The 59,243-nt window shown below is 57.6% G+C and overlaps 4 protein-coding genes, 1 long non-coding RNA gene, 1 other non-coding gene and 1 pseudogene across 6 annotated transcripts; 5 read left to right on the top strand and 2 right to left on the bottom strand.

Annotated features, from left to right (window-relative positions):
• The first annotated feature begins 2,200 nt into the window (after positions 1-2,200).
• Positions 2,201-7,696, top strand: EEF2 (eukaryotic translation elongation factor 2). Its single transcript, XM_056119739.1, has 15 exons — positions 2,201-2,307; positions 3,138-3,352; positions 3,691-3,872; positions 3,951-4,162; positions 4,354-4,532; positions 4,642-4,747; positions 4,906-5,019; positions 5,097-5,235; positions 5,315-5,510; positions 5,677-5,935; positions 6,038-6,145; positions 6,225-6,578; positions 6,674-6,856; positions 6,936-7,068; positions 7,156-7,696. The coding sequence occupies exons 1-15, from the start codon at positions 2,305-2,307 to the stop codon at positions 7,347-7,349; spliced, it is 2,577 nt and encodes an 858-aa protein (XP_055975714.1). The 5' UTR covers positions 2,201-2,304; the 3' UTR covers positions 7,350-7,696.
• Positions 4,217-4,282, top strand: LOC130029044 (small nucleolar RNA SNORD37). Its single transcript, XR_008793259.1, has one exon. It is a non-coding gene; the product is annotated as a small nucleolar RNA SNORD37 (small nucleolar RNA).
• Positions 7,697-11,414: 3,718 nt separating the features above from the next.
• On the top strand, positions 11,415-20,319 carry DAPK3 (death associated protein kinase 3). The gene is made up of 9 exons (XM_056119749.1): positions 11,415-11,540; positions 12,418-12,568; positions 14,570-14,930; positions 15,658-15,787; positions 15,975-16,023; positions 16,361-16,387; positions 16,737-16,889; positions 18,419-18,464; positions 18,805-20,319. The coding sequence occupies exons 2-9, from the start codon at positions 12,507-12,509 to the stop codon at positions 19,339-19,341; spliced, it is 1,365 nt and encodes a 454-aa protein (XP_055975724.1). The 5' UTR covers positions 11,415-11,540; positions 12,418-12,506; the 3' UTR covers positions 19,342-20,319.
• A 2,964-nt stretch (positions 20,320-23,283) lies between these two features.
• Positions 23,284-25,557, top strand: LOC130028921 (uncharacterized). Its single transcript, XR_008793235.1, has 3 exons — positions 23,284-23,321; positions 24,942-25,264; positions 25,363-25,557. It is a non-coding gene; the product is annotated as an uncharacterized LOC130028921 (long non-coding RNA).
• A 4,750-nt stretch (positions 25,558-30,307) lies between these two features.
• On the bottom strand, positions 30,308-35,450 carry NMRK2 (nicotinamide riboside kinase 2). The gene is made up of 7 exons (XM_056119756.1): positions 35,319-35,450; positions 33,452-33,542; positions 32,975-33,023; positions 31,865-32,024; positions 31,166-31,237; positions 30,829-30,935; positions 30,308-30,721 (listed from the first exon to the last, which is right to left on the bottom strand). The coding sequence occupies exons 1-7, from the start codon at positions 35,345-35,347 to the stop codon at positions 30,636-30,638; spliced, it is 594 nt and encodes a 197-aa protein (XP_055975731.1). The 5' UTR covers positions 35,348-35,450; the 3' UTR covers positions 30,308-30,635.
• A 7,202-nt stretch (positions 35,451-42,652) lies between these two features.
• Positions 42,653-45,027, bottom strand: LOC130028893 (olfactory receptor 7A17-like; annotated as a pseudogene).
• Positions 45,028-55,876: 10,849 nt separating this feature from the next.
• Positions 55,877-56,836, top strand: LOC130028892 (olfactory receptor 7D4-like). Its single transcript, XM_056119728.1, has one exon. It carries the CDS (start codon positions 55,877-55,879, stop codon positions 56,834-56,836), a length of 960 nt encoding a protein of 319 aa, XP_055975703.1.
• Positions 56,837-59,243: the final 2,407 nt, after the last annotated feature.

Here is a 59,243-nt window from a genome sequence, read left to right as displayed (position 1 = left end):
CGCAGCGGGCGCATGCGCAGCGGAGCCTCCCTGCAGAGGTGATTTTATTTTCCCCCTTCTCTTCCCCCCTCCCCCCCGCCCCCCGCCCCGTGTTTTATTCCAGCCGTTTACCCCCGTGTGCTTTTATGCCTGCAGATCCTGGCTGCGGTCGCCGTTGAGTCCTGTCAGAGTCCCGCTCCACTGCCGGGCTTCTGTTCACCGTGGATCTGGGGATTGGAGGTGGGGGGCCAGAGGTACCAACCTCTGGCTTTGCCCATACAGGCTGGGAAGACTGAATATCTTTCTACAAGAAGGGCAACGGGGAGGAGAGTGGTGGACGCAGTAGGGCAAAAACCTCACCATTCCTCTTTCTTAAACCCACAATAAATTAAAATTTGCCCGTATGTCCGCAATGGAAACCTTTCCCTTTCCCTCTTTGAAAAGCCTCTAATTTACCACAACGTGATGCAGTAAGTGCTTGGTGCGGTGAAAGATTTAAAGTAAAAAGGAAGAGCAAGAAACTGGGTAACTATGTTGGGGAAGAAAAGGGTGCGACCTTTGGCGCATGCGCTTGCCTTATGAAATTCACAAAACGTGTCACCAACACAGGTGTGTTTCCAGACCCAGATCAGAGCCCAGGGGATTGATGTCGCCGCCTGCCATTCAGAGCTTCAATCAGTTCAAGAGATATTTATAGAGCAGGTCTGGCTTGCCTTAGTTTCCCCTTGGGTTAAACGCGAACTGGTGATCGCTGCCTTCGGCTTCCATTGCCTGAAATCAGGGGCATGACAAAGCTTTGCAAAAAGCAAGATGCGCCACATATTTGCAGTAGAGGAGGAGCTTTAGAGTCCAGACGGAATCTGTATTGCTCTTTTTTTTTCCTTCTTCTTTTAGTGTGGTAGGCACACTCAGCGATGCTCAGGGGTTACTCCTGGCCTCCGCACTTAGAAATCGCTCCTGGCGGTGCTCATAGAGGATGCAGGGGGATGGAACCCGGGTCCGCCGCGTGCAAGGCAAGAGTCCTCCCTGCTGGACGATCGCCCAGGCACCCAAAAAACACCTGAAATGCCCCTGTTTTGGGTCAGGACTAATTTTAGGGGAAAGATTGTCCGCAGGGGTTTTATTTGCGCTGATTTGATCCTTCATTGATGCCAGAAATATTTCCCGAGTGCGTACTCTATGCCAGGCATTGAGCCGGCCTTTTCCCAAAGAATCAAGATACAGAAATAGGATGCCGATTGCTTTCCCTTTGAGCCAAAGATCGGAAATACAACTATATTTTTTAGGGTCAGATTAGGACACAAATGTGAAGTCTTCCTGCGCCGCCCTCTGGAGAAAAGAGAGAATAGACAAAGCGATTGCGCATGTAAAGAAACTTTGACCCTCATCAGGCAGGACAAACTGACCCCTGAAATAAACGTTCTGTGAGCGGACGGGAGAGCTAATTAAGAGCTAACATACTGAGCTTCGTATGTCAGGCTGACTGAAATATGTTTTCAACATATATTTAACTTTGCTCTTCCCCCAGTGAGGCAATATCAAACATCCAGCGTTACAGACGGGGAAACTGAGGCGCAGAGAAAACTGGGGCACCAGCGTATGAACTTGTGGCGTGGTGGACTTCAATAAGAAAGGGAGATTTTGTTTTCTGCTCTGTCCAACAACACCTAAAGCAAGTCACGCCTGGTGGCAGCCTGTGCTTATGGAATAAATGCACCATGGGTATCCTATTAAATAAAAAGAGCTTTCACATTTGAAATAATCAGAGTTAAGTTGTCGCAAAATCAGAGCGCTGTCCTTTCCGAGTTCCCCACCCACCCTGTGTCATCGTCTCAGCAATACTGAAAAGCTGCAAAATGAGTGCAATGCACAGACACGCTATTCACTTCCTGTACTCTCACTAGGAAAAAAAAATTCTTGATGTGTTGCAGACTACTCTGGCTGCTCTAGTTAATATATGCAAGCGAGAACGCCTCCGTAGGTCGGGTGCAGGGAAAGACAGCGTCCCCCCCAGATGTAGTACGCGGCTGGGGGGCCGACCACCGCCCGCGGGAAAGTTCAGGCAGCCAGTGAGCACCCCCCGAATCGCGAGCGCAGCCGCGTCGGCGCCGGCAGGGTTATGTCCAGGGACCGGCCCCTGCGCCTGCGCGCGGCGTCGCTCGGCCCCGCCCCCCGGCGCGCGCGCAGATGACCCGCCCAACCGGCGTCGGGCTATAAAAGGCCGGGTGTTGACGTCAGCGTTCTCTTCCGCCGTCGTCGCCGCCATCGTCGGCGCGACTCGCCTCGCTCGGATCTGCCTGGGAGAATCCATCGCCATCCGCCACCATGGTGAGCGATGCCGTCCGGCTGGTCTCCGACAGCGGCGACCGGCCCTCGGCGGGGCCGGCGCTGCCCAAGTGGAGGCGGCGGCACCGCGCCCGCGCCCCGGGGGAGGAAGACGCGGCGGAGCCGGCGGGCCTGGGGGCTGGGGGTTCGGCCGCCATGTCTGGCGCGGCGTCCCTTTCTTGCCGCGCTTCCGGGGACGCCGTCGGAGCCCCGGGGAGAGCCCCCGGGCGGGATTGGGGGCCGCGGGGGGAGGGCGGGCGATGATGTGGCAGCGCCGGGACGGCGGGGGCAGAGGGGAGCGGCGGGCGCGGGCCGCATTACGTAACGCGCGCGGGTCGGGCGGGTCGCGGGGGGCGACCCGCGGGCCCCGCTCCTTGCGCTGCTGCGGCCGGGGCCTGGCCCTTCGCCCGGCCTGCGCCTCGGGGTGCGGCCGGCCTGGCAGCCGCGGGGCGTGGAGCTCCACGTCAGCCCCGGAGCCCTCGCTGTCAGGGGGTGCCCCACGAGCATCCTGCCGGGGAGGGGGTGACCTTGGCCTGAAAGCGGGCCAGGGGGTCGGGGAGTGGACTTGGGGGCGCGTTCTTGTCCCGCCGCACAGCCCTTAGGGCCAGGGCCCCCAAGACATGAGCTGTCATCGTTGGGGGACCTGCCATCTCCGCTCTCCTGGGAGTTTGGCGGCCGGGGGGTGTGCAGGAGTGCGGGGGTGTTGCGTGAGAGGTGAGGAAACCTCCCTCCCCCCACCAGCTGTGCACGATCGATCCATGAGGGTTTTTCGGGAATTGTGGCCCGTCCTGACCCCTTGCTGCTCCTCCCTCCCTCCCCCACGCACCTTGTAGGTGAACTTCACAGTAGATCAGATCCGGGCCATCATGGACAAGAAGGCCAACATCCGCAACATGTCCGTCATCGCCCACGTGGACCACGGCAAGTCCACCTTGACGGACTCGCTGGTGTGCAAGGCGGGCATCATTGCCTCTGCGCGGGCTGGCGAGACCCGCTTCACCGACACCCGGAAGGACGAGCAGGAGCGTTGCATCACCATCAAATCCACGTGAGTGAGCGTGTGGGGGGGCGTTGGTCAGGGCAGTGCCCCAGACTTTAGCCTCCCAGTGCAGGGGTGAAGTTCTGCTCATGGGGCCTCAAGGGAAGTGGCTGGGGGTCCCCTCTCAGGTCAGCTGGGGCAGGAGGGGAGCTGCACAGGAGGGAGGAAAGGCAGGTGACCCGGGTCCTGGATGTTGGAGGGTCGGGTCCAGGTGTGTTGGACCAGGGCAGAGTTGGGTGGCACCTCCCTGGGCTGAGTCACAGCTGGGACAGAGGTTGTCTTCTTCTCACTGTCCTTACCTCCCTTGAGGTGAGCTGCCGGGCTGAGGCTCTGCATTCCCCCAACAGGGCCATCTCCCTCTTCTACGAGCTCTCGGAGAATGATCTGAACTTCATCAAGCAGAGTAAGGAAGGCTCCGGCTTCCTCATCAACCTCATCGACTCCCCTGGCCACGTGGACTTCTCCTCCGAGGTGACGGCAGCGCTGCGCGTCACAGATGGCGCCCTGGTGGTGGTGGACTGCGTGTCAGGTAGGTGCGGGCCATAGGCAGGGGTGGGGACTGGGGACTCCACTAGCCAGCCCTGCTCACCCCGTGTGTGGCGGGCAGGCGTGTGCGTGCAGACGGAGACAGTGCTGCGGCAGGCCATCGCCGAGCGCATCAAGCCCGTGCTCATGATGAATAAGATGGACCGTGCGCTGCTGGAGCTGCAGCTGGAGCCCGAGGAGCTGTACCAGACCTTCCAGCGCATCGTGGAGAACGTCAACGTCATCATCTCCACTTACGGCGAGGGCGAGAGCGGCCCCATGGGCAACATCATGGTGGGTCCCGCTGGGCACTGCTGGGCTTTTGAGGTGGGAGGCGAGGCTGGTCCTGACCGTGATGACCTGAGATTTCTTCACTTTGACCTGAACTGTTTTGAAGAAACGCAGATTCTGAGACTTGGTGGGGGCGGTGGCAGCGGCAGGCAGGGTGGTGGCCCCTGCCCCGGCTAACATCATCTCTCCTGCAGATTGACCCTGTCCTTGGCACTGTGGGCTTCGGCTCGGGCCTGCATGGCTGGGCCTTCACCCTGAAGCAGTTTGCAGAGATGTATGTGGCCAAGTTCGCCGCTAAGGGTGAGGGCCAGCTGGGGCCTGCAGAGCGGGCCAAGAAAGTGGAGGACATGATGAAGAAGTTGTGGGGCGACCGGTGAGTGTGGGGAGCCCCTGCTCGGGCTGGGGAGCAGGGGGGTCTCCGGGGCACGTGTTCTTCCCCGGCTCTCAGACCACTGACCTGTTGTGCCCGCGCATTTCTCTAGGTACTTCGATCCAGCCAACGGCAAGTTCAGCAAGTCGGCCACCAGCCCTGATGGCAAGAAGCTGCCCCGGACTTTCTGTCAGCTCATCCTGGACCCCATTTTCAAGGTGAGTGCTGCGGGGGTGGTGCGGCTCTGCCAGAAGGGGAGGTGGGGATAGTGTTGGCTGTGACGGTGCCCAAGAGGTGCCATGGCCGCCCGCTCCTCGGTGGCTGCCGTGTCCCAGCCTCCATCTGACTCTTGCCTGACCTGCTGTGGCTGCCCCAGGTGTTTGATGCCATCATGAACTTCAAGAAGGAGGAGACGGCCAAGCTGATTGAGAAACTGGACATCAAGTTGGACAGCGAGGACAAGGATAAGGAGGGCAAGCCTCTGCTGAAGGTGAAGGCCGTCCCGGGGCCAGGTGGGGCGGGGTGGGAGTGGCAGGGACCGGCCGACTGAGCCCTCTATGCCTGCAGGCTGTGATGCGCCGCTGGCTGCCGGCCGGGGATGCGCTGCTGCAGATGATCACCATCCACCTGCCGTCGCCCGTCACTGCACAGAAGTACCGCTGCGAGCTGCTGTATGAGGGACCCCCTGACGACGAGGCTGCCATGGGTAGGCGCCTTGGGGCGCCCGATGGGGGCTGCGGGAGCCCGGGGCAAGGGACCCTCTTCATGGCCCTCTGTCCCCGCAGCCATCAAGAGCTGTGACCCCAAAGGCCCCCTCATGATGTACATTTCCAAAATGGTGCCCACCTCCGACAAGGGCCGCTTCTACGCCTTTGGCCGTGTCTTCTCGGGCATGGTGGCCACTGGCCTCAAGGTCCGGATCATGGGACCCAACTATACCCCCGGAAAGAAGGAGGATCTGTACTTGAAGCCGATCCAAAGGTGAGCCCGCCGCCCTGGGAGACTGGCCCCTCTCATCTCTGGGGGGACGCCCCTGTCCCGCTCTGCCGAGCTTAGTGCCCAAGAAATCCCGGGGTGGAGCAGCCCCCATGTCCCTGCAGGGTCTGTGGCACCTGGGGGTGCTGGAGCTCAGTGTGGTGTCCCCCAGGACAATCCTGATGATGGGCCGCTACGTGGAGCCCATCGAGGACGTGCCATGCGGGAACATCGTGGGATTGGTGGGCGTGGACCAGTTCCTGGTGAAGACGGGCACCATCACCACCTTCGAGCATGCCCACAATATGCGCGTCATGAAGTTCAGTGTCAGCCCTGTGGTGCGCGTTGCCGTGGAGGCCAAGAACCCAGCCGATCTGCCCAAGCTGGTCGAGGGCTTGAAGCGGCTGGCCAAGTCAGACCCCATGGTGCAGGTGGGCGCACTGGGGACCTGGGGAGGGTGCTCGGGTGGCTGGGCCCACCAGGGTGGGCTGTGGGGGAGCGGGGAGCCCCGGCTCACAGTCCTGGGCCCACAGTGCATCATCGAGGAGTCTGGTGAGCACATCATCGCGGGAGCCGGGGAGCTGCATCTGGAGATCTGCCTCAAGGACCTGGAGGAGGACCATGCCTGCATCCCCATCAAGGTGGGCGCCCGCCGGGCAGAGCGGGCTGGGCACTGCCGCTCCCCACGCCGGCCCTCACCCGCCCCTCGCTCCTCTGCAGAAATCGGACCCCGTGGTCTCGTACAGGGAGACGGTGAGCGAGGAGTCCAACGTGATGTGTCTGTCCAAGTCCCCCAACAAGCACAACCGCCTGTACATGAAGGCCCGGCCCTTCCCCGATGGCCTGGCCGAGGACATCGACAAGGGTGAGGTGTCAGCCCGTCAGGAGCTGAAGCAGCGTGCGCGCTACCTGGCTGAGAAGTACGAGTGGGACGTGGCCGAGGCCCGCAAGATCTGGTGCTTCGGCCCCGACGGCACAGGCCCCAACATCCTCACGGACATCACCAAGGGCGTGCAGTACCTCAACGAGATCAAGGACAGCGTGGTGGCTGGCTTCCAGTGGGCCACCAAGGAGGTGAGGCAGTCCCCTGCCTGCTCTGCTGCCCTTGGGCTTGCCTGGGAGGGCTGGTGTGGGTCCCACGGGTGCTAGACCCCATCTCCCGGCCGCAGGGGGCGCTGTGTGAGGAGAACATGCGAGGGGTCCGGTTCGATGTGCACGACGTGACACTCCATGCCGACGCCATCCACCGTGGTGGCGGCCAGATCATCCCCACTGCCCGGCGCTGCCTCTACGCTAGCGTGCTGACGGCGCAGCCCCGGCTCATGGAGCCCATCTACCTGGTGGAGATCCAGGTAGGAGTCGCCCTGCCCCTGCCCGTACCCGTTCACCCGGCCCTCGCCCCGCTGCTCACAGCTACCTGTTCTTCTGCAGTGCCCAGAGCAGGTGGTCGGGGGCATCTATGGGGTGCTCAACAGGAAGCGTGGCCATGTTTTCGAGGAGACCCAGGTGGCTGGCACCCCCATGTTCGTCGTCAAAGCCTACTTGCCTGTCAACGAGTCTTTCGGTGAGTGCCAGCCGGACGTCGTGGCCGGGCCCTGAGGGTGCTGCAGAGTCCAGGGCCACCCTGATCACTGCTCTGTCCCTCTCGCAGGCTTCACTGCCGACCTGCGGTCCAACACGGGCGGCCAGGCCTTCCCGCAGTGCGTGTTCGACCACTGGCAGATTCTGCCCGGGGACCCCTTCGACAACAGCAGCCGCCCCAGCCAGGTGGTGGCCGAGACGCGCAAGCGCAAAGGCCTCAAGGAGGGGATCCCTGCCCTGGACAACTTCCTGGACAAGCTGTGAGCCGGCCTGCTCCCCGCCACCCCGGACTGTCCACAGCGCTGCTGCTCGCAACCTCGATGCCGGCTCTCGATATTTATTTCAGGATTTCGGACGCACAGAAATGCCCTTGCAGCTGGGACTTACTGGCCTGCAGGGAGGTGGGGGGGGCGGGATGCCCCACTCATCGTGTTTTCTCATTTCAGAGGGAAATACAAATGTCCAGAAAAATAAATGCATTCAGAGGTTGATGTGGGCGAATGGCCTGTGGACGTCCCCAAGGTGGGGACAGAAACTAGTCGGGGCCTGTGTCCCCTGAGCGCCGGCAGCTGTGCGGGGCCTGCGGGTAATAAACTTGGATCTGGTGACCACACTGCCCTCCTGGATTTCTTCTGTGGGCAGCGACTGGCAGGCCCCTGGTGCAAGCCAGCCCCGTTCGTTGCCTGGTAGTCACCAAAAGTCCTGCAAACCATGTGCCAGCTCGCCATGGTCACTACTGGGCTTGGGGTCCCAGTGGACCGCTGGTAGTTCGCTTAGGTGCTGCACAGCTGCTTTCTCCCATGGGGTCCTGCATTGTCAGGCCTGTGTGTAAGCCTGCGGAGAGAACTGGGGGCCCTCTGGCCCCCCAAGATTTCTGCAATTGCAGCCCCACCAGGCTTGCAGAGCGAGAGGTACTGACAGCAGAGTAGGGCTCCTGGGGATACTAGGACCTCTCAGACACCAAGCCGGGGAGGGGCCCTGGTGTGTTAGGGTGTTGGAGCCAAGAACAGGATCTCCCCCAGAGGAGCTGGGAAGTGCTCCCCAACCCTGTGGTGAAAGGGGAAGTCCACAGAGGCCTGGGGAAGCTGTAGGTAAAGCAGCTCTGGGGTTCCCTGTCCCCGAGATGGGGACTCCTGCTTTAGGGCTTGGGCCCCCGCGGTACTCTAGGGGGATCCCTCCTGTTTCTGCTCTGTACTGACCCTCTGGTAGCTGCAGCGGGGTTTGAACTGGGGTTGGCAACTTACACAGTAGACACTCTTGATCCCCTTTTCTGGTTCTGGGGTCACCTGCCTGTGGGCAGCATGTGTGAGGCTGAACCAGATCAGCCCAGGGAACCAGCCCAAGGCTTCAGCTCCTGGTTATAGGGGTGGGTTTTCAGGTGCAGGGTCAGGAGAAAAACCTGAGTACCAGGTGTGGCCCCAAAACAAAAGTATGTCTTGTAATATTTTAAAAATCTGTTTTAATACACCTCTAAGCTCCCATCTTTTACAGAGGCATTCAATGCCAACTCCAAGCCTACTGCCAGTGTCCTTTTTAAGTATTTTTTTCTTCTTGGGTACTACTTGGTAACTGGTGATACAAGGTTACTTGCGTGTTTTCAAAAGTCTGGCGGTGCTCTATATCTCTCTTGCCACTTGTTCAGCGGTCTTGGGATTCTTCCCCCACACCAGGGAGGTCGATGGTGATGGGCAGGCGAAGGAAGGAATGAGGGCCAGGCTGGTCGATACCAATTGTAGTTTATTCCAATCTTCACTCCCCTTCTGCTTCTCTCTCTCAAGCCTGAGCCCCTTTCACCTCTGACTCTGGAGCCTGAGCCTGAGCCTCTGCCTCCGCCTTCCCCTGCCTGCCTACCTGCACCTTCTTGCTCCCTCTGAGCTTACAGTTTTAGTTTGTATAGCAATCATGTAAGGTGGTGACACAAAGGTGGGTTGAACATTAACGAATCAACAAAGAGCCGTAAGACCACTCCTAGGAGATTAACTCAAGGATAAAATCTCATCTAAAGAGATTATTCCAGATTACTAGGAGATAGACTCAAGGATGGGATTTCAAGAAGGGTGTGCTCTTTCCTCAGATAGTAATCTACTTAAGTAGTTGTAGTAAGTCTACTTCCAATATTTCTAGCAATGTCATTCTGTATGAACACAGTAAGAGAAACTTACAGTTCGGTTCTTCCTGGGTCGTCTCACTATATAGACCACAGTCCTCAAGCCAGGTTAGTTTTCCTAGCCCCAGTAGGGTCCTAGTCTCCTTACTTTTGGATCATGATAGCATCTGTCCATGATCATGCCCTCAGCTTATAGTTGAGTATCGTGGCGCTTTGGCCTGACCCATTTTGATACCAGGGTAGCTCACAGCTTGCCTAGGTCCATTCAGTCCCTCATCAGGACCCTGCTTTTGGGGTGCTAGGAACTAAGGGCAACTGAGTCAAGAAAGCAGATACCCAGGAGTAAATAGTATTCGGAGTCAATCAACTCCCAAGTTACAAAGCATAATATTAACTGTCTTCCTATGTCCATACAGAAAGAACATTGCTTTAAGGTAAAATATGTAAAAGATATAACTTACAAATTCAGTGTCCTTAGAAGGATCTGATCTTACAAACAAAATCTGATTAGGGAGAAAAGGTGATTAACTGGCTGGGGAGGAGAGCACAGAGAAGAGTTCACAGAAAAACAGAGGAATGGGAGTGACTCAGGAGCACTGTGATGGGTGTAACCCTATAAGCCTAAGCTCCTTGTGGCAATGTTATCCTACAGTTACTCTTGGTGAACTTGGGTCCGGGTGGGACCCAGTGAGCTGCATGCAAGGCAAACACCCTACCGGCTGTGCTCTCTGGCCCTTTTATTTCAATTTATAAGTAAACGTTTTCCTTTTCCTTTTTGGGTCACACCCGATGGTGCTCAGGGGATATTCCTGGCTCTGAACTCAGGAATGACTCCTGGCAGTGCTTGGGAACAGTGCTTGAGGACCATATGGGGTGCCAGGGATTGAACCTGCGTCAGCTGTGTGCAGGGCAAATTTCCTACCCACTGTTCTAATTGTTCCGGGCCCCTAAGTAAACCTTTTTAACTTGTGAGTCATTTTATAGTTACAGATAGGACAAAGCTCTACATTCTATGTGACCACTGCACGTGGGTCAGAGCTGAGAAGTATTTTATTTGGGGATGGGTTAGGGTGGGCACACCAAGTGGCGCTCTGGGCTGGGACTAGAACCCAAATCTCCTGATCTTGGTCCACTTACATCTGAGTGATGGTGAGTTTTCAAAGATGAGTGTTGGGGGCCAGAGCAGGTCCATCACTTGCCTCGCATGTGGTGGACCCAGGTTCCATCTCTGGTACCCCCAAGTCCTACCGGAAGCAACCCATGAGTACTGCGCGGGTGGCCCTGCATAAACTGATCAAAGCAAGAGTTATTTGCTTATAATTTATCCCTTTTTAGAGGGGCTGCATTTAACAGTTGGGGTATCGAATTTGGCCACACGTTAAGATGTGATGTGCCACTTGAAATCCTCTGGCCTGGTTTTGATTTCCTGATTTTGCTTTGTGTGGAGAACCCGGAGCTAGGTCTCAGGCTATTCCAGGCTCTGCTCAGGAGTGACCCCTGTTGGTGCTTTGGGCTATTCCTGGCCATGCTCAGGAGCGTCCTGGCGGTGTTTCTGGGCACCGTAACGCATAAAAACAAATCTAACCGTTACTTAGAGGTGGCCTGGATGCCAGAATCAGCCCAGGTGCCTGACATGCAAAGCACATGCGAGTAAACTGTAAAAGTGTGAGCTGCGCATAGTGAAGGAGAGGGATAAATAGCGGAGTAGTATCACTCTTACCATCAGCAGTAAGAGTGAAAGTTTGGACGCCAGGACCTCATACAAAAAACAATGGCCCACGGCTGAGCACTGTGTCTCTGAGCTTTCGTTGTGAGGCGGGGGTTGGGGGGCCACGGGAAGGAGACGGGGTGACAGCCGGCTGCAAACAGAAGGTTGTGGGATCTGGTGTCTGGCGCAGGGCAGCATTGGAGGACGGGGCCCCTAAGGGACAAGAGCTACTCCGCTAGAACCAGGCCTTCGGTGCACGTCCTCATGCTCAACGAGGGGGGACTCAAACCCTAATTCGCGGTTTCAGGACCCCGGGCCGCAGGAAAACGGGACCGCTCCCAGGCCGGAAGTCAGATTTCCAATTTCATTGAACGTGACGGACGACCAGGATGGCCTATCAGTTCCGAGACAGTAGCCTGTTAGCCAATGGAAAAGTGGTCGGCAGGCTCGGGGCGGGGCGTCACGCGCTGACCAATGAGCGGTGGACTCTGCCTGGTGGGCCGGCACTAGTGAGCGAGGTGACGTCAGCGCTGCCCGGGGAGTCGCGGCGGTGGCGGTGGCGGCGGCGGCTGTGTCCGCGGAGAGGCCGGTCCCGGAGTCGGGTCCGCAGAGGGTCCGGAGCGGGGTCGACCGAAGGCTGGTAGGTGGGGCGGAGTTTGTTCTTTAGGGGCTTGCGAGGCGTATTGGGGACCCTCTGGGAGAACCGGGGCCGAGAGGGGGCTGAGCTGGGGCCCGCGAGGGGCGTGGTGGCCTTGGAGGCGACCTTGGAGGGGAGGGGCGGCTGGGGCGGGGGTCTTCGGGTCTGCATTGAAGCTGGGGCGAAGATGGAGCGCAGGACGTTGGAAGAGGCTCAGATGCGACCTTTGGGGGGTCGGGGAGACGGTGTGGGGCTCTGATGGGTCCCGTGGGGCTTTGCGGCTGCCGGGGAGTCGGTGGCGGGCTGCGATAGGTCGCGGGGGGCTTTGCCGGGTAGCCGGGGTCTCTGATCCGTCGCGGGGAACCCATCAGGACCGCAGAGTGAGAAGGGGCAGGGGTGGTGGTGGGGTGTTTGCAGTAGTTGGGAAGCCTTTTGTCCGCGTCTTGGGGATTCAGGGTTGGGGGATCCGCACCGCGGAAGGCTGGTGGGGTCTCTAGGTGGGCAGCGGTGCGAGTGTTGCGGGCGGAGCTGGTGAGGAAAGTGGGACCAGGAGTCTGGGAGCGCGCCTTTCCCCCGACGTACGCGCTCACGTTTTCTGGGGGGTGTGCGCAGCCTGGGGGCGCTTGCAGGAATGTGTGGGGGCTCCGGAGCAGCAGGTCGCGAGGGGCCGAGGGGGGCCGGGAACCGAGGGCTGCGCCTGGTTTGGGGGGTGATCGGAGCTCGGGGGTGAAGGTGGCAGGGAGTGGGGCGTCGCTCGCCCTGTCTGACCGTGGATCTTCCCCAAGGAACAAGGCGCGGGAGCCAGGCGTGATGCGAAACCTTTTTCAGGCGGAGCGGTCACCCGGGACCTTCACCCCAACTTCCTTCCCCGTTTCTCCAGGGAACTCTCCGAGGTCCGGTCCCCGAGTCGCTGGCGCTGGGCCCTCCCCGGGACAGCCGCGGAGGCCGCAGGCGGGCAGCCCGGCCACCATGTCCACCTTCCGGCAGGAAGATGTGGAAGACCACTACGAGATGGGGGAGGAGCTGGGCAGGTGAGCTGGGGTCTCCCGCCTGCTCTGCTCCCCTCCGTGCTGGGGGGGAATTGCGCGTCGACGCTCTGCAGAGCGCCCCCTTGCGGCTCGGACCGTGCCTGGCAGCCGCCTGGGCGGGGGCAGTTTCTGGTAGGAAAGCTTTATGGGGGCTTCATGGGGACGCCCAGACTCCCCGCCTGCCAGTTGTTTGCCGGAGAGTTCTGTCCTGCTTGGGCCTGGAGTTCCCTCCCCGCCCCCTCACCTTTCTTTCTTTTTTTTTTTTTTGCTCCATTCTTCTTCCTCTTTTTGGCACCTCCCACCTTATTTGGCGATTTGGCTCCCAGCCGGCAGCCACTTGGACCATGATGTCAGCTGAAGGGAATGTCAGCCGCGGAAGCCCAGCTCAGCAGAGGGTGGGGGTGCGGGGCTTTTCCAGAGTTTGCCAGGCCCCTCGGGGATTCTGAAAGAACCTTCTCAGGGAAGAGCAAATGTGTGCCCATCCACGACCCCACCCCCGCCCCCCACCCTAATCCCAGAGTTGACACTGGAAAGTGTATCCTGGAGCCCAGGAGGGTGCCCCTGGTTTCATCCCCAGCATCGAATGGACTGGTCGGCGGAGCCCCCAACCAGTGCAGGGGGTGACCCAGAAAACAAAACAAGGGGCTGGAGCGATAGCACAGCGGGTAGGGCATTTGCCTTGCTCGCAGCCAACGTGGCCGACCCATGTTCCATTCCCAGCATCCCATATGGTCCCCCGAGCACTGCCAGGAGCAATTCTTGAGTGCACAAGCCAGGAGTAACCCCTGAGCATCGCCGGGTGTGACCCAAAAAGCAAAAAAAAAAAAAAGTAAATAAATAGAAAACAAAACAAAAAGCCATATGATTATGGCAGGTGATCAGCAGGGGGGGCACACCTGCTCTGAGTAAAGTGGGTTGCTGTAGGGAAGATTAGTCAGTGATGATGAGGTACCACACAGATAATGGCCGGGGGGGGTGGGTGTCTCCTAGGCCGTCCCCTCCAGCCTTAGTGGGGAGATCGTGCCCTCATTCTTGCACCCCGCTTACATCTCTTGTTGAGGTGCTTCTTAGAGCGTGTGGGGTGCTGAGGTGACCTCCCCACCCCCCCACCCCTGCCAGGGTTGGTAAAGGCCCAGCTGCTGTTGGGCTCAGTCCCAGTCTGTGTCCTGGTTTTTCTGGTAGAGAAACTGTGGCAGGGTGGACAGGAAATGACTTGCTCAGGTGTCAGTGGGGTTTGTTCCTTGATTTTTTTTTTCTTCTCTTGGTGAAGGGCACATCAGCCTTGCTCAGGGGCTATTCCTGGCTTGGTGCTTGGGGGCCCATGTGGTATTGGGGGTCAAATGTGGGCCTCCTCCAAGTGGGCACGCTGCGCCGTTGGATTTCCTTGCCAGCCCCAGTCCTTAAATTTTTTTTTTAGCGTGGGCCACGCCCAGTGGTGTTCAGGGTTGACTCCTGACTCTGTGCTCAGGGGTCACTCCTGTTGGGACTCACTCCTGTGTGGTACTGGGTAGTGAACCTGGATCAAGGGCGTGCAAGGCCTGGCACCCCTCCTGCCTCAGGCCAAGGGTCCCTCTTGATTCTGGAGTCTGTGTGTGTGTCTGTGTGTGTGTTGGGGTCTTCCCAGTACGGGCCTGCACTGGCCTACCCATCTTGCCACCCTGCCCACCGTTGTAGGGCCCGCCCACTTATCTGCACCACCATCTTTTAGCCCCGCCCACTCTTCTAGGCCCCGCCCACTGCCTAAGCACCACCTGCCTATTTGCCTCCCCAACAGTTTAGCCCCACCCTCTGTCGCCCCCGCCCATCCCTCTAGGCGCGCCCACCGCTTAACCACGCCTACACACGCCACGCCCACCACTTGACCCGCCCACAACTAGGCCACGCCCACAAACGAATCCCACCCACTTGCCTCCACCCCGCCCACCGCTTCCCGCTTTGCTCCGCCTTCCCGGTCCCCCTCCGTCCCCCCACTCACCCGTCCGTTCTGTCCCGACGCCCCCGCAGCGGCCAGTTCGCCATTGTGCGGAAGTGCCGGCAGAAGGGCACCGGCAAGGAGTACGCGGCCAAATTCATCAAGAAGCGGCGCCTGTCGTCCAGCCGGCGCGGGGTGAGCCGGGAGGAGATCGAGCGGGAGGTGGACATCCTGAGGGAGATCCGGCACCCCAACATCATCACGCTGCATGACGTGTTCGAGAACAAGACGGACGTGGTGCTCATCCTGGAGCTGGTGTCCGGCGGCGAGCTCTTCGACTTCCTGGCCGAGAAGGAGTCGCTGACCGAGGATGAGGCCACGCAGTTCCTCAAGCAGATCCTGGACGGCGTCCACTATCTGCACTCGAAGCGCATCGCTCACTTTGACCTCAAGGTGCGCCTAGGCCCGGGCACAGAGGGGAACAGCCGGGGATAGAAATGGGCACAGGGACAGAGGGGCAGAACCTGGCTCTGGGCACAGAAGGACAGCTCGTGTTAGACTGACGGAAATGGGGTCAGGGGACAGAGCTGGGGACATAGCCAGGGCTTACAGCTGGACCCTGGGCTCAGGGGGGCATATCTGGTTCTTTTTTCTCGTTTGCGTCACACCCAGAGGTGCTCAGGACTTATTTCTGACTCTGTGCTCAGGGATCACTCCTGGTGGGGCTTGGGGGACCCTATGGGGTGACGAGGATTGAACCTAGCTTGGCCAAGTGCAAAGGAAGCACCCTCCCTGCTGTACTATCTCACTGGTCCAAAGAAATTTTTTTTTTGAGGGAGGGATGCCACAAATCCAGCAATGGTCAGGGGTTACTCCTGGCTCTGCACTCAAGGATAATTCCTGGTGCGGCTCGGGGGACCCTGTGGGATGCCAGGAATCAGACTCAGGTCAGCTGCATGCAAGGCAAGCGCCTTCCCCACTGTCCTATCGCTGCAGCCCCCAGAGGGGCAGAGCTGGGCAGGGAAGAGCCGTGTGTGTGTGTGTGTGTGTGTGTGTGTGTGTGTGTGTACGGGGGGAGAACGAGGGTCTGGTTCAGTGGCTCAGAACACACCCCGTGGAGTGGGAGGGGGTCCTCCGGGAAGGTGGGGTGGTCAGCTGAAATGGCAGGGTACCCCTGCAGCCAGAGAATATCATGCTCCTGGACAAGAACGTGGCCAGTCCCCGGATCAAGCTCATTGACTTTGGCATCGCCCACAAGATCGAAGCAGGGAACGAGTTCAAGAACATCTTTGGCACCCCGGAGTTTGTGGGTGAGGGTGGTGTCCGGGATGCGTTCCCCTGGAGGTTGTGGGTGAGGGTGGTGCCCAGCCTGCGTCACCCTGGAGTTTGCAGCCCACTGCACTGTGCTCTGGGCTTCCCTGCCTGGGGATGGGGGTGGGGGTCCGTGCTGCCCTCCCGGGGCTGCTGTGGACGTACTTCTTGCCTCCCATCCCCCAGCTCCTGAGATTGTCAACTACGAGCCCCTGGGCCTGGAGGCTGACATGTGGTGAGTGGGGGGCTGGGCAGGGGGCTGTGCACAGATCGTGGATGTCGTGGATCTGCATGCTCTGGGGAGCACTTTGCACCCTGAATGCCCGCTCCGTGGGTGGGAGCCTGGAGGCCAGAGGGGCTTTTCTCCCCTGCTCTGCACCCCTTGGGCCTGGGGGAGTAGCAGGCAGTGACCACCCCATGCCCTCAGAGCCCACCCTGGGCCTCCCTTGCACCCCCCCCGCCAGCTTTGGCCTCTGGTTTGGGCTCAGACTCTGCCCTGGGGGGGCCCTGGAGGAATCGGGGTGCTGTCCCTGGCCGGCCAATTGACCCCTCATTCCCATGTCACCCCACAGGAGCATTGGCGTTATCACCTACATCCTGTGAGTGTCTTGCATTTCCGGGGCCCCTGGGCAGAGAGTCGGGCAGCCCTGTGTGTGGGGGGGGGTGGCGGGTGGGGACAGCTCCTGTCTTTACGGACCCCGGTGGGCTGGGTGGTGACTCGAGCCTTCAGGGGACTGTAGAGATGGAGGATCAGGGGTTCCAGGCCCCGCTGCCCTGAGGAGTTGGTGCCGCCCTTTGCGGGCCCAGTGGGGGTGATGAGCCTTTTGTTCCTTCGGAGCCTGGTTGTGTGTGGGTGGACCGTGACCCAGCAGGGTGGAGGGGGTTGGTGGGGAGGGTGTGGGGGCCCAGTGGCCACCGCCCGTGAGTCCCGTGTCTGGCTCGTGGCAGCTTGAGTGGTGCGTCCCCCTTCCTGGGGGACACCAAGCAGGAGACGCTGACCAACATCTCGGCCGTCAACTACGACTTCGATGAGGAGTATTTCAGCAGCACCAGCGAGCTGGCCAAGGACTTCATCCGCCGGCTCCTGGTCAAGGACCCCAAGTACGTAGGAGAGGCGGAGGATTGGGGTCCCCCTCCCCCAGGCACGGGCCAAGGATCTGCACCCTTACCCAGTCTCACATTCTCATCCCTGTCTGGGTGGAAGCTGATTTCAACGTAAAATGGGCCCTTGCTGCTGGCGGGACAGGACAGCTGGGCAGGAGCTGGCCTCACGTGGGGCTGACTTGGGGTCGATCCTTCACACCCCACAGGGTGCCCCAAGTCCCGCCAGGAATGGCTTGTGAGCACAGGGCCAGAAGTCAGCTCTGAGTACTGCCAGGTGTGACTCCAAAACCCCTAACAACCCAAAATACAAAACAAGCAAGAGTACAGTGGGGAGGGCGTTTTCCTTGCACACGGCCAATTCGGGCTCAATCCCCAGCATCCCATAGGGTCCCCGAGCACCGCCAGGAATAGTTCCTGAGTGCAGAGCCAAGAATCAGCCCTGAGCACCGCTGGTATGGCCCAAACAACAACAACAGCAACAAAAGTTCTTGCATTTTTTTATTTTCTAGAAAAGTCATTAAAAATCCCAGCAAAGGGGGCTGGAGCGGGTAGGGCGTTTGCCTTACATGCAGCCAACCTGGGTTCGAATCTCTGGCATCCCATATGGTCCCCTGAGCACCGCCAGGAGTGATTTCTGAGTGCAGAGCCAGGAGTAACCCCTGAGCATTGCTGGGTGTGACCAAAAAGAAAAAAAAATCCCAGCAGGCGCAGGAGAGGGGGGCGCCTCCGAAGTCGGGGTTTGAGCCCGTGCACTGATGCCCCCAAGTGCCTCTTTTTTGGGGGGGCGTCACACCTGGTATTGTTCAGGAGTTACTCCTAACTCTGCACTCAGAAATCACTTCTAGTGATGCTCAGGGGACCTTATGGGATGTCGAGGATCAAACCTGGGTTGGTCGTGTGTCAGGCAACCACCCTCCCCACTGTACGATAGGCTCCCCAAGTGCCTCTTGGTGGGCCCTGCTGATCCCCCCAGCACCACCAGGAGTGCCCCCACCCTCCTAGAATACTCCAAGTGGGGCTGGTCCCATGGGTACCTGAGTTCCAGACCCTGAGGCCTCCGCTCTTTCCACAGTCTCGCCAGGACACAGAGACTCTCCCACTCCCACGCCATGGCCCTAGCAGACTAGAACAGCCTGGCTGAGTGGAGGGTCCTGGCCTTGTGCTGTTTAAGTGTTTTTTTTTTTTTTTCTTTTTGAGTCACACCCGGCGATGCTCAGGGGTTACTCCTGGCTCATGCATTCAGGAGTTACTCCTGGTGGTGCTCGGGGGACCATATGGGATGCTGGGAATCGAACCCGGGTCAGCCGCATATAAGGCAAACTCCCTACCAGCTGTGCTATCGTCTGACCTTGTGCTGTTTCAGGGGTGTTTCGTCTGCATCCAGGAGGCCCGGGGACCCCCCATCTGGTGCTGAGGAGGGGATGAGGGGTGGGGGGAGCCCGGCCACCCCGTCCTTGGCAGTGGTGGCCGCTGTCGACCCTGCTTCTGGGACTAATGGTTCGGGGGTGGGGGGGGGTGTCTTTCAGGAGGAGAATGACCATTGCCGAGAGCCTGGAGCACTCCTGGATCAAGGTGAGCTGGGTGATGGGGGAACTGGGGCGGTGTGTGTTTGTGTGTGTGTGTATGCATGGGGTCCCCCAGTCCTTCTGTGAATGTAGCAGGGGACGCCCCACCTTCCCAGATGGGGCTGGGACCGACCCCCTGTGAGCTTGGGCAGCGGGGGGTGTGCGTGTGTGTGCGCACGCATGGGGTCCCCCGGCTCTTCTGTGCACGCAGCGGGGGTCGCCCCACCTTCCCAGATGGGGCGGAGCTGGCCTCCTCTGCGTGCAGGGCGGGAGAGTCCCTCCCGCTCTATTGACCACTGCGCTCCCCGCTACCGCCCCCCCCCCCGCGCCCCCCGCGCCCCCCGCAGGCCATCCGGCGGCGGAACGTGAGGCGGGAGGACAGCGGCAAGAAGCCGGAGCGGAGGCGCCTGAAGACGGCGCGCCTCAAGGAGTACACCATCAAGTCGCACTCCAGCATGCCCCCCAACCACACCTACATCAACTTTGAGCGCTTCTCCAAGGTGCTGGAGGAGGTGGCGGCGGCCGAGGAGGGCCTGCGCAGCCTGGAGCACAGCCGGCGCCTGTGCCACGAGGACGTGGAGGCGCTCACGGCCATCTACGAGGAGAAGGAGGCCTGGTACCGCGAGGAGCAGGAGGGCCTGGGCCAAGACCTGCGGCGGCTGCGCCAGGAACTGCACAAGACCGAGACGCTGCGGCGCCAGGCCCAGGAGGAGGCCAAGGGTGCGCTGCTGGGCGCCAACGGGCTCAAGCGCCGTTTCAGCCGCCTGGAGAACCGCTACGAGGCGCTGGCGCAGCAGCTGGCCTCCGAGATGCGCTTCGTGCAGGACCTGGTGCGCACCATCGAGCAGGAGAAGCTGCAGGGCGGCCAGTGCGGGCTGCGCTAGGCGCGCGCGCAGGGCCCGGGGCGCACGGGGGCGGGGGCGCACGCCGCCTTCCCTCCCCCGCTCGCCTCGCCCTCGCCCGCCTCCCGCTTCGGGCTCTGGGTCCGGCTTTGCCCCCCGCCCTGAGCTTTGCCCTTTGCCTGTAGGGTTGGCCACTTTTTTGGGGGGTGTTCCCCGGGGATCACCGCCCTGGGTCTGGGAGTCCGCCAAGGGCCAGTTCCTTCCACATGGCGCTGGCCAGGAGCAGCTCGGACTGGCACTGGCGGGGTGGGGGCGGGACTCCAACGTCCTACTCCGCTGGGAGTTGCGGGGCCACCTGGGGCCTCTGTGGGACACCGGAGCCCCCTTCAAGTTGGGTAGTGGCCGCTGACCTCTCCCACGTTCCCCCAGCTCCGCCCCTTCGGTCCCTGACCCTGCGCCGAGTGACAGTAGCCCAGGAGGAGTTGGGGCTCTGGGGGAGCAGGTGGGCGGTGCCAGGGTCTTGAGTCTTGACGCTGGAGCCTGCGACAGGGACGCACCGGGACGCAGCAGCCCACACCCCAGAGGCACATCTCCGCCAACCAGGGACCCCAGCCCCGCCCCAGCTCCCGACCCTTCCGCCCCGCCGACTTCCTTCCCCAGCGCCACCCCGTGAGCCCTCAGGGTGGCTTGTGTAGTCAGAAGCCCACTGGACGTAGTCGGCTGGCTGGGCGCCCCCCAAAGCCTGTGGACACCTCGGGCATTCTCGTTCAGGACCGCTCGGCGCCGCAAGGTGGCGCCCTCGAGTTGGTCTGGCCCTGGGAAGGAGGCGCTGAGGTCCGGGGACCTCTGAGCCCCGCGTGCCCCCAACCCGACCGGGGATCCGAGGGCAGTTCTCGAGGCCTGGGCTCGCTCGGGTCTGCAGAGGGCCCCCTCCCGTCTGGAGATCCCCCAGTCGCTAAGCGCATTTCTGCAAACTTGCACCTGCCGCAGTTGAAGGAAATAAAGACGGTTGTGCTCGTCCCTCTGTGCTCGTCCGCAATGCCCACTGCTCGGGGCCCGTCCGTCTGTCCGCGCGCTGCCCGCTCCTCAGGGCCTCCTGTCGGGGTGTGGAGTTGGGGTGCCCCGATATCGGCACTGGACTGGTCTCGGTGTCTGCTTCTCATTTTAAAGTTTCTTTTAAAATGTGCTTTTTGTTGTTGTTGCAGTGAGACAGAAGCTTCCAGGCCCGTGCAGTGTGCGGGGTGGGGGGGCTCTGGAGGGGCCGCTCGTCCCTTTGCGTCCTCAGAGACGCTGCCAAGTGCGGGGGTCCCCCCTCCCCACATCTGATTGGTGCCTTGGCAGCTGACCAGTCCTGTCCCGCCTGGCCCTGGCCTCAGCGCACCCCGCCCCCTACCCCTGGGGGCCCCCTTTGCGGTCCTTAAAAATGAATTAAAGGGCCGGGAAAGGAAGACAGCGGGATAGGGTGCCCCAAGCCCCACCACGAGTGGTCCCTGAGCCCGCAGGGTGTGGCGCCAAAACCAACCCAAATGGAAACCAAATTGAGTCGATAGCCAGCAAGAACGGTGCGAGAGGCGCAGCCCAGTAGGCCGAGGTGGCGACAAGTTCCAATTCCCGGTGTCACCCGTGTGCCGAGCGAGGCCCCGGCCGTGGAGCCCGTCTGCGTCCCTGTCGCTGTCGCGTGTCGCTGTCCCTGCCCCCCCTCCCCCCACCGGGTGGGTGATTCCCAGGTGCCACGCGGCCCAGGACAGCGGGTGAGAGGCAGAAAGCGCGACGTCTAGTGGACAGCGGGAGAACTTCAGGCCCCGCCAGAGTCTGCGCCAACTGCCCCTAGAGAAGCGCGGACGCCCTCCGGAGTCCCAGTCCCAGTGCCCCAGCCGGCGTGTGTGATACCATCAGGCAACCTCAGGAAAGGGCAGGAGTGAAACACTAGTAGCCAATGCGTATGTAATAATACACATTCACTCACACTCTCCTCCCGTTGTTCATCGATTTACTCGAGCGGGCCCAGTAACGTCTCCTTTGTGAGACTTGTTACTGTGTTTGGCATATCGAATCCGTCACGGGGAGCTTGCCAGGCTTTGCCCTGCGGGCAAGATACTCTCGGTAGCTTGCCAGGCTCTCCGAGAGGGGCGGAAGAATCAAACCCGGCTCGGCCAGGCTGGCTGCGCGCAAGGCAAAAGCCCTACTGCTGTGCTATCTCTCCAGCCCATGTCATAATAATAATAATAATAATAATAATAATAAGAGGGCCAGACTGATAGTAAAGCGGGTAGGCGTTTGCCTTGCACGCGGCAGACCGGGGTTCGATTCCCAGCATCCCATATGGTCCCCCGAGCACTGCCAGGAGTAATTCCTGAGTGCAGAGCCAGGAAGAACCCCTGAGCATCGCCGGGTGTGACCCAAAAAGCAATAAATAAATAAATAAATAATCACTATTTCCCCGTTGTTCCTTGATTTGCTCGAGCGGGCCCAGTAACGTCTCCATTCGTCCCTGTCACGTGCTAGTGTAGCCCAATGATGGGGGCTCTTTCAGGGTCAGGGGAATGAGGACCATCATTGTCACTGTTTTTGGAATATCGACTACGCCACGGGGAGCTTGCCAGGCTCTGCCGTGCGGGCGGGATACTCTGGGTAGCTTGCCGGGCTCTCTGAGAGGGGTGGAGGCTTTTGGGGCAGCCTCTAGTCACCTTTACAGGTGTTCCCAGTTAGGCATATATTCGGGCAAGATGCTCGGTAGCCTGCCGGGTTCTCTGAGAGCGAGAACTAGAGCTTGATTTTATAGTCTCTGGATCTTGGCCATTGATGAGATTACACGGCAGTTGGTGGGTGTAACTGTCTAGCGACTGGAAGATGGGGGATCTGGGTGGAGCAGGCTTGGAGATCTCAGCCCCAGGTCCTGCATACCTGGGTTCCTCTGCCGGTTCCTTCATCCGTGAGGCTCGTCCTAGCATGTGGAGACTGCTCTCAGCATGTGGCTGCGTCCCTGAAATAAATGAAAAAAAAATTAGTTGTAGCCACAACCAGACTCATGGGGACAAGAGGCCAAGGAACCCCTCCCTGGGGAAGGGTGAGCGTCTTGCGGGAAAAGTCCAAGACCTGGCAAGGCAGTGAAAGGTGCTCCTTGAGAATGTTCTGGAAGTATTCCTCAAGGTAGCCCCTCCCACCGCCCCTGGCCTGGCTCAGGGCTTGAACCCCAGCGTGCCACATGTAGGGCAGGTGCCTGCCTCTCTTGGGGCAGGTGTGGGGTTGCCTGAGGTCTGATGAGGCCTTTTCCCTCCCTCCTCCCTTTCCCCTCCCCTCCCCCCCTCCCCTCTCTGCCCTTTCTCCTGATTGGACTGATGATTTTGGGTAGATGCCCGGGCCCAGGTCACCTTGATGCCCTGGGCCTGGCGTGGAACCAGCGCGATGCCAGGCAGGGACGCAGGTGCTGGCTGTGCCAGGAATTTGTACCCATCAGGTCACAGCGTCACCCAACACCAGACAAGGGAAGGGCAGGCGCCGATTCTCCGTCACGAGGTCCTCGAGGGCCACACCCAGAGTCTTGGGGACAGGGGCCCCCTCCCGGGGGAAGAGGAGTGTCTTGTGGGAAAAGTCCGAGACCTCACAAGGCAGCGACAGTGCTCCTTGAGAATGCTCTAGAACAGTTTCCCAGAGTGGGGGAGTCCTGACCCCTGGCTGGGCCCAGCCACTGGGGAAAATATTCTACTTGCCTACAGAAGGCACATTACCCAGTTCATGTTTTCCCCCTAAAATGGGGCGGTGAACCCCTAAAGTTTGGGACCTTCAGCTCTAGGCTATCCTGTGCCTCCTGCACTCGGGGGGGCATTGGGGGTGCAGGGCGGGCATCATTGCGGGAAGGACAGGCCGGGGGCCCCGGGAGGGGCGGGTGGGGCCGGCACAGCTGTTGGATAACCAACAGGCTATTAATAGCTCCAGGGAGGCGCCTATAAAGCCCGGCCCGCCCGGCCCGCGGCTCCTCCAGCCCCGAGACCTTTAGCCCCCTGTGTGAGAGAAAAAGAAAAGTAAGTACCCAAACCACCTCTCCCGGCCCCCAAAGTGAGTCACAGCACAGCACCCAGACCCCTTGGGGCCCCACTGCCCCGGATGTGTGAAACACAGTCTGTGGGGGCTCTGAGCCCCCCCGGAGGCCTGGGGGGGCATCCGGTTGGGCCCAGGGGTCGCGAGGAAGAGGCCGAGGAGCTGGGACCCCCGGCCAGGTGACCCCGCGTGTGTGCGTGTTTGGGGGGAACGTGGCCACAGTGCTGCTGGCCACCCCCCCGGGGAGTGGACGAGGCTCCCTCTCTCCCCCACACCCCCTCTTTCCCTCGCTTGTGTACTCTGGGGGTCTCTGTTTGGGGGTGCGCCCTGTGGGCATCGAGGGACCTCAAGTTGCCCCTGTAATACCCCACACCCCGGCATCGCTGACGCAGCTCTTCGGTGCCTCTGCGGAGTTTCGGACTGGTAAATAAAAGGGGAGAGACGACGTCGGGGTCCGAGCCCTCCAGGCAGACCCCGGAATGTGCTGGGCAGCTTTGGGGGCACCTGGACCACCTGGCACCCGCTGGCTGGCCCCTTGGGGACTGGCATTCGTCTGGGGCCAGGGAGGGACAGCCTTTGGAGGTGACCCTTTCCTTGCTGACTGGGTCACGGGATCCCCCATCACCCCGGGCAGAGCAACTGCTGATTAAGGCTTCCCTGAGTGCTACATGATGTGAGCGACAAATGTTTGGGGGCCCTGAAGGGGGGGCCGGGGAGTCAGGCCTCGGCCACCGGCCAGGATGGGGCTCAGCTGCTCTCTCGCCCCAACCCTGCACCCCACCCCTGGATTGGAAAGCATTTTATTTTATATTATATATATTTTTCGGGGGGCCCCACCCGGCATGCTTAAGTCCCGACAGCACTCAGGGCTCACTCCTGGCAGGGCTCAGGAACCCGATGGGGACGCTGGGGCTCAAACCCGGGGTGACCCTGTGCAAGGCCAACACCCTCCCGCTGTCCTGTGGCTCTGGACCCTGCCCTAAAAAGGTCTTAAGAAGCAAAATTTTTGGTGTATGTCTGTGGGACTGACTTTCATGCTCAGGGGGACCCTTGGGGTTTGGGGGATCCAGCCTGAACTCTGGCCTCTGACCATCAGGATGGGGCAGCGGGGACCAGGCCAGGCCTTTGGGGCCTCTGTTTCTGTTTTCGCCAGTAGCTTGGGGAGGGGTGAGTCTCCCGTATCCAAGGGGGTGGAGGGGAATCCCAGGCTGACTTTCCCAGTGGGAAGCAGCAGAGGGCCTGGGGCTACCCACCCCCTCCTCAGTCCCCCCAAATCCTGGGCATCCCTCTGTGGGGTCTCGGGGTCACCCCTGGGGCTCTGGGGGGTGTAGGGGGCCTTGGACCTGCATGAATGAGAGCCTCAAGGTGGCGTGTGGCCCATGGTCTCCGTGTGCCCAGACACCTGAGGGCATGGGGTGGGCTAGCCTGAGCCTTTAGGGCCAAGTCCAGTGGTGCTCAGTGCTGACTCCTGGCTCGGCACTCAGGGATCACTCCTGACGGGGCTCAGAGGACCCCGGGGGTCGAACCTGGGTCAGCTGCATGCAAGGCGAACGCCCTCCCCGCTGTGCTATCTCTCTGGCCCCTTTCTTATTTTTCTCCTTCAGTTCTTGGAGCCTCACTCAGCGATGTTCAGGGGTGACTCCCAGCTCAGTACTCTGTGGGTGGCTGAGTGGCTCCCAGCTGCACTTGAGGGACTGTCTACAGACCTAGGACTCGAACCCAGGCCTCTTGCCTGCAAAGCCTGTGCTCCAGCCCTTTCAGCCGCCTGCCGGGCTCCACGCGAATCTTCCTCAGCTTGTGGTCCTGCTTCCCCTCCCCACCAGCCCTGCCTGGGGGCCCCCACTCTCCACGTCCTCACCCCTTTTGGCTTGAGGAGTTCCCCCGATGGCTACCGATGCTCGGTACGGGCCAGCTGCCTGCTGACCAGGTGGGTGGTGTCCCTGTCCCTGTCCCTGTCTCCTCCCGGACTATTTTATTTTGGGCTGTGACCATGGGTCAGCCTCACTGAGCTTCGTGCCTTGGCAGGCCCTCACGGCGCGTCTGCCTGGCCCACTCCGCCTGCGCAGGCCACCTCGGGCTGTCTCTCCCTCTGGCCCCTCACGCTGGACCTTTGCCATATCAGCACCGTAAGGGACACTTGGGACACTGTGGCTGTGGACGGTGACGGAGACAAGAGGAATGGAGCCTCACTGGAGTGGCACGGGATTAAAATTTGATCTTTGCTTATTTTGTTTTGGGGTTCAGACCCGGCGGGGCTCAAGGCTTCCCTCTGACTGTGCACAGGGAGCACTCCGGGTGGGGCTCAGAGAACCCTGAGGCGGTGCTGGGGATCGAACCCGGGTCAGCTGCGTGCGAGGTGAACGCTGGGGTCCTCGCTCTGCTACTGCTGCATGGCCAGAGGCTGCGTGCTTGATCCTTGACCTCCCAAGGTTAACACTGAAGCAAACCCGAGGGCTGGAGGAAACATTCAGCGTGGGAAACTCGGGTCGCTGCAGCTCCAGAAAGTGACCACAAGACGGCGCTGTGGGGCGCTTCCTTCCCAGACCCGTTTCTCTAAGAAATGTCCCCCCCGTCCTGACCTCCCTCCAGAACCTGCTGTCGCTCCCCAGGACACTCCGAGATCTCTGCAGAGGGGAGCCCGACCCTCGCCCACCTCCGCAACTCCCCACGCTGACCCGCCCTCTGACTCCGGCTTCTTCATTTGGGGGCTAGGTGGCCAGAGCAGAGCCCAAAGACCACTTTTGGGGGTTCAGAGGCCCCTATATGGAGCGGGGGATCGAACTCAGGTTGACCCCAAGCAAGGCAAGTGCCGTCCACGCAGAACAGTCTCAGGTCCTGCTCCCCGTTCTCAAGGTTTCCCCTTCATGGTCATCCCCATGCCCCATCACCCCACATTTCTGACTTGAGGGTGCCCCCTGCTCTGTTCTACGTGAAGGAAGCAGAAGGAAGATTCAGCTCGATACCCCTCCACTTTGGGGTAAAGAAATCTGCTCTAAAAGAAGCGAGACTGCTTTTCATTGTTTGGGGGCCACACCGGTGTTCTGGGTTCCTCCTGACTCTGCACTCAGGAATTCCTTCCGGTCGTCCTCGGGGGACCCTATGGGATGTTGGGGCTCGAACCAGGGTCACTCCGTGCAAGGGAAGCGCCCTAGGTGCTTTACTAACACTTCATAGCCAGAGGCGACGTGTTTGATCCTCAATGACCCTATACCTAACACGGAAGCAAAGAAAAGGGCTGGAAATCTTAAGCGTGGGAAAGTCGGGCCGCGGCACTTCCGCAGAACCGCCACGAGATGGCACTGCAGGACGCTTTTGTCCCTCCCCAGGCCCGTTTCTCTAAGAAATTTCCACCCTTGGGTTCGCTTCAATGTTAGGTGTGGGGTCATTAAGGATCAAGCAGGTGCAGCGGTAGCAGAGCGGTTAAGGCTCTTGCCTTGGGTTCTGCGGACTCAGGTTCATTTCCCAGCACCCCATACGGTTCCCCAATCATGCCGGGAGTGATTCCTGAGTGCAGAGCCAGGAGTCACCCTTGAGATCGCTGATTGTGGCCCTGAAACAAAAACAAACAAGAAAAGATCAGCTTCAGTTCCGAAGCCGGCAGATTTCTTCACACGCAAATCTGAGGGGGGCAGTGAGGTGACTCTTGCTTCCACACCACTCTTTCTCAAAGAACAGGGAAGAACACAAAGAACACCCTCAGAAATGTGGGGTGCTGGGGAGTGGAGATGATCATGTTGAAGACTTTTATTTTTTTATTTTTATTTTTTGGGTCACACCTGGGGACACCCAGGTGTTACTCCTGGCTTTGCACTCAGGAATTACTCCTGGTGGTGCTCGGGGGACCATGTGGGATGCTGGGAATTGAACCTGGGTTGACCGCATGCAAGGCAAATGCCCTACCCACTGTGCTATCTCTCCAGCCCTGCTGGAGATTTTAAAAAACCGGTGTCGGTTTGGAAGGATCGTACTGCGCGAAGGCACAATCCTCTCCTGTGGTCAACCTGGGTTTGATCTCAGGCACCATATAGGGTTCCCTGAGCCCCCAGAATCTGTTGTGGTCACCCACATCTGGGGAGTTATGGAAACGCCCCACAGCATCGATGAACAAACAGGGGTTCGCCAAACACAAGACAAGCGCCCGGGGTCCCCACTATGCTACCGCTGCATGGCATGAGGCCGTGCGCGTGATCTTTAATCCCCCAAGGTTAACACTGAAGCAAACCCAAGGGCTGGAAACATTTAGCGTGGGAAACTCGGGGCACTGCAGTTCCAACATGTGGCCACAAGGCAGCGCTGTGGGGCGCTTTCATCCTTCCCAGAGATGTCCCTCTTTCAGAAATGTCCCTCCCTGTCCTGACGTCCCTCGGGAACCTGCTGTAGCTCCCCAGGACCCTCCGAGCTCTCTGCAGAGGGGAATCCGGTCCTCGCCCACCTCCACCACCCACCCCATTAACAGTCCCAGCAAGTGTCTCTTTTGCATTATGGGTGGTCACAGCAGAGTTCCTGGGGGACTCTGGGGCCCTATATGTGAGGGGGATGACCCGGGTGGGCCTTAGGGAGGCAAATGACTTTAATGCATTGTGATCTCTCCGTCCTGACCCCTTTGTTAGTGGCTTCCTGAGATGCTCACCCCCACACCCTGTCACCCCTATTTCCAACTATGCCGCTTGCCTGTTCTGCATGAAGGAGGGGTGGTGGAAGCAAGATTCAGCTTAGTAGCCCGCAAGATTGTGGCGAAGAAATCGCGGACAAAGAACTGAGGCTGCTTTGTTTATTATTACTTTTTTTTTTTTTGCGGGGGGGGGCACAATCCGTGATGCTCAGGAATTACTCCTGGCTCTGCACTCAGGAATTACTCCAGAAGGTGATCGGGAGTCGAAATGGGGTGCCTGCGAAGGAACCCGAGACCACCTAATGCACTGTGAACGCCCTAGGCTATGGCCCCAACGCCAGAGGCTCCAGCTTGTTCCTTAATTAACCAGAGACAAAGCCAAGGGCCTGGAAATCTTCCCTGCAAACACGGGACTCGCCACTTCCTCTGAGTCGCCACAAGTGGGCGCCTTGGAGCGTCTCCGTCCCTCACCAGGGCCAGTTCTCTCAGCACCCCCCTAAGCTGACTCACCCCGCCAGTGCTCTGGCTTTTTAATTTGGGACCTGAGTGTGGGCCACCCCCAGCGGAGCTCAGGCGTTTTTCCTGACGGCGTCTAGGGAACCTCTGAAGGGCCAGGAATCTACCTGGGGTTGGCCACGTACCAAGCACGTGTCTCACCAGCTGTTACTACTTCCTGACCCTCTGGCTTGAGGTTTTGTCTGGTTTTGGTGTTGCACCCGGGAGTGTTCAGGGGTACTGGCAGCTCGGTGCTTCGTGGCCATTCCTGATCATTCCTTCTGTGACCAGACGGGTTTGTTTGCCAGCAGGAAGATCCTTCACACATTCCAGTTCTCTCCAGCACGCCAGGCCTTGGGGATCTGCTGGGGACACAGGCCTGCATGCCTGGGCCCCCTGACCCGTGGAACCCCTTCACATGCTCCTCTGGGGGTCCTCAGAAAACCAGCAGGATGACCTGGGACCGGGAACATGGACCTCCTGGGCTGACACTGACTGAATACCTTACCCACGCCACCCCTGTGGTGATTGCCTGGGTTGGGTTTTAGGTTTTGGGGGGCTAGAGTTGAGGTGCGGAAGAGGCTTTTGCTGAGAAGTGGGTCAGAAGTACGTGGGATCCTCTGGACTCAGCCACTGTCCATCTGCCTGTCCATCTGTCCATCCTCACAGCTGTCTCCTTGGGCATGTGGTCCCAAGAATAAAGGAGGGCTCCTGTTCTCTGGTGGGATTTACGGGGGAGGGGTCACACTTAATGGTGCTTAGGGGATCAAGGCACGTGTTCAGCCCCGCGGAGCCTCCTTTGACTATATTTTGGGGTCTTTAGGGCCACACCCAGTGGCGTTCAGGGCTGATTCCAGACTCTGCACTCAGGGATCCCTCTTGGAGGGCGCAGGGGGACCCTATGGGGTGCGGGGTACTCAACACGGGTTGGCCACATTCAAGGCCAGCGCCCTCCTTGTCCCCCCAAAGCCTCCTTTGAACCTTCTCCATTGAGAAGGTTCCTTGGAGGAGTGGGGTACCCTGGAGGGTTGGTAGGACCGGAGTTCAGGTTCCTGGCTGGTTCTGTGGTTGGAACACGGGGACTTGAGGACACGGAGAGTCTGTCCCACAGACCCCCTGGCAGGAAGTGGGGTGGCAGTGACCAGGGGGAAGGAGGGAGGCTGGGTTCGCATCCCCCAGGCCTCTCCCCTGACTGCAAATACAGCATCGGGGGGGTGTCTGGGGGGTGTCTGTGTGTCCTCCGGCCATGCGGCTGGTGAGTTGCTCCTCCTTGGGTCAACCAGATCCGGGTCCACTCTACCCTCCTCCTGCCCTCTTCACTCACCCCTGCCCTTCCCCCCCCTATTTATTTTAACCTCCCCTGGAAGCACTCTGGGTTTGGGGACCCTTGTGTGTGGTTCGAGGCGCTGACATCACTCTCCTCTCTTTCCTCCACTGCTCAGGTCCTGCTGGGGTGGGTTCAGTCCCACCAAGTCCCTGAGTATCTCCGCGCCTCCCTGAGGGTCAAGGTGGGTGGGTGGGGCTCCACAGGGACAGGGTCTAGGACAGGGGGCTCAGAGGGGACAGGGTGTCTGCAGTCGGATGCAGTTGCAAAGGAGGGGGGTCAGGTTGCCTGTGGGGAGCTTAGGGGGTTCTAACAAGAGCCGGGCACAGCTCAGGCCAGGTGACAGCCTGGGGCCCCCTCTGGGAAATGAAGGCCTCAAGAATCCCTCGGTTCCCATGGGCACGGGTGGGGGGACCACAAACAGAGTCTGTCAGTACCCAGAGCTCACCCAGCGCCACCCCAGAGACCCCCAAAAGAACCAGGGAGAAAGCCCAGGAGGACCCCTCTCTCCGTACCTTAGGAAACAGGTTGGACCTCCAAAATTAAAAAAAACAACAGTTTTTATACTGAAGCCACTGTAAGGTTACACAGGCTGAGAAGCCGAGCTGATGGTCACGCAGAGCCTGCTGGGACGACTGTCCCACCGGGGTCAGGATCTTGCCAGTACCAGGAGGGGATGGGTGGGGGGGCGGTACCTTTCCATGGCCACGCCCCTGAACACAGAGCCACGCCCCAAGCTACACCCAGGCCCGCAGACCAGCCCCAGCCACGCCCCTGGTGCCCGGCCACGCCCACCCCACAGCCAGGTCCCCCCCAGGGCTCCGTGCCAGCCACGCCCCTCCCACCCACCACGCCCCCCAGCCCCGCCTAGGGGCAGTTGAGAAGCGTGTTCTGAATGTCCTCCAGGACTTGGCGCAGCAGCTCCTCACGGGGCTTGGTGCCGTCCAGGTACTCTGCAATGACACGGGTGGTGGTCAGGCGCCAAGGAAGACGCTGGGTCAGCAGAGTGGGGCTGCAGGGTGATGGGGGCGGGGGCTCACGCGCCCCTGCCTTGGCTTACCCACTTCCACGCCGTCTGCCTCCATCTCCTGCCGGTACCTCTGGTACATGGGCCACACGTGGCCGTCGAAGAGGCCCGGCGGGTCGGGCACCGTGTAGTTTCGAGAGCTGGGGGAGGGGCGAGAGAAGGGCAGGCATGAGGGGCGGCCCCCACGCTCCCCCGTGGTGCCAGGGGGCCGGTGAGGGGGTGGGTGAGGAGGTTAGGGGGTCGCGTGTCGTGCCTGGGGCGCTGGGTGCCTGCAACAGAAACAGCCCGTGACCTGCGGGATGGCCACTGGGTTTTCTGGTCTCAGGTGGTCCCTCGCCCCCTCCCCCGCAGCACTCTCTCCACTGCTCACCTTCTCCTCCTCTTGCACTCGTCGTAAGGCACAGTGAGGAAATACCGTCGGCTGTACAAATCCACCAGGGGCCTGGGCAGAGGCGGGCGGGGGCGAAGGTCAGCTCAAAGCCTGCAATCCCAACAGCCCCCAGCCCCAGCTCCCAGGTCTTCCCTGTGTGTGGGGGGTGCAGGGTGGGGAGGGGAGCGGGTTGGATTAGGGGCCAGGGCCAGAGCCAATCCTCTATCCCTCTGAATGATTCCCATGTCCTTTCACTTGCATGGGCCCAGAGAGGTCCGATTTCTGACCCAAGGATGCACAGCAAGATGGGGGAAGGGGCACTGTGCACGTGGTGAGGGCTGAGAACTCTGTCATTTGTGTGTTTGCTTCTGGGCCCCACCTGGAGGCGCACTCCTGGCAGGACTCAGGGGGACCATAGGTGGTGCCGGTATAGAACGCAGCTCAATCTCGTGCAACGCACCCTGCACCCTGCAGGCAGGTATCTCTCCGCCCCATGGCTGAGGCTCTAGAGAGACTGCTGTTTCTCCAACCTCTGACCTGAGCTCAGCTCAGCCTCGCCTGCCCCTTCCTGCTGCTCACTATCCTTCCACCTCGCCCCCAGTTCCCCATCCCGATCTCCGGCCGGTCCAAGTGGAGAGGCAGCACGCCCGCGTGCCCGGGGACAACCCCCCCCCCCCCCCCGGGTGCAGCCAGGCTCACTTGTAGCTGTAGAGCAGAAAACCCTCCAGGATGAGGATGTGGGTGTCCGAGGCGTGGGGGGGTGGGACGCTGACGCCGTGGGCACGGGCAAATTTGCGGGGGTTGCTCAGCCAGGCCTGCACGGTGCTCAGCATCGCCTCCATGTCCAGGGACTCCAACACTGGAAAAGGTAGAAGGAGTGTTGGGGAGGGAGAAGGGCGTGACCCGGCAGCTGGGGGCATGACCAGACTGCCACGGGGGTAACTAGGGTGTTGTGGGCGTGGCCTGGATGTCGTGGATGTGGCTACGATGTTTGGGGATGTGATCAGACTTTCACCAGCTTGGCTAGATGTCAAGGACGTAGCTGGGCTGGGGGGGCGTGGCTAGATGTCATGGGCATGGATGAGCTGTAGGGGGCATGGCTAGATGTCATGGGCGTGGCTGAGCTGTAGGGGGCGTGGCTAGATGTCATGGGCGTGGTCGGGCTGTAGGGGGCGTGGCTAGATGTCATGGGCGTGGTTGGGCTGTAGGGGGCGTGGCTAGATGTCATGGGCGTGGTTGGGCTGTAGGGGGCGTGGCTAGATGTCATGGGCGTGGCTGGGCTGTAGAGGGCGTGGCTAGATGACATAGGCGTGACTGGGCTGTAGGGGGCATGGCTATGTATCATGGGCGTGGCTGACCTAGGGATGTGACTGGATGTCATGGGTGTGGCTGGGCTGTAGGGGGAATGACTGGATGTCATGGGCGTGGCTGGGCTGTAGGGGCGTGACTGGATGTCATGTGCGTGGCTGGGCTGTAGGGGCGTGACTGGATGTCATGGGCGTGGCTGGGCTGTAGGGCTCGTGGCTAGGTGGCATGGGGCATGGCTGGGCCGTAGGGGGAATGACTGGATGTCATGGGCGTAGCTGGGCTGTAGGGGATGTGACTAAGTTGAGGGGATGAACACGTGGGCGTGGCAATGCTGTCCTGAGGGTGACCAGGCTGCTGGGGGCGTGGCTGGGCTATGGGGGGCGTGGCTAGGTTTGAGGCGGCAGGCTGTCATGGGCGTGGCTACATGGTCCTGAGCATGACTGAGCTCTCGGGGTGTGGCCAGATCCTAGGGGGCGTGGTTTCATGGGGGGCGGTACTTACCATCCCACTGTTTGAAGCCGTCTTCCCCAACGGCGATTTGGTCTTGGGGCTGGAAGGGAGAAGGCCGAGTTCTGGACTGAGTGTCCTCGCCCCCTCACGCCCCCCACCCCAGGGTGCCAGCCCCATTCCGGTGCAGCTGAGGCTCCCAACCTCTGCGATCTTGTATAGGGGTGGGAATCATGCTCTGGACTGGCATGCACCCTCCCATTTCCGTGACGTGGGCTCAGGAGGGAAGGGACCTTGTATCTGTGCCCTGGGGACACGCCACATAGCCGAGACCGGCTGTGGGGGCATTCCACAGATGAAAAAGTGGGGGGAGTCTGTGGGTTCCTACTCGTTTCTCATGCCCTAGGGTTTGCCTGGGGAGAGGGGGGACCTGGAGCCCCGGAGGCTGGGCACTGGGGCACTGGGCAATTACCGCCCGGCCCCTTCTTGGGGTGCCACTTCCCGCCCCTGTTCCCAGCAAAGGGGCAGCACCTTAAAAAAATCATCTTGGTGGATCACACAGCAGTTGGGCAGTAACTTCAGCAGGTTGTTGGTCAGTGTGGTTTTTCCACCATTGGTCACACTGTGAGGAGAGAAGGTTCTAGAAGCTACTGCCAGGTGCCCCCCGCCCCCCCCCCCCCGCCCTTTCCCATGGAGTGCCTGTCTGGCTCTGTGGGCTTCTCGGACCCTGCATTCCCTCCTCCCCCCCACTCCCGAGTCAGGCTCTGATATAGAACACTGAACTCAGGTTGGGGAGAGAGAGTCGAAACAGATGAGCCAAGGTCTGCATGCCCGGGTTCCCTGAGCACTGCCCCAGCATGGAGCGGAGTTTGGTTCAAAGACACAAAGAACACAGAGCAATGACAAAATCCCCCAAAGTTGTAGAGGGAAAAAAATTGCAAAGGGCCCTCTCCCGGGGAGTGATCCCAGAGCCAGGAGCAGGGGACAGGGCAGTTAGTGACATGCCCCTGGCCGCAGTCGTGTTGGAGAAGACCCCTATTCTCAAAGCCAAGGCCAGCAGAGACAGAAAAGGGAGGAGGAAGAGTGAGCTGGCTGAGCAGGACCTCCCGGTTTGCCTGGAAACGGGGCAGCATTCAAGGGCTGCTGCCGTCTCTGCTCAGGGCTCGCTCAGTGCCACTGTCGGCTGCGCAAGGCAAGCGCCTTAGCCCCCAGCAGGCTCAGAGATTACTTCTGATGGTGCTCAGGGGACCCTATGGGATGCCAGGGATCGAACCCAGGTTGGTTGCGCGCAAGGCAGGAGCCTTTCCCACCGGGCTAACGCTCTGGCCCCGGGATCTGGGCTTCTGGGAGAATAGCACAGGGAGCGGACAGCTTTTCTAGAAATGACCGTCTCTATGACCGCCTGTCAGGGCCCCGCTGGGGACAAAGCTGTCGCTGGTCAGATAGGCTGAGCGAAAAGACATGCCCAAGCCGGATTGGATCCCCAGCACCCCTGGGGTCCCCTGTACCCCATCAGAAATAATCCCTGAGTGCAGAGCCAGAAATAAGCCCTGAGCACTGTCAGGCATGGCCCTGAAGTAAACGCCCCAGAATAAAAGGGGGCGATGGGAACATGGTTCCACATATAATCACAGGGTGGGGACAGTTAAGGATATGCACTGCGGGGATCTGGGGGTCCCACGAAGGATGCGATCTGTGCTCCGCGGCTCAGAGGTGGCCACAGAACTGTCTCGCACCCCCCCACCCCCCTGTGATGGGGAGGCCCCTCCCACAGCAGATAGAAGGGGAATTTCAAGTGTGTGACAGCAGAGCCACAGCCGGGCTGTGGGGGGCTGGGCCACCCAATCCCACCTCCTGAGGACGACCGAGTGCCTCTGGGCTCTTGCTGGGGACTGGGGGTTGGCGGCGGCGGGGGGGGTCCCAGAGGTCACCAAGACGTGGCCTCAAAGGCACGTGGCTTCTAGTCACGTGGCTTCTAGATGCTTTCCCGGACCGGCTCCCAGCCCAAGTGCGAGCACACGCCCCACCTCCAATCTTCCGGGGGAGGGGGTGTCCTCAACGCACCTCTTCCAGGCCCCTCCCAGGACGCCCCTCCCCCAAATCTGCGCGGGAATAGGGTGCGCACCCTCACTCTTCCAAGATGACCCCAGCGCAAACTGCATCCCAACCCCCCGCCCCCCGCCTCCACGCACTGCTGGTACAAGGGGGACCCCAGGAGGAAAAAGCGAATTTCCGCTTAGGAAATTCAACGCACCCCGCATTCCCCCACCTCCGCCGTGCCCAGGGCGAGGGCTCCCTCCCACCCCGGGGCGCTCCGCAGCGCAGGCCCCGCTGCCCAGACCATGGACAGCGCCCCGCGCCCCCCGCCCCCCCCCTGCGCCCCCGCGCCCCAGCTCACCCGCCGATGCCCACGACGTGCTGCTTCATGTCTGCGCGGGCGGCGGCGGGGCCCGACTGGCACGCACGGCGCGGCACGCACGCAGCACGCACGCAGCGCGCACGCACGCTCGGGGGCCCGGCCGGCCCGCGCCCGCCCGCAGTGCGCCCGGCCGCGCGTCCCGGCTTCATTGACAAAAGCCGCGTGCGCCTTTATAGGGGCGCGCAGCGGAGGCCTGCGTGGGGGAGGCGGCCCCGGCCTATGGGGGAGCGTGGCCTTCGGGGGCGGAGGGCGCCGGGGGCGGGCGGGGGCCGGCACACCTGTCTCCCCGCGTGGGATGGAAATAGCTCCGCGTCGCCTTTCGCCTAAATTAGTCACGGGCGGCTGGCGAGGGGGTAACCCCAGCTGTCCCCTCCTTCCTCCGGGCCCCACAGACCCGCCCGCACGTCCTCCCGGGCTAAAAATACTCCAGCGCCTGTCCCCTGGCTTGACCCTGACGCTCATTCCGGACTGGTGGACCCACGGGCATCTCACCCGCACCCCGCGGGAAACTGCCCTCTCCAAGGCGGGACGCAGTCTGCCCAAGTGGGGTTCAAGGGCCCGCTTGTGTGTCCCCGCATGTCTGTGGTGACCCGGGCACGGGGGCCCAGAGTCTGGGGGACACGCTGCAGATGTCACTGGTCCCCGGTCCTACCTGGTTAAATTTTTTGGTTGGGGCTGGAGCGATAGCACAGCGAGTAGGGCGTTTGCCTCGCACGAGGCCGACCCGGTTCGATTCCCAGCATAGCATGTGGTCCCCTGAGCACGGCCAGGAGTAATGCCTGAGTGCAGAGCCAGGAGGAACCCCTGTGCAACGCCGGGTGTGATCCAAAAAGCAAAAAAAAAAAAAAAATTTTTTTTGTTTATATTTTTTACAGTTTTGGGTCACACCGGGTCATGCTGGGGGTTGACTCCTGGTTCTGTGCACAGGGATCACTCCTGAGAGGGTTCCGCAGGGCCCTATGGGGTGCTGGAGCTGGAACCCCAGTGGGCAGGGACCACGGCCAGCACCCTTCTTTGCTGTCTTACCACTTGGCCACTTGTCCTGCCTGTTTTGTGTCCCCAAGCAAAGGTGCCAGATACCGGGGCTGGAGTGGGGTGGGGTGCCCTTTCTGTTAGCGCAGGGAAGGGACACCCAGGGAATGCCCCCATCACCCAAGAAATATTTGGGTTTCACGACCCCCCTTTTCCCTCCTAGAGAGACCGCGAGCGCCGGGCAGTGCCCCTCACCCCAAGGAAGGAATGCTTTGTGCTTGGCAGGCAGGCGGCTGCTTTATTTCATTATTAGTTATTTATTTGATTTGGGGGCCACACTCAGTGATGCTCAGAGCCGACTCCTGGCTTCGAATCACTCCCGGGGATGCTCCAGGGGACCCTTTGGGATGTCGGAGATCGAACCCCGCCCGCATGCAAGGCCAGTGCCCTCCCCGCTGCCCTATGGCCTGTGTCTATTTTTGTAGGCGCCACCGCTGACTACAGTCAGCTGTGACATGTGTGTAAGTGCGTGTGTGTGACGTGGTGCTGCCGGCCAAACCCAGGGATTCTCATGTGCTTGCCGCGTGCTTGCCCGCTTGGGTCACCTCCCTGCTGGCCCCCACCCCCCAGCATTTCCATTAAAAAAAAGCCCAATGGGCAGAGGGACTTTCAAGAGGTCCCCAGACCTGGCTTTGCACGAAGATTTGAACTTTAGCACCCCCAGACAGTGCATGCCCGCCCCCCCGCCCGGAGGTGCCCACACCTGTCAAGCACCCAGCTGAAAGGAACCCGTAGGGTGTGGGGGCCCTGAACCCAACCAGCTGATCCATTTCCTTGCCGGCCTTGCGTTTTTTCTCCATGACTTGCTGGACCCCCAGCTGGAGGCGCCCTCGGCTGGGGAAGCCCTGCCGTGAACCTGACCTCCGGCCCAGTTTCCGTGATAAGTTTCCTTGGAGCCTCCTGTGGGCTGAGTTCCGGGCCACAGGGTACAGGGACGTGTCCAGATAGAGGCCTGGCCAGGTGCCCCAGGGCCACCTCCTGGTCAGCTGGGCTGGCACGGGGCTCCCTGTGTAGATCAGCCGCGTCCCCAAATAGCACAGCAGGACACTGGCACTTCCAGAGGGACAGGCTGGGGGCCGGGCCCATAGGACAGCAGGGAGGGCACCCGCCTGGCATGTGACTGACCCGGGCTCCATTCTCGGGCATCCCAGAGGGTCCCCTGAGCCACGGGGAGTGATTCCTGAGCACAGAGCCAGGAGTTGGCCCTGAGCACTGCTGGGTGTGGCCCCCAGACAAAACAAAACAATATAAGAACAACAACAACAAAAGGCTGGCTGGGGCCATATGACAGCGGGGGAGGGTGTTTGCCTTGCCTGTGGCCCAGCCAGGCTTTGATCCCCGTCACCTCAGCCACGACAGGAGTGATCCCTGAGCACAGAGCCAGGAATAAGTCCTGAGCACCCGCTGGGTGTGGAGCCCCCAACAAAACCCAAACCCAAACCAAAGAGTGATGGGCCAGACCAGATCCGGAGTGACGGGCTGGAGTGACGGCTTTGGATGAGGTTGGTGCTGGGGGTAACCCCAGGTACAAAGTATGAACTCCTGGGGCCAGAGCAGGACAGTGGGGAGGGTGTTTGCCTTGCACGCAGCCGACCTGGATTCAATCTCTGGTTTCTCAGAGCACCACCAGGAGTAATTCCTGAATGCTGAGCCAGGAGTAAGCCCTGAGCATCGCTGGGTGTGACCGAAAAAGCAAACAAAAAAAAAAATTCAAAAAACAAAACAAAGCATGAACTTATTTATTTATTTATTTATTTATTTTTGCTTTTTGGGTCACACCCAGTGATGCACAGGGATGCACTGGCTCTGCACTCAGGAATTACTCCTGGGGGACTATATAGGATGCTGGGAATTGAACCTAGGTCTGCCAAGTGCAAGGCAAATGCCCTACCCACTGTGCTATCACTCCAGCTTCAAAGCATGAACCCTTGCCGCTTGCTTTTGTTTTTGGTGGGACTCGGGGTATTCCTGGCTCTGTACCCAGGAGGGACCCTGGATGGAACCCGGCTCCAGCCTTAGGAACTCTCTCCCCGCCCCCCCCCAGGGTCTATGTTTTCTTTCATCTTCCAGGAAACACACTCAGCGGAGCGCAGAGGAACCAAATCATGGCAGAGACCCGAGGTTGGCTTTTCACCAGCCCCATCGTGGGTCCAGAGTGGCATGAACATGTCTGGAGTCCCGCCAGCTGGAAGAGGAGCAAGGCTAGAATCAAAGCCCCCTGTCCCACCCCTGTCTCTGGCCTGTGGCAAGAGGGACCCGTCAGAAGCCATGGGAAAAAGGCTTCAGGTAGGGAATCAAAAAAAAAAAAAGGAAAAAAAATAAAAATCATGTTTTATAACTGACAAGCTTCTGTTTCTCCAATATCCCTTTGTTTTTAGTGGGGGGTGGTCACACTGAGCGGTGCTCAGGGATAACTCCTGGCTCTGTGCTTAGAAATTGCTCCTGGCGGTGCTCAGGGGACCATATGGGAAGCTGGGGATCAAACCCAGGTCAGCCTCGTGCAAGGCAAACGCCCCACCCACTGTACCACTGCTCCAGCCCCATCATGCAGTTTTCTTTCGGTTTACTTTATTCATTGTTTGGTTTTGTCTTTGTCCACACCTGGAGGTGCTCAGGGATCACTCCTGGCAGTGCTCCAAGGTCCTGTGTGGTGCCAGGGATGGAACCCGGGTCAGCCGCATGCAAGACGAGCGCCTGAACCGCTGAACTCTCTCGGGTCCCTTTTCATCTCTATCTCTCCCTTCTAATCCAAAGCCTGACGAGGGAGAGAAATCACTTGCACACCAAACGGAAGGATGACATCTGGCTTTCTGTGGCAGTGGGTGATGCTGACGGTGTGAGAAGAAAGAAAAGTACCGGGTGATCTGGCGGTGCGACATGAAGTGAAAATAACGATCACTGGGAAGAGCCCCTCGAACCCTGGCTCCAGAGTGGAGGCCAGGTGGGGACACGGCGGGGGTGGGCAGAGGGGGTTTCAGGGCTAGGAGGTGGGGTGTTGGTACGCGGGCATGGGCCTGGCGTGGGGACACTGAGTCCCCGGTACAGATGTACACTTGACGCTCTCTTACAACCTGTGCTGCTCCCGTAAACATGAGTAAATGCGGAAGCAACAGGACAGGAGTGGAGGTGCTTACTCTGCACCCCAGTGATCTCTGGCACCGCGTAAGGTCCCCCTGAGCACTGCCAGGAATGATCCCTGAACAGTGTTGGGTGTGACCCCAAAACAAAACCTAAAAAATCCACCATAAGGGGCTGGAGCAATAGCACAGCGGGTAGGGCGTTTGCCTTGCACGCAGCCAACATGACCGACACAGGTTCAATTCCCAGCACCCCATATGGTCCCCTGAGCACCGCCAGGGGCAATTCCTGAGTGCATGAGCCAGGAGTAACCCCTGAGCATCGCCGGGTGTGACCCAAAAAGCAAAAAAAAAAAAAAATCCACCATAATATTCCATTTACAAAAAAAAAAATCTTCTAGGGCTGGAGAGAGAGTACATCAGGAAGAGCATTTGCCTGGCATGTGACTGACTTGGGTCCATGGCCAGCACCCCAGAGGGACCCCTGAGCCGAGCCCTGCCAGGAGTGATCCCTGAGCACAGAGCCTGGAGTCAGCCCTTAGTACTGCCAGGCGTGGACCCCAAACCACTTAATCATTTAATCACTTAACTTCCCGTTAGTCGTCGATTTGCTCGAGCGGGCGCCAGTAACGTCTCCATTTGTCCCTGTCGCGTGCTAGTGTAGCCCAATGGCATCTGTTTGCTCTGGGAACATGAAGAGCCTCAAACCGATTGTTCGTGATCTTGACGAAGAAGTCTGACCATCTGGTAGGTGGGTGGCCACGCGGTCTTTTGACATCCCGTGGAATCCAGTCAGTAACAGCTCTAGTCCAGCGGTCGTCTTTAAATCTCATTACGTGACCAGCCCATCTGATTTTTGACACCTTGGCAAACGAGACAGCGTCCTTGATTCTTGATCGTTGACGGATGTCAGAACTCCGGATTCTTTCTCTCATTTGAGTGAAACGTGATATTCCAAGCATAGCTCTTTCTATTCTTCTTTGGGAGACCTGAATAGCGTTCTCATCTTGTTTGCGTAGGGCCCAGGTCTCTGAGGCATATGTTAATGCAGGAAGAACAGTGGAATCAAAGAGATGTGCCCGGAGCCGGAGGTTCTTCGTCCTCTTAGCTATTTCTTCGACGTTCTTGAAGGCGTTCCAAGCCGCTCTCTTCCTCCTGCGCAGCTCGGGTGCCAGGTCATTTGTCATGTTGACCTCTCGGCCTAGGTACACATAGCTGTTGCATTCGGAGATGGTCGTTCCATTGAGAGCGAATGGGGCGTCAGGAACAAGGCTGTTTCTCATAAACATTGTCTTCCTAAGATTCAGCTGTAGTCCTACCTTTCCACACTCACGGTCAAAGTCGGCCAGCATTTGTGCCGCTTGGCTGATGTTTGGTGTTATTAAAACAATGTCATCAGCAAAGCGGAGGTGGTGTAGTTGCCGACCATCTATCTTCACTCCCATTCCTTCCCATTCCAGTCATTGCATGATGTTCTTGAGGGTGGCACTGAAGAGTTTCGGTGAAATGGTATCACCCTGCCGCACCCCTCTCTTGACATCAACGATCACTTCTTTGTAGAATGGTGAGATCCTGGTAGTGAATCCGCAATACAGCTCATGGAGGATCCTGATGTATTGGGCTTGAATGCCCTGATTGGCTAGGGCTTCAATGACCGCTTCCATCTCAACAGAATCAAAGGCCTTTTTTAAATCAATGAACGTTAAACAGAGCGGCATCTTGAACTCCCGAGAAACCTCAATGAGCTTGGTTATTGTGTGGATATGATCGATGGTGCTGAATCCTTTGCGGAACCCGGCTTGCTCGCATGGTTGTCCTTCATCTAGTGTTCTGCCAATCCTATTTAGGATGACTCGAGTGAACAACTTGTAGATGACAGACAATAGGCAGATCGGGCGATAGTTGCCAATGTCATGGATGTCTCCCTTCTTGAACAGTAGTACGGTCCTGCTGGTTTTCCATTGGGACGGAACCTTGCATTCAGACAGGTAGCGAGTAAAGAGCCGAGCCAGTGTATTGATGAGTACTGATGGCAGGTTCTTCAGGTGTTCAGGTCTGACCTTGTCTGGGCCGGGTGCTGTTTGTTTCTTTACCGACGAAATGGCGTGTCGGATTTCGGAAGGGAGAACGTTGGGAACGACATATCCATCCTGTGGAATTTGGTATGTCGGCAAGTGGACATGGCTATCGAAGAGATTTGAATAGAAGTCATGGATAATCTTCTCCATTGCCATTCTGGAGGATGTGATGGATCCATCAGGACATCGGAAATAAAATAAGTAAACCAAAATAAGTAAATTTAAAATTAAAACAAAATAAAAAAAAGAGGCTGGGAGGTAGCTCAGTGGTTAGGGTGGATCCCTGGTGCCACATGGCTCCCCAGAGCACTGCTGGGTACAGCCTGAAGACCCCCATGCATGGCCAGGTGGCCTTGGTCAGCACTGCCACCACATCCTTAAGCCCCTTGCACAGAACCACCTTCCCAGTTGGCTGGGAGTCACTGCGAGGGGCTCCGGCTCGGGGCTTCCTGAACATGGCCTAGGAAACTCCCCCAATCCCCCAACCAAACCGACCAAAATCAAAAGGCCACGTGATCCAGCAATACCCCTCCCGGGGGTTATCCAGAGGATATGGCAATAAAACTCAGGGGTGAAGAGCCAGTACAGCAGGGAGGGCATTGCCTTGCATGTTCCTGACCTGGGTTTGACCCCCAGCATCCCATAGAGTCCCCTGAGCACTGCCAGGAGTGATCCCTGAGCATAGAGCCAGGATTAACTCCTGAGTACCGCTGGGTGTGGCCCAAAATTTGGAAAAAAAAAAAAGAAAGAAACCCTCTAAACGGTGCTATGTTGTATTTTTCTTTTCTTTTTTCCCTTTTGGCTTTTTGGGCCACACTTGGTGATGCTCAGGGTTACTCCTGGCAGTGCTGGGGGGAACCTATGAAACATGGGGGATGGAACCCAGGTCAGCCACGCGTGAGGTGAATGTCCCTCCCCTTTGTCCCGACATGCCTTATGCTGTATTTTCCAAGGCCCTTGGCCTCTCCTGTCAGAGCCAGGCACATTTCAGGACTGTTGTGTTGCTGGTTTGGGGGCCACACCCAGCGGTGCTCAGGGCTGACTCCTGGCTGTGCGCTCAGGAATCACTCTTGGTGGTGCTCTGGAGTGCCGGGGATCAAACCTGGCCGGGCAAGCGCCTTAACAGTTAGACCACCGCTTCGGGCCCCCATCTGGGACTGTTTCCGCTCCAAAGTTTGACCGGGGCCTGCTTTATGTGCTTGTTCCAGAGGCTGTAGAGGAAGAGGTTCAGCATGGGGGTGACCCCCGGGTACATCACTGAGGCCACAGTGGTGTACCTGGGGTTCTGGGTGCTGGCCAAACTCAGGTAGACGCCCAGGCCGGTGCCGTAGAACAGGGAGACCATGCAGAGGTGAGAGCCGCAGGCGGAGAAGGCCTTGCCCTGGCCACTGGCTGAGGCGATCCACAGAACGGACGCCACGAACTTGGAATAGGAGAAGACGATGCCGGTGAAGGGGATGATGGCCAGGAGGCCAGTGGCACAGTAGATGACCAGCTCGTTGAGGAAGGGGTCCAGCAGGCCCTCCGCTGCAGCTGGTTGAGCTTGCAGAAGAAGTGGGGGATCTCCACGGTGGGGCAGAAGTTCAGGCGCAGGACCATGAGGCTGTGGACCACGGCATCCATGAGGCCAGCAGCTGCGGCCAGCAGAACTGGGGGTTCATGAGGACCGTGTAGTGCAGAGGGTGGCAGATGGTCACGTAGCAGTTGTAGGCCATGACGGTCAGGAAGAAGTTGTCCAGCCCCCCTGAAAAGCAGGAAGAAGAACATCTGGCTCAGGGAGCCCGCGAAGGTGATGGCCCCGCTTTGGGTTTGGAGGTTCAGCAGCATCTTGGGGACAGTGGTGGAGGTGAAGCAGATGTCGGTGAGGGACAGGTTGGAGAGGAAGAAGTACATGGGCGTGTGCAGGTGGGGGTCCGAGAGGTTGGCCGCGATGATGAGCAGGTTCCCGAAGAATGTGACCAGGTACAAGGACAGGAAAACCCAGAAGATAAGGGCTGTAGAAATGCCTCTTCGGACAGGCCCAGGAGGATGAATTCAGACACGCAGCTGTGGTTCTCAGGGTCATGGCGCTCGAGAGGCAGCTGGAAGCCAAGTAGGACTGAAGCCTATTTTGGGGGCTGGTGCGATAATACAGCAGGTAGGGAATTTGCCTTGCATGCTGCTCACCCGGGTTCCATTCCCAGCATCCCATAGGGTCCCCTGAGCACCGCCAGGGGTAATTTCTGAGTGCAGAGCTGGGAGTAACCCCCTGTGCATCGCCGGGTGTGACCCAAAAATAAAAAAAAAAGAGTGGTGCCTATTTTTGTCTTTGTTTTTGAGCCACACCCAGCGATGCTCAGGGGGCTGGCTCCTGGCTCTGTGCTCAGGAATCGCTCGTGGCGCACTCTGGGGACCATAGGGGGTGCTGGGGATTGAACCCGGGTCTATTGTGTGCAGGCAAACGTACGCCCCAACTTTTTTCTCTTTTCTTTTTCGGCCCACACCTGGCGGTACTCAGGGCTCACTCCTGGCTCTGCACTAAAGGGTGCCAGGGATCGAACCCGGGTTGGCTGCGAGCGAGGCCAGCACCCTCCCTCCTGCACTATCTTCAGCCTCCCACTGTTTTCATTTTCGGTTTTATTTTTGAGGTCACTTGATGGTTGTCAGGGCTTACTGCCAGCTCTGCACTCAGCGGTCACTCCTTGTGGGACCCTATGGGATGCTGGGGATCGAACCCAGGTCAGCTGCATGCAAGGCAAATACCCTGCCCACTGTACCATCTGTCTGGCCCCAATGTTGTCCATTTAGTCTTGAGAAGGGATGGAGAAGAGAGTGTTAGGGCTGGGGAGATAGGACAGGACTTGCCTAGTTTGGGGCTGATTCCTGGTACCCCAGAGGGTTTCCTGAGTACTGCCAGGAGTGAGCCCTGAGCATGGAGCCAGGAGTAGCTCTTGAACACCGCTAGAAATGACTCCCCTCCAAAAACAAAGTACAGAATAAAAAATATGAAGCCCCACACCCCTCTTATTAAGCAGCACAAAGAGCGCTTTACAATAAAGCCAAACGCTAACAACCTTAAACATAGACTCCAGTGGAGTCTATAGTCCAGCGGGGAGGGCGTTTGCCTTGCACGCGGCTGACCTGGGTTCGATCCCTGGCATCCCATAGGGTCCCCCCAAGCACAATCAGGAGTAATTCCTGAGGGCAGAGCCAGGAGTAACCCATGAGTGCTGCTGGGTGTGGCCCAAAAAGCAACAACAACAACAAGAACAAGAAATAGTTTCCAGGAGGGCTGGAGAGATAGGACAGTGGGGAGGGCGCTGGTCTCGCATATGGCTGGCCTGGGTTCAATCCCGGCACCCCAGACAGTTCTATGACCAGGAGACCAGGAGGGCATCCTACACACAGCCAGGAGTCAGCCCCGAGCACAGCCGGTGTGGCTTCAAACAGTCAAAATATCACCAGGGGGGCCAGGGATGTGGCTGGGGCTAGGACACTAACCTGTGATGCTCTGGTTGCCATCGCTGGCACAGACACCAATCACCAGCAACAAAAGCTGCAAAGCAAACCTCCTTAGCATACACCCTACTGAACCAAATCAAATTTGCCATTTTATGTGAATGCCCAGCAGGAACATGCATCTCATGAACGTTTGTTTTTGTTTTTGGTGTGTGTGTGTGTGTGTGTGTGTGTGTGTGTGTGTGTGTTGTTTTTGGACCACACCCTGCATGCGGATGACTTGTGGCCCTATGCTCAGGGGTCATTCCTGGCGGGGCTCAGGGGACCCCATGGGATGCCGGGAATCGAACCCGGGCTGGCTGTGTGCAAGGCCAGCTCGCTCCCCGCTGCCCTGTCATTCCAGCCTGCTCATAAACTGTTGTGCAAGTTAACCTCTCTCTACCTCCTTGGTCTGGATCTTCCCGATAAATACAAATCATCCTCAAATGCACCCATCCTGGGCTGGAGAGACAATACAAGGGGTAGGGCGTTCGCCTGCAGGCACTCACCCTAGTTCAGCTGTTTCCTGTCACAGCATGGTCCCCCTCGCACAGAGCAAAGAGTAGACTCCCAGAAACACTGAGTATAACCCCAAATCATTAAACCCGAACTCAAAGTTCCCTCCTCTAAAAACCACACCCATTTCAAAGCAAAGGCAGCTCAACCAAGACTCCAGATCCACATTCCTGGATATATTCTAAGTTTCTGGGATACACAGTTTTCTTTCTTTCTTTTTTTGATTTTGTACCACACCTGGTAATGCTCAGGGCTTCCTCCTGGCTCTGTGCTCAGGGATCACTCTTGGTGGGCTTGGGATGGGGGACATCCTAGGGGATGTGCCAGAGATTGACCTTCATCGGCCAGGTACAAGCTCAGCTTCTTACCCACTGTCCTATCTTTGCATTCCGTTTTCTTTCTGTAGTTCCTCCAAATGCACTTTTCCTGGTTTTTCACTCAGGAATTACTCCTGGCGGTGCTCAGGGGACCATATGGGATGCTGGGAATTGAACCTGGGTCAGCCGTGTGCAAGGCAAACGTTCTACCCACTGTACTATCGCTCCAGCCCTCCAACCGCACTTTGACTCTCATCACTATATGGCCAACGACATCCCAAAACGGCTGAGTACCACTGGGAATTTTTGCCCTCAAACACCAGCCGCTCACTTAGAAATGAACCAGCCACAGGCTACGCGAGAGTACAGCGGGGTGGGCGCCGGCCTTGCACATGGCTGACCCCTGGGTTTGATCCCTGGCATCCCACAGGGTCCCCTAAGCCCTGCCGGGTGTGATTCCTGAGGACAGAGCCAGGAGTGACCCCTGAGCATCGCTGGGTGTGGCTCCCCTGGAAAAAATGAAAAGGAAAAAGAAAAAAAAATAAAGAAATGAACCAGTCAAGCCAGCAAGCATGAAACTGACCATGGCCCGGGTCTAGAACTTGGAGTCACGGTGGGCCACGAGGGGCAACTTTCCTGTTCCCATTCTCCCCAGTTCTTTCCTGGTTTTCTTGATATTCACGGACCTTCTCCCAGACTCATCTGGACGGGGCAGGGAGGGGGGCTCTGAATTGAGGGGATGATGGAAGGGGAGAGAGAAAGAGAGAGAGAGAAAGAGAGAGAGAGAGAGAGAGAGGCTGGAGCGATAGCACAGTGGGTAGAGCATTTGCCTTGCACGCAGCTGACCCGGGTTTGATTCCCAGCATCCCATATGAGCACCGCCCTGAGCACCGCCAGGAGTGATTCCTGAGTGCAGAGCTAGGAGAAACCCCTGTGCATCGCTGGGTGTGACCCCCCCCTCCAAAAAAAAAGCAAAAAAAAGTAGAGGGAGAGGAGAGAAAAAGGGGAGAGAGAGGAAAGAGGAAAGAGAAGAGAGGAGAGAGAGAGAGAGAGAGAGAGAGAGGAGAGAGGCGAGGAGAGGAAAGGGGAGAAGGAGAGAGAAAGTGAGAGGAGATCGTGAGACAGTGAGAGAGAATGAGAGGAAAGTGAGGGGAGAGGGTGAGTGAGAGGAGAGGGAGGCTGGCGGAGCAGGCTGGTCCTTGAAGCACTGCAGAATCTGACGGCCCCCCTACCGGCTCCTTGGAGGAAACATTTATCTGCTGCCTGCTGCCAGATCATTAGACGCCTCTCACCTCATTCCACACGCTGAGCGCACAATTTCTCAGTGGACACTGAACTGGACACACAGAATACTTTTTTTTTTTTTGCTTTTTTGGGTCACACCCGGCAATGCACAGGGGTTACTCCTGGCTCTGCACTCAGGAATTACTCCTGGAGGTGCTCAGGGGACCATATGGGATGCTGGGAATCGAGCCCGGGTCGGCCGCGTGCAAGGCAAACGCCCTACCCGCTGTGCTATCACTCCGGCCCCAGAAAACTTTTCTTAATGAATCTCTGATCCCAAGAGATTAGGTGAGACATAAACCAAGTTCAAAGATATTTGTTGATGGGCTGGAGCCACAGGGCAGCAGGGAGGGCACTTGCCTTGCATGCGGCCAACCTTTTTTAAAATTTTTTATTTTGGATCATACCTGGCAATGTTCAGTAATTCCTGACTCTGCACTCAGGAATTACTCCTGGTTGGCTGCATGTAAGGCAAACGCCCTACCCATTGGACTATCACTCTGGCCCCCAACCTGGGCTTGATCCCCTGCACCCCATAGGGCACCCCAGCACCACCAGGAGTGGTCCTTGAGCACAGAACCAGGAGTGAGTTCTGAGCACCATCAGGTGTGGCCCACGGTCTGTAGCACTGTCCTCCCATTGTTTATCGATTTGCTCGAGCGGGCCCAGTAACGTCTCCATTGTGAGACTTGTTAGTGTGTTTGGCATATGGAATGCGTCACGGGTAGCTTGCCAGGCTTTGCCGTGCGGGTGAGATACTCTCGGTAGCTTGCCAGGCTCTCCGAGAAGGGTGGAGGAATCTAACCCAGGTTGGCCGGCCCGGCCAGGTGCAAGGCCCCTACCGCTGTGCTATTGCTCCAGCCCATTAGGTGTGGCCCAAATGAAAAAAAATTATTGAGGGCCAGAGTGATGGTACAGCAGGGAGAGCGTCTATCTTGCACGTGGCAGACCTGGGTTTGATCCCTGACACTCCACAGGGTCCCCTGAGCCCAGCAGGAGTAATCCTTGAACACCGCACAAAACAAAAAAGAAACTGTTAACGTTTTTTAAAATTTGTTTTGGGGGAGGGGAGTTTGAGCCATGCCCAGGGCGCTCTGGGGCTACTCCTGGCTCTATGCCAGGGGACCCTCTGGTGCTGGGGATCAAATCCAGGTTGACTGCATGCAAGGAAAGTGCCTTGACCCTGTTGCTATGTCTCTAGTCCCCCGATATTTTTACTATATTTTATTTTGAAAGGTGTATTGGGGGCCAGAGCAATAGCACAGCGGTGGATCTGGATTCAATTCCGGGCATCCCTTATGGTCCCTTGAGCACAGCCAGGAGCAACTCCTGAGTGCAGAGCCAGGAGTAACCCATGAACATCGCAGGTGGTGGCCCTAAAACAAAACAACATAAAAAGTGCCAGTTACCATCTGTGGAATATAAAATAACAGAATGGGAGACTAACGCCCAAGAGTAGTGGAGATAAGGACCAGGAGGTCTGGTCCACGGCTTGGAAACCGGCCTCACATGCTGGGGGAAAAGGCAGCTCAGTTAGAGAAGGGAACACCAATTAAAGGATGTTGGGAGGACCCATTCGGGTTGAAAGATGCGTGCCGAAAGAAGACTATAGACCGAACACGATGGTCGCTCAATACCTCTATTGCAAACCACAACACCCAGCAGGAGAGAGAATCAAAGGGAATACCCTGCCGCTAAGGTGGGGTGGGGTGGTGGGAGGGATGCTGGGAACATTGGTGGGGGAGAATGGGCACTGGTGGAGGGATGGGTAAACGATCATTGTATGACTGTAATGCAAACACAACAGTGCATAAGTTTGTAACTGTACTCCATGGTGATTCACAATTAAAAAAAAAGTGCAAGTTAGGTACCATATATAGACAATACAATATTGTATGAATTTCACACACATTTTAGCCCCGCATAATCTCAGCATCTTCCTCATGCTTTGGGTCATGCCTGGCAGTGCTCAGGGCCGATACCTGGCTCTGTGTTTAGGGTCACCTCTGTCAATGCTTGGAGGAACTTGATCGGGTGCTGAGACTCAAATCTGGCTGATCATGTGCAAAGAAAGTGTTTTACCTGTGACACCTTCTCACCCAACAACCTTCTCCACTTTTTTTGGCAGGGCCACACACAGCAGCACTCAGGGTTGCAAAGCTGGGTTCGATCCCCAAGATCCTAGAGGGTTTCCCGAGCCCCACTAGCAGTGATCCCTGAGCACAGAGCCAGGAGTCAGTCCTGAGCACTGCCAGGGGCCACTTTGAGCATTCACCTTAAGGCCAAAACTTTACTCAGAAAAGACATTTGTGCTCCCATGTCATTTGCAGCATTATTCATAATAGCCCAAACCGGGAAAACACCCACAGCTGGAAAAACCCACGTGTCCAGGCCAGATCACTATTAATTTTGTTGCCAAATAATTTTTTGTTGGGGCTGGAGCAATAGCACAGCGGGTAGGGCGTTTGCCTTGCACGCGGCCGACCCGGGTTCAATTCCCAGCATCCTATATGATCCCCTGAGCACTGCCAGGGGTAATTCCTAAGCGCAGAGCCAGGAGTAACCCCTGTGCATCGCCGGGTGTGACCCCTCCAAAAAAAAAGCAAAAAAAAAATTTGTTGCCAAACTCTTTCTGTGTGTCTCTCTGTCACACTCAGCAGTGCTCAGGGCCGACTCCTGGCTCTGCTTTCAGGAATCACTCCTGGGAATGCTTGGGGACCCCTATGGGATCCCAGAAATCGAACTCAGGCTGGTCAGGTGCAAGGCCAGGACCCCCTCTGCTGTCCTATAACTCCATCCCCCACAGATACATTTTGTTTCTTGAGGGGGGGCTTTATGTGTTTAAGGGATCAGGGGTCCCACCTCATCTCAGTGCTGGGGGGATGCTCCTAGTGGTGCCCGGGGCACCGTGGAGCACTGGGCATGGGTCCAGCATGCAAAGCCTGAGCTCAGCCCTTCGATTCATGTGGGGCTCCAGAAACTCAATTATTATACGTCACGCCCTTTCCACAGGGAAGGACCTGGGCATGCAAGAAATGGTCATCTTTGCAAAAAACTGCTCCCAGGAAAGAGCATCAGAGAAACCTGGATCCTTCGGACGTAACAAAGCCTCTGGGACGCTTCGCCATTGCAAGTCAAACTTGAGAAACTTTTCCCTTGGAGAAATTAACTTTCTTCCCCATTAATTCCACACCTAACCAGAAGTGAACTTTTTTTTCCTTTCCCATTTTCCTTCTCCTTTTCTTTCTTCATTTCTCCCCTGGGGGAGCTGGCTAGCCTGGACAGTGGCGAGAGAGAGAGAGAGAGAGAGAGAGAGAGAGAGAGAGAGAGAGAGAGAGAGAGAGAGAGACAAAAGAACAATTTGCTTAATGAGGCGCTCCCAGAAGTCAATGGTTGAGCTTCTAATTAAAGGCAGCCACCTTGGAGGCCGCAATTTCTTAGAAGTCAAGCTCCTACCTGGCTAAAATGCCAACTCCGGCTTCTGTGGGGACAAACGACAGAGAGCAGAGACATTCAGTGATCACTGGCGGTGAGGGTGGGCTCCAGGGGGGCGGTGGGGTGAGGCAGGACCCAGGGTAGTTCGGGGTGCTGAGCACCCCCTCCTGCTGCACGGACCTGGGACCCAGACCTATTTCTCCTTTCTGGGGAGGTGCAAACTCTGCTACTTGTCACAGGTCCGTGTACAACTCTCCTCTTTCCCTTAAAAAAAAAATTAAACTTTATAATTATTGTTTTTTATGCAAGAAATTTTTATTGGAACTCATTAAGAAAGAAGTGAGGGGCCAGAGCGATAGTACATCGGGTTCGGCATTTGCCCTGCACGCGGCCAACTCGGGTTCAGTCCCCCGGCATCCCAGAGGGTGCCCTGGGCACGGCCAGGAGTGATTCCTGAGTGCAGACCCAGGAGTCAGCAGGATGTGGCCCCCAGACAAAAAAATAAAACGAAAGGAGGGGAGAGAAATGGAGAAGTGTGCTTCCAAGAGAGCGGGAGCTTCTCCAGAGTGGAAATAGGTGAGCAAAGAAACAGAGGCGCAAGTGAGGTCCGCGTTCTAAGGAAAACACAGGCTGGAAGACCAAGCCTTTCCTTTGGTTTTGGGACACACCCGGACATGTTCAGGGTTTCCTCCTGGCTCTGTGCCCACTCCTGACAGAGTTTGGGGGGACCCTATGGGATGCGGGGGATCGAACCCGGGTTGGCGATGTGCAAGGTGAATGCCCTCCCTGCTGTACAATCTCTCCAGTCCCTGGCACATTTTTTAAAAAATCCTGTCTGATCTTCTGTTGCTTTTTTTTTTTTCAAACGCATTTTCTATTCTCAGGGTGGTTCTGTGTCTGGGACAGGCCTTGGTAGCCCCTGCTTGTTTTCCCCGAGAAGGGAATGAGCGGGGGAAATACTCGGCGTGTGGGAGCGACATGCCCCGGCGGTTGTCCCTGTTAAATGGGCCGAAGGGAAGGCTGCACCTGATTTGCCTTGGCCAGGCCAGAAGCCGCATTCTCCTGTCCTGTTTTGCTGAGAAAGTTCAAGGAACTGCCCGCATGCGCAGCTGCAAAACAGAGTAACAGACAGCGTAGCCTGGCTTTCCCCCGAATTGTTACTGCATCCTATAAAAGTCAATGAGCTTTGCACTGAAGTCGCTGTATGCCTCCTACAGTCCTCCCTACCCCGTCTTTGCAGCTCTCATTCCCTCTCGGACTGGTGTCCGTCTAGCTGCGCGGGTCGCAGCAGTCCTGCTCTCTGGAAGCCATTTGCTTCTGTGCTCAGACATGCTGACATGTAGCCTGAGTCAAGCCCGCTCTCCACCCCTAGAAGTTGATGCATGTGGATAATAAATTATTCTTTCAGAGAAGCTACAAATGGGCTGGGGAAATGCCTCCAGGCTGCTTGCACAGCCCCTGAGTTCCTTTTTACGAGCATCTGCTCCCCCAGAACTGTTGGGATCCTCCCTAAAATATCCTCCCGGCTATTTTGTTTTGGGGGGGTCACACCTCCTGGCTCTGCACTCAGGAACAGCTCCTAGCGGTGCTTGGATCAAACCCAGGTCCGTCGGGTGCAGGCAAACGCCCTCCCTGTTGGACTATGGCTCCAGCCCTGCCACTGCCCTGTCATTCCCTCTCCAGATATGAGCTCTGTGATTCCTTTCTTGGGCTGGATGTGAGCCTCCGTCTCCCGCACCTGCACCCCGAGTTCCTACCCCATCCCGACCTAAGGTAAGTCCCTGGGCACTAACAGGTGAGCACAAAATTGTCACTCAGACCCACCCACAAACCATGCTATGCAACAGGTCAGGCAAGGAAAAGTTTGGGGATCGAATAAAGGCTTCACACCCCTCTTGACCCAAAGTCTTCAGACCCCCCTGCTGGCCCCCCCCAATTCTCACTGGTGTCTCATCTTGCTTAATTTCTTCCTTCCTTTCTCTCTTTCTTTCTTTCTTTCTTTCTTTCTTTCTTTCTTTCTTTCTTTCTTTCTTTCTTTCTTTCTTTCTCCTTTTGGATCACACCCGGCAACGCTCAGTGCTGACTCCTGGCTCTGCATGCAGAAATTACCTCTCGCGGTGCTCTGGAAAAATCGAACCCGGATCAGTGGTGTATAAGGGAATCACCCTCCCTGCTGGACTATGGCTCTGGCCCCAACTCACTTAATTTCCCAGCTCACTCTCAGGACTGGGGTAAATTCTTTCCCCTCAGGCCAAAACCCTGCTCGCAATGTCTGTATTCCCCCCCCACCCCCATTAGCATCTACCCATCCACCCTCTCAGAGCTCAAGTGTTCCTCTTTCAGAGTGAACTTCTCAGCCTCAGAGTAGGTTGTTCTTCCTTGGAAATCAATTACACATAATTCTAGGCTTCACGTTGACTTTTCTTTTCATCATGGAATAAGCAAACACTTTCTCTTGGTGTTCTATGGTTGAGTTACAGAAGCTGCGTTTGGGGCCGGGGATATAGGACATCAGGGAAGGTGCTGGCTTTGCATGTGACCGACTGGGGTTCGATCCCTGGCATCTCATGAGGTTCCCTGAGCACCACCAGGAGTGATTCCTGAGTGCAGAGCCAGGAGTAACCCACATCGCTGGGTGTGACCCTAAACAAAAACAAATGAAACAAGAGGTTACTTCCATTTTTTATTTATTTTTGGTTTTGGGGCCACACTTGGCATGCTCAGGGCTGACTACTGGCTCTGTGTTCAGGGGTCACTCTTGGCAGTGTTTGGTGAGGTCCCTAAGGGGTGCCGTTGGGGATCAAACTGGATCAAAAAGCCAGGTTCCTTCATCCCTGTGTTATCTCTCTGGCCCCTAGAAGCTATTTTAAAATCCATCTAAGTATCATTTTAAAAAAGAAAATTCTGTAGCCAAAGAATTGGCTTCTATTCTGTAGGTGGTCTCCCTGAGGCCCCTGTGGATGAGTAGACATCTGCTTCTGGGGCAGTCAGAACCCAGCGATGCTTCCATGCCGTAGTACTACTCGGCAGAATCTTGAAACGATTTTCTGGCTCCAGTGACTTTCCCAGGAGAATATTGTCTGAAGATTTCATAGGCGAGAAGTTGAGAGATGAAAACAAAGGGAAGAAACTACAGAAATAAGTCAGGGCTCTCGGGTCAAAAAGAAACAATGGGAGGGGCCAGAGCGGTAGCCTGGTGGGGAGGGTGTTGGCCTTGCATGCACCCGACCTGGGTTCAATTCCCAGCATCGAATAGGGTCCTCCGAGCACCACCAGGAGTCACCCCTGAGCATCGCTGGGCATGATCCCAAAAGCAAAAAACCCCCGCAGAGAAACAAAAACCAGGAGGGGGTGCTGGAGTGATAGTACAGCAGGGAGGACACTTGCCTCACACAGCTTTGATACCTGGCACCCCATGGGGTCCCCAAAGCTAGGAGTGACTCCCAGTCAGGAGTAGACCCTGATCACAGCAGGGGGTGGCCCCTAAACCAAAAGGGAGTGAAAAAGTGGGATGGGGTGTGTATGTGTGACTTTGCATATGAGTGTGTGTGTGAATGTGTGTTTGAGTGTGTGTATGCATTTTTCATTTTTTTTTATTGGTTTGGGGGCCATATCTGAAATGAAAGACTGGGATGTGTGTGTGTGTGTGTGTGTGTGTGTGTGTGTGTGTGTGCGCACGCGCGCATGCAGACATTTATTTTTCATTTTCTTATTATTTTGATTTGGGGGTCATATCCGGTGGTTCTTGGGGGACTACGTAATGCTGGGAACCGAAACTGGAACCTTCCCACCACCCCACCCTCCAGCAGAAAGAGATCAATTGTACAGGCTGATCTCCCCCTCACCTTAGGACAGACACAGCCAGAGAAGCAGGTGGTCTGCGGAGGACCCAGGGGACCCAACATGCTCTCGGAGGTTGAGCCCAAAGATCTGACATTCAGGGAGCCCAAAGGTATTGTCCCATTCTGGCAGCCGGAGAAGAAACCCGTTTCCTGACCCACAGTATGACTCTCCTGATCAGTCTTTGGGACTGTCTGGGCCTTTCAGCTGATGAGACAAGACCCACCCAAACTGTGCCTGCTGACTCAGCTTCCCATGAGAATCTCACCCGCAAATGGGTCATCTCACCCCGGGGTGGGGTGGGCGGCACACCTGATAAAGCTCAGGGCTTTACTCCTGGCTCTGCTCTTAGCAATTGCTCCTGGCGGTGCTGGGGGACCACACGGGACTCGGAGAATCCAGTCCGGGTCGGCTGCGTGCAAGGCAAACGCCCTTTCTGCCGTACTATCACTCTGGCCCCTTGCATTTATTTTGATAATTGTGTGCTCCCACTCTAGCCCCCGAGTACTCCCTGCATCTCTGCAGCCCTGGTTCTTTGGTCTCTCCTTGGGAACAATCACCAAGCCGACCATCTCTGCAAGAGGGAGCCCAGGGGAGAAACACTGGCTAGAGGCCCTGCTGGGGGCTGTGAAGGTGGCGTCAGACCTCCTGTGTCCTTATTGAGCAGATTCAGTCCTGATGGCTGTCCCGATTCAGAGCCGAATCAGAAATAGAAGTCGTGGGTGAATGAAGCAATCGGACCATGGGGAGGGGGCTTGCAGTGCACGCAGCCAATGCCAGTTTGATCTCCAGTGCACAAGAGGGTTCCCCGAGCCCCCCTAGGAGTGATCCCTGAGTGGGGACCCAGGAGTCAGCCCTAAGCACAGCCAGGAGGAGCCCAAAAAGGAAAAGAAAAAAAATAGACCTAGTGGGTTGGAGATAGAGATTTTTACTTTGAAAAAAATTTTTTGGGGGGCAGGGAACAGGTTTGAGCCAGGCCAGCAGTGCTCAGGGGCTAATCCTGGGTCTGTGCTCAGGGGTCACTCCTGGTGGTGCTCAGGGCACCGTATACGGTGCCAAGATCAAACCACTGTTGGCTGCATGCAAGGCATGTGCTTCACTCCACTGTTCTCCTAAATCAAAAAATGAAAAAGAACATTGCAACTGCACTCTGGGTTCAGTCCCTGACATCCCCAAGCAATGCAAGGAGTGATCCCTGAGCGCAGAGCTGGGAGCTAACCCCTCACCATCACTGGGTGTCTCCATCCCTGAGAACCAAGTGGAGGGGCTGGAGTGATAACAGCGAGTAGGGCGTTTGCCTTGCATGCGGTCGACCCAGGTTCGATTCCCAGCATCCCATAGGGTCCCCCAAGCCCTGCCAGGAGTAATTCCTGAGTGCAGAGCCAGGAGTGACCCCTGTGCATCGCGGGGTATGACCCCCCAAATTAGAAAAGCAAGTGGGGTGATCCAACACAGCTGCTTCCTCCTGCCCTTCCAGCTCGATGGAAGCGGAAAACCAGTCCAAGGTGCCCCAGTTCCTCCTCCTGGGATTCTCCGAGGATCCAGACCTGCAGCCCCTCCTCTTTGGCGTCTTCCTGTCCATGTACTTGACCACGGTCTTGGGGAACCTGCTCATCGTCCTGACTATTGGCTCCGACCCCCGCCTGCACACGCCCATGTACTTCTTCCTCTCCAACCTGTCCCTGGTGGACGTCTGCTTAACCTCCACCATCGTCCCCAGGATGCTGGCGAGCATCAGGGCCCGGAGCCAAGCCATCTCCTACGCGGGCTGCCTCACGCAGGTCTACTTCTCCATGATTTTCGCTGGGATGGACACTGTGCTGCTGGCCGTCATGGCCTATGACCGCTTCGTGGCCATCTGCCACCCCCTGCACTACACGGTCATCATGAGCCCTCGTGTCTGTGGCCTGCTGCTGCTGGGCTGCTGGGGCCTCATTTTTTGCATCTCCCTGACCAACATCATCCCCATGACGCGGCTGACCTTCTGCCCGGCCACCAGGCTGCCGCATTTCTTCTGCGAGGTGGCGCAGATGCTCAAGGCGGCCTGCTCGGACCCACTGGTCAGTATCGTCTGCATGTATGTGTCGGCGGGTGTGCTGGGCATCATGCCCCTGGCTGGCATCCTCTGCTCCTACGGCCACATTGTCGTGTCCCTGATGCGCATGTCCTCGGCGGGGAGCCGGGCCAAGGCCTTCTCCACCTGCGGCTCGCACCTCTCTGTGGTGGCCTTGTTTTACGGCACAGGCCTCTGGATCTACCTGGCGTCTGTCGTGAGCCCCACAACGAAGACGATTTCCACGGCCTCGGTGATGTACACGGTGGTGACCCCCATGCTGAACCCCTTCATCTACACCCTGAGGAACAGGGATGTCAAAGGGGCGCTGGGCAGGCTCTTCAGCCGAGCCATCCCTTACCAAGCTTTTGGGCTCAGAAGTAGCTAATGGGTCACTTATGGTTACTTATGGGGGGGTGGAGTGGGGACTACACCCCTCAGGGTTGACTCCTGACTTTGTGCTCAGGGATCACTTTCTTTTTTCAATAAAACATAACAAAAAGTTTGTTTTTATGCTTTTTGGGTCACACCCAATGATGCTCAAGGGTTATTTCTTACTCTGCACTCAAGAATAACTCCTTGGTAGTACTTGGGGGACTATATGGGATGCTGGGGATCAAACCCGTGTCAGCTGAATGTAAGGCAATTGACCAACCCGCTGTACTATCCTCCAGCCCAATATTTTATTTTAAAAGTTTAAGAAAGTTGATTTGGGTTGTTAGGCATTCGAATGAATCAATGCTCTTGGCCAAGTTTGTGTTGATAAGGACACCGACGCCTCCAACACCTCTTTTATCGCATGTTCCGAGGAACAATTCTTCTCCAGTGTCGAAAACGGCATGGTGAGATTCATGTCTTCTTGTCTCGGTCAGACCAATGATGTCGTACTTGATCATTCGCGCTTGTACCATCAGGTCCTCGATGGATGCATCTGATGCTAGCGTACGTGCATTGAAAGTACAGACGATCATTTTTGTCTTCCTTCGTTGTGGCAGCCTAGGTCGGCCTTGAGATTTTGTCGGCCTCTCCTTTCTCATCCTTCTCAGTGCTGCCATGTCGGTGAAGCCTTCAGGGTCAGGTGAATGAGACCAGTTGTAGTTACTGGTTTTGGCATATCGAATACACAGCGGATAGCTTGCCAGGCTCTTCCGTGCGGGCGGAATACTCTCGGTAGCTTGCCAGTCTTTCCGAGAGGTATAGAGGCTTTTGGGGTGACCTCTAATCACCCTTGTAGGTGTTACCATATTTGAACCCTATCAAATATGGTACGACAATTCCAGAGGACGGGTATTTAGTGTCTTATGATGTGTCCGGAAAGCGTCCTGGAGTGTGGCGACGGCTGGGTAGTGGAAGTAGTGTCGAGAGTGGAAGTCTGCCAGTGGGGTATTTATCTGGGTAGGGTGGGTCTCCTGTGCACAATTCAATCCCTGGGTGGTTGATGGAAGCAGACAGGGCAGGGTAGGGTGGGGCTCCTGATTAGAATCCCTTTGTCACCTGTGGTGGTGGGAGCAAGCAGAGAAGCTCTGTCCCTGGGTCCGCCGAGCCTGGAGTCCAAGGTCTCAGAGAGTTCTGCTTACCTTGTTCTGTGGGTCTTCAGTTGTGCGTGGGTCTCGGCCGGAGCTGCCGCGCGGGTCCGGAAAGCGTCCTGGAGTGTGGCGACGGCTGGGTAGTGGAAGTAGTGTTTACATTTGAATAGATGTGGCTCACTGCCTGCAGTTTCTATCTTCGTTGTCTACGCACCAACATCTCATTATGATGAAAGAGAAATCGAGAAGTTCTACATGGAGCTAGAGAAGTTCTATAAAGAAGACCACACCTTCTACAAGATCATTGTGGGTGATTTTAATGCCAAGATAGGACCGAGAAGATCAGCTGAAGAACTTCACATCGGAACCCATGGCCTAGAATGGAACGAACAGGGTGAGAGACTGTCTGAGTTCATCATGTCGACCAAGACGATTCATGGTAACTCACAGTTCCAGAAGGCAGAATCTAAACGATGGACATGGGAGTCTCCCGGTGGACGATTCCACAATGAAATAGACCACATCATATTCAATCGACGGTTTTGCCTGACTGATGTCGCTGTTGTCCCAAAATTTCGAACGGGATCGGACCACCGTCTCCTTCGTGCAAAATTCTACTTCACAGAGCGGGGAGAAAGGGCTGCAAAGTTCAAAAAGAGAACTCCCAGAACGACCACCAACTGGGAACTCTTTGGTACTATTGCGGCAACATGGGAAGATGCCATTGTTGACAACATTGACGAGGAATACGATTGACTGGTTCAGCACCTCCATGAATGTGCGAGGAACGCCAAGAGAGAGATAGCCACAAAAAGTCGCCTATCTTCGAAAACTCTTGAGCTAATTCGCCAGCGAGGTTTGGCGCATGCCTCAGGCAACCGCAAGCTAACGTCCGAGCTTGCAAAGCAGTGCAGAGATGCGATCAAGGAAGACCTCAAAGAGAGAAGAGCAGAAGTACTGGTAGATGCGGCAGAAGCCGGGAAAAGTATTCATAACGCCCGCCTGTCCTTCGCCAACTATAAGACCAAGATGACTGCCCTCCGACGTCCTGATGGATCCATCACATCCTCCAGAACGGCAATGGAGAAGATTATCCATGACTTCTACTCAAATCTCTTCGATAGCCATGTCCACTTGCCGACATACCAAATTCCACAGGATGGGTATGTCGTTCCCAACGTTCTCCCTTCCGAAATCCGACACGCCATTTCGTCAGTAAAGAAGCAAACAGCACCCGGCCCAGACAAGGTCAGACCTGAACACCTGAAG

This window comes from Sorex fumeus, unplaced genomic scaffold (genome assembly GCF_029834395.1).
Source record: "Sorex fumeus unplaced genomic scaffold, SorFum_2.1 ptg000041l, whole genome shotgun sequence".
Taxonomy (NCBI): Eukaryota; Metazoa; Chordata; class Mammalia; order Eulipotyphla; family Soricidae; genus Sorex; species Sorex fumeus.
The sequence above is the reverse complement of the archived record's forward strand: the minus strand, read 5'-3'. Positions and strand labels throughout refer to the sequence as shown.

Excerpts from the sequence above, each read along its gene's own strand:
- EEF2 (XM_056119739.1), top strand. Across the intron at positions 3,353-3,690 it reads TGCATCACCATCAAATCCAC|GGCCATCTCCCTCTTCTACG; the intron begins GTGAGTGAGCGT and ends TTCCCCCAACAG. Across the intron at positions 5,020-5,096 it reads AGGGCAAGCCTCTGCTGAAG|GCTGTGATGCGCCGCTGGCT; the intron begins GTGAAGGCCGTC and ends CTATGCCTGCAG.
- DAPK3 (XM_056119749.1), top strand. The coding sequence starts at position 12,507 with ATGTCCACCTTCCGGCAGGAAGATGTGGAAGACCACTACGAGATGGGG. Across the intron at positions 15,788-15,974 it reads TGGCACCCCGGAGTTTGTGG|CTCCTGAGATTGTCAACTAC; the intron begins GTGAGGGTGGTG and ends CCCATCCCCCAG. Across the intron at positions 18,465-18,804 it reads TGGAGCACTCCTGGATCAAG|GCCATCCGGCGGCGGAACGT; the intron begins GTGAGCTGGGTG and ends CGCCCCCCGCAG.
- NMRK2 (XM_056119756.1), bottom strand. The coding sequence starts at position 35,347 with ATGAAGCAGCACGTCGTGGGCATCGGCGG. Across the intron at positions 33,024-33,451 it reads ACCAAGATGATTTTTTTAAG|CCCCAAGACCAAATCGCCGT; the intron begins GTGCTGCCCCTT and ends TCTCCCTTCCAG. Across the intron at positions 32,025-32,974 it reads CGGCTTCAAACAGTGGGATG|TGTTGGAGTCCCTGGACATG; the intron begins GTAAGTACCGCC and ends TACCTTTTCCAG.
- LOC130028892 (XM_056119728.1), top strand. The coding sequence starts at position 55,877 with ATGGAAGCGGAAAACCAGTCCAAGGTGCCCCAGTTCCTCCTCCTGGGA.